The sequence below is a fragment of the Notolepis coatsorum genome (genome assembly GCF_963971535.1).
Source record: "Notolepis coatsorum genome assembly, contig: SCAFFOLD_177, whole genome shotgun sequence".
Lineage (NCBI taxonomy): Eukaryota > Metazoa > Chordata > Actinopteri > Aulopiformes > Paralepididae > Notolepis > Notolepis coatsorum.
In genome coordinates this window covers 68,421-140,509 of record NW_028171157.1, presented here as the reverse complement: position 1 = coordinate 140,509, position 72,089 = coordinate 68,421, and the positions used below count along the sequence as shown (strand labels likewise).

The window sequence follows — 72,089 nt, the reverse complement described above, 5'->3', positions numbered from 1 at the left end:
GACAGATTTAAAAAGGGACATTTCTTATTTATTTAAAACAGCCGTGTGTTCGCACTACTCTTAAAAGCATGTACATTTCAGTTTGTGGGGTGACTCTGGAATAGATAACAAAATTAAATGTGAGAAAAAACGTCATACAGTTGAAAATGAATTACAAAAGAGTGATTCTAGAAAGGTACAGACGTACAGTAAAGAGGGAGGTTGCAAGTTGGAACTCATTTTTGGAGATGTTGAAATTATTGACATGTCTAGTTTGAGTTTGTTTGTAACGGTTTTATTCTGATCTAGTCAGCATATACATTTTGCTCTAAAGATACTGGGTGGACAGTAGCCTATCGATTGTAAAATAGCCAATTAATCATAAAACAGTAATGATTATATATTAACTTAATCGATGGACAAGTGATCTTGTTTGCAGGTGATTTTGATGGAAGACAATTGAACACCGTTTGAAAAAAGGGTTTATTGCAATACTGTTAAGCCAATTGCTTCTTCCTATTCAGACAAGTGTTGTTATTATTTTATGATATCTTACACAGTAAATTAATTATCTTTGCATTTTATTATTGTTATACATGACATTACATTTCTGATTATTTGTATTGTTGTTCGAAATAAACTTAATCGATTCACAATAGTCAGAGGTACAGCACAAGAGTGAGGAAAAACATGAACGTATAGAATTAGTGTACAACTGTACACAGACTTAAAAAGTGCATAGGTGGTCAAATTAGTTGGGTGTGGCTTTCTTGCCTCTCGTCATTCATTGCAAGATCAAAACATGTCTTGTGCGTGGTGTGGAGATCGATGTGCATGCGATTGTGTACAATTAATAAGATATCTGCACCTTTGTATTTGTGAGCTAGAGACAGATAAATGAATTGCTTTAGCATTTTGTAACCTCAACACTAATGGTGATGCAACATCTCCTGGTCATAGAAGAATTCTAAACGCTTCGCAGTTGGCGCACACACACTGGTCAATAATCTAGCTTTGACGTTCACTTTCAAGGCCAAATTCAAGGGAAAGAGACCATTTAAGATCAGAATCTGACCGTGTGCGTGCAGTAATGACTCAGCAAAAATATGTAGCCTATCCAATAATTGGTTGGGCCTTTGCTACTGAAATGATCAGTGGCTGGGGGGGGGGGGGGGGGTACACGAGGTCAACATTAACGTTACCCTCAGCTAGCAAGCTAAACTGTGCAACAGGCGTTTCAAACCGTGCACTGTTGATAATTAATGTGACCTCACCTCTGGTGTGTTTACAGCATCGACTGTTCAAAGGTTGTCGACAATATTGTCACAAGGAAAGATGAAATTACCTACCTGGGTTCCATCCTAGAGGCTAATCTCTCCTGTGACAAAATGGCATCCAATGTAATAAAAAAAGTCAACCAACGAACTCGATTCTTGTACCGGATCTCCTCTCTGGTAAACAAGAATACCCTGAAGACTCTGGCAGGAGCACTCATTCAGGGGTACTACGACTATGTGTGCACCTCATGGTACCAAAGCACCTCAAAGGCGCTAAAAACAAAATTACAAACATCTCAAAACAAACTGGTCAGACTACTGCTTGACCTTACTCCTAGAACCCACCTCACCCCTGCCCACTTCGACAACCTAGGATGGCTTAGAGTAGACGACAGAGTACAACAACTTGCAATGGGCCTGGTCTACAAGATACACTACACGACCAAGGTACCCATGTACATGTCAAAATACTTCCCAAAGGTCAGTGAATACCACGATCACAACACCAGAGGGAGCTCCACAAATCATGTCAAACCCAGATTCGGCTCAAATAAGGGACTAAACACGTTACGAAATTATGCCACATCAATGTGGAACGCCCTACCCAAAGCTGTAAAGGAATGTGGATCACTACCCACTTTCAAAACCTCTCTCAAGGGACACCTACGGGAGACTGCAATTCAACACTGGCCCCTGTAAATATCCTAACCCAATCATTCCAACCCCCTCCAATGTACAGTCATTTACCTAGTATGGTTTTGTCAATAGTTCAATGTACAATTGTGTTTGTTTGTACAGTGTCTCCTCCCCCCCCCCCCTCAATGTACAGTGTTACTTGTTTATACAGTGTGCCCCCCGCCCCCCCCCCCCCCCAACCACCTCCAATGTAAATTACCCAGTATGGTTGTCAATATCCCAATGTACCCAACCCCCCCCACCCAACCTCCAATGTACAGTTTCTACGTCAAATGTATATACTCCCTTTTCTTGACTCCTTCTGTATCACAAACAGTACTGTATTTGCAAATCTGGTATGTCATAAATGTATAGATGTAGCAGTACTGACTATCTGTATGTCATGTATGTCATATATGTCTATATGAATTGAAAATGGGGGACCCTGATGGAAACAAGACAAACGTCTTTCTCAGGTCTGCATCCCCTTAACAATTGTATGTATTGAGCCGTACTGTATTGTACCCATTCTACAATCTGTTAAATAAAGTTTTCATTCATTCATTCATTCATTCTTGATACAGACAAGACCCAATAGGGTCCAGCTGCAGCGCCGGAGAATCCTCTCACTGGGCAAGCCTGTGGCAGCCACAGAGGGCGCGCGCTGATGTAAGTCTGGCTTAAAGTACGAACCTACTTTCTATAGAAGCAGCTCGGAGGTGCGCCGTTTTAAGGGAGAGTGTGTTATTAGATTGATTGAACATTTTATTAATGTCCGCCTTGTTTCGAACTGGTTATGCTTAGGCCCTCTTTCGAAGTCGCCCTCTTTCGAAGTGGGTTATAGAGTTTGGAATCAGGGCTGAAAACTTTATGCAGAATGGGTACAATACAGTACGGCTCAATACACACAATTGTTAAGGGGATGCAGACCAGAGAAAGACTTTCGTCTTGTTTACATCAGGGTCCCCCATTTTCAATTTATCAGGAATTGCATGGTCTATCGCCCTGCTCTAAAGACAAACTCTAAGCATAACTAGTTCGAAACAAGGCGGACAATAATAAAATGTTCAATCAATCATTCCAATAACACACGCTCACTTCATTCTTAGATGGCATGCACCGCCGAGTACTTCCGAGACACTTCCGTACTTTGAGCCAATCAGCGCGCTCTCTGTGGCTGCCACAGGCTTGCCCAGTGAGAGGAATCACCGGCGCTGCAGCTGGACCCTCCTCGACAGACGAGACACACGTTAGCTAGTAGTAGCATCACCGGCTAAAGGGCATATTATGACTTTAGAAACGGTGAATTTGTGTGCTCACTCACGCACGTCAGGAGAACAACCTACATTAAATACTATCCTTATGGCTTTTTGAACATTATTTTCTTTAGGTGTGTGCATATTGTTTGTAGTGGTCTAACGTCAGCCAGCAGCACCATCAGCTAGTGTCGTTTGAATGAAACAGCCGAGCTGGTCGCAGGTCTGCTGCTCACCGTGACAGCCGACAGAGTGCCTTCCTTGCTCCTCAATAGCAAACCAACCTATGTTGACCCTGTAGGACTGGTTCTGTCCGAACCGTTCGTTCTACAAGCATCACAGAAACATGTCAAAAAGGTCCTCACAGTTGCACGAGTGTCTCGGACAGAGATACGGGGTGGTTCGAAAGCTCTGCGTTGCTAATAAACATTTTAAATATATTTTATAAACTGGTCAATACTGCTCAAGCTGCCTGATGCGCATGCGCTATGATAACAGCGCATGCGCATCATGCACCCAACGCTGGAAATAATGCTAGTGTTGACCAGTTTATTAAAGTTATTTAAAATGTTTATTAGCAACGCCGAGCTTTCAAACCACCCCGTATCTCTGTCCGAGACCCCCGTGCAACTGTGAGCACCTTTGACACGTCTCTGTGATGAATGTAGAACGAACGGTTGGTAAATAACCGGCGTTTCAGGGTTAATGTTCCCGCTCATCAGAGCACACAGCCAACGAGCAAACACCGGCAAACTGCCTGTGGCCTGAAACAGTTGGGCCGATATTAAAATAATATAAAGATAGCTCACTGACTAAACTAAAAGGCGTCGCTATGAACTAGTAACGTTTGCGTCCAATAAGCTCTATATCTGCTGGTAGTGATGACAGTCTGAATGTTTAGAGATAGTCGGCCGCCATGTCTCTGGCCTCGTTAACCATGGTGGCGGCCCGCCGGCTGGAACCACGACACTGTAACTCGGGACAGAATGCAGATAATTTTGCCCTAATAATATGTGAAAGAAGAGCTAGTTAGTTAGAGAAGAAGAGACACGTTACCTCCTGTTCGAAATGCACCGTCCCGGTGACTTCTCCGGTTCCCTTCAGCACGCACACGGCTTTCAGCGCCATCTTCTTAACACTTGTTGTCAGTAATAATCCCCGAGTGAGAGTGTGTCTCCTTATATCTGCAGAGCGGAGCAGGGTATATCTGCAGAGCGGAGCAGGGTATATCTGCAGAGCGGAGTATGGTATATCTGCAGAGCGGAGTAGGGTATATATCTGCAGAGCGGAGTACAGTGGTGCAGTCGTAATATGGGAACTGGTAACACGCCACGTGCATGCGCACGCGCGCGCACGTGCATGCGCACAGAACAGATTTTTTTATTTTTTTTTTTAAATAGAGAAGCTGAAAAAGGTAGCAGGATGTAGCCTTCAATATATAAAGAAATTATATTGTCAACAGATATGGTTGAAAAACAAACAATGTTTTAAATGTAATAGTATGTATGTATTGAGCCGTACTGTATTGTACCCATTCTGCAATCTGTTAAATAAAGTTTTCATTCATTCATTCATTCAGTTACAATTTCTTTAATTGAATCAACTTAAACTAGGAACGTAAATACAAACTAAATTAACAATGTAAGTTACATTGTTAATTTAGTTTGTATTTACTTTTAGTTTAAGTTAATTCAATTAAAGAAATTGTTTTACACACAAACACAAAAGCAAACTTAAAATAATCAGACAACTTGTGTTTACTTGAAGTTTGTGTGCGCATGACTCCTAGTGCACAGCAAGGGAGGTTTGGTGATGAACCTTGTGGTGCGCTCACACCCACTCGCGCGCGCAGTTATACACGCAGTCACGCACACACGCGCATTATACGCAAGTGCAATCTTTCTATCATACACGCTCTTCTTGCTCTCTATTTATGTGAATGTGCGCGCGCGAGAGCAATTGGAACGCTGGCGCGCAGCACGGCAGACGCTTGAGTCAATCATAAGCAGGTAGACCCCCATCACGAATTCCGAGCCACATTAGTATTCACCTCCACTGCCGTCACACAGAATGAAGGGGGAGATGCATTCAGATAGCCAACACCCAGACAGTCTACCTGCGCTTTTTGTTATGTAAAACGGTGGCCGCCGGCCGGGTACTTATTCACAACTAATGGATACAGCGCATTTTTGTGTGCGCGTACACGCAAGTACACATCCGTGCGCGATCGCGCATACTTAGTTCTGCCTCAGTGATCTAATAACACGGCATGTAACCGCGTGTGTGCACGACTGCACCCCTGGCGGAGTAGGGTATATATCTGCAGAGCGGAGTAGGGTATATATCTGCAGAGCGGAGTAGGGTATATATCTGCAGAGCGGAGTAGGGTATATATCTGCAGAGCGGAGCAGGGTATATCTGCAGAGCGGAGCAGGGTATATATCTGCAAAGCGGAGTAGGGTATATATCTGCAGAGCGGAGTAGGGTATATATCTGCAGAGCGGAGTAGGGTATATATATGCAGAGCGGAGTAGGGTATATATCTGCAGAGCGGAGCAGGGTATATCTACAGAGCGGAGTAGGGTATAATCTGCAGAGCGGAGTAGGGTATATATCTGCAGAGCGGAGTAGGGTATATCTGCAGATCGGCGCAGGGTATATCTGCAGAGCGGAGTAGGGTATAATCTGCAGAGCGGAGTAGGGTATATATCTGCAGAGCGGAGTAGGGTATATCTGCAGAGCGGAGTAGGGTATATCTGCAGAGCGGAGTAGGGTATATCTGCAGAGCGGAGTAGGGTATAATCTGCAGAGCGGAGTAGGGTATATCTGCAGAGCGGAGTAGGGTATATATCTGCAGAGCGGAGTAGGGTATAATCTGTAGTTGTGGTGGGGAGCATAGTGGAGCGTTTAGGGCAGGGGTGGGCAATTATTTTTCCCAGGGGGCCGAATGAGCAACTGAAAATATGTTGGGGGGCCGGGCCAAAATTCCAAACTCAATTATGCATAATATACATTTTTATTTCTATATAAAAAGCAGTAAATGGCATTGTTTTGACCCCTGGTAAGAGTGTATGTTATTATTTGGCAATTAAAAGGTGAGGTTAGCTTTCAAAAATATCATTTATTCAAATAGAATTTATTTCCAAAATGATAAACAAAATGTGAAACATTAATAACAAAGGGCATTTTGAGTTTCATATACTATTGAAACAAGGATTTTCTTAGCTTTCTAAAGACATCACATCATCTTATAGCAAAAATAAACAAGACATGTCACTGAACTGTGTAAAGAAAAGTGTCCCAGTTTTGTAGCCTTTTTTACTTCACATGCCTATATTAAACATTTAATGTTTTCAGAACTGTGCAAAAAAAAGAAAAAATATATCAAGTGTCCCATTTCACTTCAGAGTGGAGTAGGGTATAATCTGCAGAGCGGAGTAGGGTATATATCTGCAGAGCGGAGTAGGGTATATCTGGTGAGCGGAGTAGGGTATATCTGCAGTTTGATTGAAAACTTTATTAACAGATTGCAGAATGGGTACAGTACAGTACATGAATTGAAAATGGGGGACCCTGATGTAAACGAGACGAAAGTCTTTCTCAGGTCTGCATCCCCTTAACAATTGTATGTATTGAGCTGTACTGTACAGTACCCATTCTGCAATCTGTTAATAAACTTTTCAATCAATCAATCAAGGGGATGCAGACCAGAGAAAGACAGTACTGCTACATCTATACATTTATGACATACCAGATTTGCAAATACAGTAGTTTGTGATACGAAAAGAGTCCATTAAAAAGAGAGTATATACATTTGACGTAGAAACTGTACATTGGAGGAGGTTGGGTAGGAGGGGTGGGGGACACTGTACAACTGTACAAGCAAAACTGTACATTGGAATATTGACAAAACCATACTTGGTCATTTACTGTACATTGGAGGGGGTTGTGTTAGGACATTTACAGGGGCCAGTTTTGAATTGCAGTCTCCCGTAGGTGTTCGAGATTTTTTTGAAAGTGGGTAGTGAGTCACATTCCTAGGTTATATCTGCAGAGCGGAGTAGGGTGTATATCTGCAGAGTGGAGTAGGGTATATCTGCAGAGCGGAGCAGGGTATATCTGCCATAGATATATATGATATCTGCTGCCTCTGTTCTTCTTCTTCTGCCTGTGGAGCGAGGCTCTGGAGATGACGTATGTTCTTCTTCTTCTTTTTATTTGATTGGCGGTTGGCAACCAGCTTAAGGTGCATTACCGCCACCTACCTGCCTCAAAACCTCTGCTGCATTTACAGTAGATTCACTTTTTAAAATAATCATTGTTTTTTAACACTGTAAAGTAATTTTTTGTTTTACACTGTAATGTAATTTTAGCTATCTTAATTGTTACAGTAGTTTCATTATGTATTGTGTGTACTGACTTTTAATAATTTTGTTTTTGCAATAATAATTGTTTTTGTATGTTTTTTGTGTGTGTGTGGACCCCAGGAAGACTAGCTGGTTGCTATGGCACCAGCTAATGGGGATCCCTAATAAAATAAAATAAAATCTACCGGACTTGTGTGGAACGCTTGATTGACAGAGGAGTCATTCTGCAGAAACGCACACTTTTCTGTCCACAGCCTTTGCAGAAAGCATACACTTTAAACAGACTTTGTAGTCACATTTAATTTATATATTTGAATAATGTCAAATGTTCTTTGAACAATTATACCTATTTGAGGCAATATTTGTTTTTAATCAATTATATGAAATTCCAAGTACAAGAAAAGTGCTAATCCCCAATGTCATGTATTGAGGTTTAGGGGCATATTTAGAGTTTACAAATATATTTCTCTCCCATTTTAAATGCAAGAATGTATGAAGTGGCTAACATAAAACAAATTAAATACCAACTAAATATTATAAATAATATAATGGAAATAGCTGTCCCCTGGTGTCATGTCACTGGTGTTACTGCTTAACAAAAATCCCTATTCTGAAGAAATCTAAAGACTTGTGACATCACTTCCTACGTCGTACTTCCTGAAGAACTGTGAAGAAAGGTACATTGTCAGTCTGCTGTCTTTTTTCAAATGTTGGAAATGTTCTCATTTATCTCATAATTTCATACGAGACATTTAGCTAGAGTCACTGGTATGGCCTATTTTTTAAGAAGATATCAATACTCAATAATCAATACAAATTGATAAAATTACATATTTTAGTGAGTTTAGCATGATTAGCAACATGTGGTTTGAGGTACTGTAGCTGCCATTTTGTAAAATACAGATTTCATGAAAATGGTCACTGGTGTTACCATCACTGGTGTTACATGCTCTTCAATTAACACCAGTGACTATCTTGTGTAAATAAGCTTTAGTAAAAGCTTTTAAAGAAGTTGTTATGCATACAATATAACTCATTAGTACCCATTTCATGATCACAACTAAATATAAATTATATATATATAAAATAAATATATAAAAAACTAAAGTTATTTGACTTACTGTCAGTGATAATCTTTTGTTTTGTACTAAATACACCATTTTCTATCTCAAATAAGTAATTGATATTGAATAAAACAATCTTTAGTGTTCTTTGTGTCACTGGTGTTACTGTGTTTTTTTTGGGTCATGAAATCAAAAGTGTCACATTTGACTTGTAAATGATTTTATATCAATTGACCTTTGCTTCATTCAAGAGTTAGGATGTTAAGGATACCATCATTAAATTTGTATGACTGTCCTTCAAATATTGTTATTATTATAGCAAAGATATGGTGTTAATAAGCAAATGTCACACAATCACACTTTTCACAAACATGATTAAAATAAATAAATAATCTCCAAATTTTTTGCATTATCATTATCCTACTGTGCCTCTGACTATATGTGCAGAATAGATTGTGAAAAAAACATTTCTAAAAATACTTTAATATTGTTAAAGGCATGAGGTAACACCAATGACAAAAAGATGGCACAAGCATTCTTTAAGTCAAAGTAAATATATATTTTTTAATCATTAAGCTCTCATTTATGTGGATTCATAAAGTCAAAGGGTTAACCAATATTGTAACTTAAGTTTAAATGTAGGAAAATTAACTACATTTTAAGACATGTTGCTATTCCAAAAGTGTGCGTTTCTGTAGAATGACTCGGGGGGAAAATACAAATGAAAGAAATAAACAAATTGGGGAAAACATTTTAAATGAAAGAAAGAAATAAAAATGGGGGGGGGGGGTTATTCAATTAAATCCTATCTATTAATCCGGTTTCTTTCAAATACAGTATTAACTGACTGTATTTCCCAGTAAACTCCCTATATTAAAAAACTTAGCTTGACTTTCTGAATGGCTGATTTCAGTGACTTTCTCTGTTCCTCATATTTATTGCATTCCAGTAACACATGCTGAACAGATTCCGGGTTATTGCAGTGTGCACAAATGCCAGTTGGGCGTTTCCCTCTATCCTATAAAGTGATGATGTGTGTTGTAACTGGGTTGGTATTTTCACAGCCCGTGGTTGGCAAGTTGGTTTTCTGCGAACCAATCAATGGCAAAGGAGGATAAACCCGGGGGTGGCGATTGGCTTACGCGGACCCTTGACAGTGCACGGCGCGCCGCCCACAGGCACCTGTTCAAATGACAATGAACCCACATCTTGAATCCTCTTCCCTGAATCTCTGAGAAGATGCTCTGGTGGCAATAACCTGGATTTCAGCATTCATATATTATGTAGTCACCAGTCACTGCAACACAATCTTGTACAAATTAAATGTCACTGTCTGCTGCACACACACACAATCCAAAAGGCTAAACAGAGGCTTTGTTTTAGATGGATAATAAATCACAGTTAGTTTCATAATCTGTCTCCCTATGGAGAGGTCAGCTCTTTAGGCTACTCAGTTTTGAACGCAATCACCAGAGGGTGTCTCTGATGACAGGACAACCTTCTCTCCATGTTCACGGTCCCCTGCTATGACGACTGAACTGCTTACGGCATGTTGAAAAATACATCATCAACATGGTATGTGGCATAAATTATCTTCCCTGGCTTGTTACAACAGTAGCTAAAAAAATAAAAAGCAGGCTAAGGAAGCAGTGAGCAAGCTTTGTGAACAACGGTATCCATCTGTGCATTATTACTAAGCAGTAATTTTTTTATATATATATATATATATACACTCCAGTTTAATCACCTGTACATTGTATATTGCACTTTACTGTTACATTTGCACTCTGGTTAGCTGACAACTTATTTGCATTGTACCGTGTGTATATAATGACAATACATATTAATTTAAATCCAACATCTAAACAGGGTCATTAAAAAAAAAGGCCAAATCATTAGATACAGCTTCCATAATCCTTCTCTGCACTTAAAACTCTTGAGTGTTGAACCAAAGCCAGAGACCATGCAGTGTTTTGGAACAATGTAGTGTGTGTTGCCTGCAGAGGGCCAGAGGCCCATGTATCCCTGTTAGCCCCTTTCGTGACCGTGCATCACACTAATGTATCACTGTACACCACTCTGCCCTCAGATTAATCACTAATGATAGACACGACACTCATCACTGCATTGAAGCCTGTATAAAAAATATACAAGCTATCGGAGGAAATATAAATCAAGCAATATATCAAACATTAGCTAGTTAACAATGCAACACATTGCAGATTATTCTGATAGAGGTAATAGCCCGTTTAAATGACGGGTCATAAACAAGGAGATGGCTGATCCCATTCAACTCAACGTTCCGCACTTGGCACCGATGTGCGGAACTTCCTTCTTTTATAGTTTCCTTGTTTTTCCGTCAGGGATGTAGTGGAGGGTAAATCCACCAAAACTCAAGTTTAACCACCTATTTATTTGTGAAACAGTTGAGACACCTAAAAAAAGGTGATAAAAAAATCCTTACAATTGAAATTAAGTGTGTATTTAGTAGGGCTGTCAAAGTTAATGCTTTAACTTGAGATTAATTTAAATTATTTAAAGCGTTACATTTTTTTTTAATCTAGATTAATCTATGCCGGAGTGAAAATCTTCAACGTTCTGAACTTTCAGCAGTATATTTGCTTGTTCTTTTTTTGCATAGACTCATGCACCTTTTTGAAAATCATCTGACATGAAGATGGAACACATTTTTGTTGCTAATATGATTTATATTACTGGTAGTTCATACAAGACATTATCGTCTTCTGCATTTTAACATAGGCCTGGGTTGTTTTTATTTCTGTTAGCGCCGCGGAAATAGTGTATAGTGCTGTCTTGAGCATTTTCAGGTAGTGTCACCAATATCTGACTTTTTTGCATTGAAAAACACTTAGGCTGCCAGGAGCCGTGTTAAAGCGTAATTCCCGGCCATGCTCAAGTTGCCGAGGACGCTTTACAGCGTCTTTAATATCAATATTTCAAAAATCTGGAATCGGATTAATATTTCCCCTCCGCTGGCCTGAGATCCACCAGGAGGACCCACTGAGCTCTCTGGCGGTTCAGGAGCGCCATCTGGTGGCCGATCGGCGCAATCGCTTAACAGGAAGCGCAGTAGAGGTTTTGCTGGACGGCCGTATTACTTCCGGGCACTCGGTACATGTCCCGGGACTCTGGCTCGTCACACTACATGGCGATCGATTGCCAATAACTCGATAAACAACATGATTTGGACGTATATACCATTATACAAGCTGGAGATGGACCGGGTAAATCGCCATCCCATAATGATAAAATTTCTACTCTACGATGATCGGCCAACGGCGCGCGGAGACTGGGGTGAGTTTTAGCGTGTAACGTTACCGTCTTCGATACTAACTGCTATTATCAACATTTGACCCACATTAGATGATTGGTATAACGCTGCCCACGGAATTATAAACGCCCCCTCGCCCATCCGGTCAACATCAGATGACGTGTAGTAACTTCTAGAAGTACGTCTAGTTGGAATTTTTTATATCGCACTGATTGCCATCAAACTGTATTTCATCATCAATATAATGCATTTGGGGCTATATATCACGTTCTGGAGAAAGCTGCAGAAAGAGATGAAAACATACTTATACATTAGACCATACTTTACTATGAATATGTGAATGACGTTGCTACACAATGAACAATACATATAGGACTTTGAATGGGCCCTAATAATGGCAATGTACTAATAGAATTAAAAAAGTTATAGCCCTGCAAAGAAGGGGACTTTCTCCATAGACAAATAGAGCTGGCAATCTATGGTATATCATGAATTTAACCCATGGCAGCCAAAGTGTTAAGAGTGATCGGTCATAATGAAAACATGACAAAGCCATTTGACTATCTTGTTCATAAACAATGGTGTCATGACTTTTCATTTTGATGACAGACACGTTTGTTGAACATTTGTATTTCACAGGAGAGAAACTGTATTCAAAGAAAGCTATTAAAATAGTATTTGAATCTAAATATACTTTCTTTGTGTTGATTTTACATTAATTCCATGATTTTACTCAAGTAAATATTTGTTACAAGCTTCGGTCTTAAGTAGAAAAATGCGATTTTTTATCTAGATTAACCCATTCTCTGCCACCACTTTGATCATCCTAAACCATTCTCTGCCAGTACTATAAGTCTATGGAGAGAGATGTTCACCTTCTTTGCAGGGCTGTAACTTTTTAAATTGTATTGCTAAATTGACATTACTATGGCCCATTCAACATCAATTAGCTATCGTTCAGGATGTAGGAACGTTTTACTTTTTCATTCACACGAAAATACCGTCTAGAGTATAAATGTTTTTATCGTTTTCTGCAGTATTTCCTAGAACGTGATAGACATAAATGCATATTAATTATCAAATTCCGTTTGATACGATCTACGTTATATTAAAAATTTCAACTGTACATGGTCCTAAGCGTTATGACTGATCATCCGCGGGTGAGCGGAGGGGGGGGGGTCGTTTATAATTCCGTGACCGACGTTAAATGATTTATGTAGTATGGGTGATATATAGATCAGAGCAGTTTGTATCGAAAATGATAAAGAAAAACGCTGAAACTTACGTCAGCTTCCTCGTAGCGTTGGGCGATGAGTGGATCAAACAGATCCCAGTTATGTGATGTGGTTCGATGCGATCCAGTTCCGGTTTGTATAATACTAATATACGCCCAAATCATGTGGATTATTGAGTTATGGCAAATATCCCTATCCACGGTGTGTGTCTCGAGTCCAGGGACGATAAACGAGTGGCCGGACGGAATAGGGAGACGCACCGGGATCACAAGAGATCCACTTCCGGTTGTAACTCGTCGATCAGCCACCAGGTGGCGGTATTGAAGCGTTGCAGAGTTGTGATGGCTCCCGCAGCATAGGACAAGGCTCCGTGGGTGAAATATGAATTCCATGACGAAAATGAAATGAAATATGAACTTGAAACACGCTGTACAGCGATATTGGCAGACAACGCATGCATGGCGGGCAATAACACTGAACAGCGATTTTGGCGGGTAATGAGTTAATTACAGAAAATTGAGATTAATTCGAAAATTTGTTTAATCTATTGACAGCACTAATATTTAGCATTTGTTAAATGGAAATAGGGTATCAAGGAAATAAAACACTATTCCAAATGTTTTCTTTTGTATATTTGTGAGTACTGTATGATATACTGCCCTCTTTTCTTGATCCTCCAATCACAAATGTTTGCTTCCGAAAGTTTGTCAGAAGAAAGCTACAGTTGTGATTGGAGGATCAAGAAAAGGGGGTTTGAGATAAGGGAAGTCCTACTGCGTCACAACATGGATATTATTAACATGTAACAGACACTGGTTGTATTTCATTCAACCTTTACCGAATTATTTACTTGGGTCAGATTGATGGATTCACATCTTGAAAAGCATAAATCTCAACAAATGTCAAGTCTTCTTTCTTGTTATTAGAAGTGGTGTCTGTATAATACATTGTTTTTACTTGCTTGTTGTTAGAAGCGAAGCCATTACTATTATGGGAAATTAGTCAGCTACTGGATGATCCTACATATTTACAAATTCCTACATACCGCTGGAAAATTCAAAAAGAACGAAAATCATTTAAACATGAAAAGTGATTTGGTACAAAAATAGTTTATTAAAAACAATTTCATATGGCTGAAATATCGGGAGATTTTCATGTTCACGCCTTTTTCGTTTTTTTTTTTAACAAATCATAGAAACATCTTAGTCTGGTAAGAATGTGGGAGTTAAAACATTAAAGCAAAAGGACCACCTCATTCCACCCTCCCAAGTCAATTGGTTTCTGTCCCATGACAGCAGTACGGGGTTATAAACAACATCATAACAACTTGAAATCTTAAAGCGACAAGAGCATATTTACAGCAATGTCTAAAGCAACAGTCGCTTCACTTCAACACTTTAAATTTACACTTGGGGTTCTGTCGTGTTTAAAAGATATTCCAGCCAAAGAGTAGTGGGGTCTCCACGGCAACAAGATCAGATATGAATTCGGCTCGTCCGTCCAGTTGTTACAGTACGTGTGTGTGTGTGTGTGTGTGTGTGCGTGCTACACTTTTGCACGTCGTGTGTACCACTGAAAACTCCAGTACATTAATGAGTTGGGCTGCAGGCGAGTGCAGGGTTAATATCCATACCAACGATGTGGGACAAAAACATCAAAATGCATCCGATATTTCTGCTGGTTTGAGACACAAATTGGGACAACCCCCCACCCCCCCCTCTGAAAAAAAGGCGATCTAAAATTCAACTTTTGGAAAATCAATCAATTTTAAAATCTCCTTATAGTCATAATCGCTGCTAAGAGAAAGACCACCTTTGAGATAATGCTTACCGGTATATTATTACTGTTGATTTCTGTGTAATTGAGGTGCTTTATAGACACTCTCGTAAAGGTTTATTCCCCCATTTGAACTTGCACATCGTTCTATATAATAACAACTAGACATTTATATCCCTATACGGCCCAAATGATCAGTCCACCTTTTGTGACCACGCCCCTAACTCAAGCCATTGAGGAGTAGTTAAATGTTTTTAGTTTTATGAGAATAGCGCCACCATGAGGCCAGATGACTCAGAACTTCACAGGGTCTCCTTGCTATGGTAAGGCGAATATACTTGTCAAGTTTAGCGGAAATCTTATCAGGAGATGCACCAATTTGAGTATGGAACGTTTGGCCTGATGGTGGCGCTAGAGGAAAGCTCATTGGGTCATTAACATCAATAGGCTTCTTCCACTAGGGGTCATGTATGTTCACCGCAAATTTGGAAAGATTAGAATGAAAGCTATTCGAGTTATCACGTTCACAAGTAGGATATGAATGTTTGGCCTGATGGTGGTTCTAAAATAAAGGTCATGGGGTCACCAAAATCAACAGGGTCCATCCTCTACGAGTCATAAATGTGCACCGCAAATTTGAAATTAGAGCGAAAGCTATCTGCGCTATCGCGTTCACAATAAAAAAAATATGAAGTTCTGACCGACGGTGGTGCTAGAGAAAAGGTCAAGGGGTGATCGATGTGCGCCGGAGATCTTAAGGGATTTGAATGAAAGCTATTCAAATGATCGCATCAAGGCAAAAAGTCTGCAGCGGCGGCGGTCGAGGTAAATCCATGAGATCCCAGTCACAGTCATTCGAGGATATAATAATACAAAAAGAAAATCTAATTTAGTTGTGATTTTTCATGCGTGCGTTTGATCTACACAAAGTTCTATATTCTATTGATCTGTAAAGGATATTCTAGACATGTGTGTGAAGGTGTAAACATCCCTCTGGAGCTCCGGGTGTTTCCTGCCCCATGCAGTCCACCTTCCTCTCTCAGCGCATGTTCAGAGTAGAAACACTCTACTACAGCATGGGCTGCACCAGAAAAAAAAGGCGCAAAAAGAATCGCAAACCAATCAAGAACGGATATATAGCACACCGGTTAAAATTTACAATGATATATCCGGAAGAGCCCTTTAAATCAACGCTAATCCTACGGTTGCCTGTAATGTTGTGATAATTATGACCTATACCTGTACAAGATATGCCGTTTTACAGTGGGATGTTTACCGTTTGCGAGTGTTCTCCGGAAAACGAGACAGGCTGGTTTGCACTGCAGGTCATGTTCGCAGGCCTTCCAGAGGCATAGATATAGTCTGACCAACAGTTGGCAATAGTTCTGATTGTAATTGCCACTGAAAACTGGAACGGGCAGACTAGGACTAGCTATGGCTCTGGTTTTAATCTGGTGAGTGTTACTAGCACATTTCTTTTTAATAAAAAAAAAAAAAATCACATGCGATTCCCAACCATTGAAAGCTAAATTATACGAGATTAATTTCTTTCCAGCTAATTTCTTAGTTATAAACTAGACTGAGTAACGAAGTAGGTGTTTATAGGTGTGGTATTGATACAGTCTGGGAACACAATGACGTTTCACAGACTGCTGCCATTAAAAAGGAGACGTTACCCATGCCTATGGACAGTTGGCCTCATGGTGATTGGTCCTCCCTAGCCTGAGTGACACATTCCATTTTTCCCCTCTCCTTCTAGAAAAACGTTTTGACAGAATGACTGACGGGACGGACAGGTGGACGGATGGATGGATGGATGGATGAGTGACAGACTGACTTCTACCAGCTGCTAGTAGATATCAACAAATAATTCCAAAAGTAAACTCTGGAACAGTACATAATTTTAAAAGAAAGCAAACCCTTCCTGGGTTTTTGCCTGGATGAAAGTGAAGTGTTATCCGTTTTCTTTCGCAAGCAAGCGGGTATGTTATTTAAGTAACACATGGCTGGCTACCAATTAACGCTGACTAGAAAAAGACTTGCGAGGATAAGCTCAACTTCGAAGGCTATGCAAGTCGCCATGTCATTGAAAAGCATACGTCCTCTGTGAACCGTGCCTACTGTGATGGTTAATATCAAGGGCGAACGTTTAAGCACATTGGGTACAGGCTCGCTAATGTGTTTGTTCAGTTTGAGATCCGTCATCGGTTGCCGTGACCCTTAACCCTTTCACTACCACACTACCGAAGGTTAACCTTTCACTACCACACTACAGATGGTTAACGGTCTGTAGTGTGGTAGTGAAAGGGTTAAGTCTCGGTCGTGTGGTAGTGAAAGGGTTAACCCTTTCCAGTGTGGTAATGAAAGGGTTAAAGGATAAAGTGAACGTCTTTGCAGCATCCTGTATTTCAGGAAGACAAATAGTTTACAATTGTTCAAATTCAGGCCATAAATCGGACAAACATTGGAGCTCTAGAAAATATTTTGGGAAAAGACGATCGATGCAGTGTCCCCAAAAATCAAGGCATTTTCAGATTTGCTGTAAAAATAAATCAATCATACGCCAGTTACTCCACCTTAAATGTCATCACGCTATCTAGCAGTCATAACGTATGTCATTACTTATGGTGATTTATCTGGGTGGGGTGTGGGTTGGTCGATTAGGCCACTGTGTGAAAAATAACTAAACACCGTCATGCAAACCAGCTCCTGATGGGAAATTGATGTGAAATGCAAATATCAACTGGGGGAAAATAACTACCGTATGCAACATGCACTTTCTTTTTGTAGCCGAAAGAGAATGTTTAAATACCGACGCAAATTCAAGGTTTTCCTGCTAGACAATAAGTTCGGGAGGCTTTGGATTTTTAGAAAATGTCATAATTTTAATGCCACCTACTGGCAATTACGGGCTATAACACAAACCTTCAGAGAGGGCCTTCCAAACTACTTTCTCATGAACATTTGTTTTCATCTGCCGAGGGTTGAGGTTAGGATAGTGAATAGTGTCTGTCTGTTTTGTTTTTGACTTAAATTCCATCGCTAAGAGACAGTTTGTGGCTGCAGGGGTCAATCCTTGAGCTCCTCCGTTGCCTCCGCAGAGCCAGTCTGAGCGGGAGCCGGGGAGTCCGAGACCACAGCCTCTACTGCAGCAGGAGCAGTTACTTCAGGCGGAGGAATAGAAGGTTTGGATTCTGTTGTCTGATGCACAGGTTCCTTACTGGGTTCTTTACTGGACTCCTTACTGGGCTCTTTACTGGGCTCTTTACTGGACTCCTTACTGGGCTCTTTACTGGGCTCCTTACTGGACTCCTTACTGGGCTCTTTACTGGGTTCTTTACTGGGCTCCTTACTGGGCTCCTTACTGGACTCCTTACTGGGTTCTTTACTGGGCTCCTTACTGGGCTCCTTACTGGACTCCTTACTGAGTTCTTTGCTGGGTTCCGTGGTAACCGCAGGAGCGCCAGGCGTTCTGAACTTGTCCATGTTATCCAGCTCTGCTAACCGGTCATCCCTGTCCCACCGTGTGCCCCTCTCCCTCCTCTCCGATCGCCGTGGCCTCTCACCCGCTTTTCCATCTCCACGCACGCTCTCTTTGCTTCCCCCCTCTCCCTTCGCTCGCTCCTTCTCCCCTTCTACCTTCGCTCGCTCCTTCTCCCCTTCTCCCTTCGCTCGCTCCTTCTCCCCTTCTCCCTTCGCTCGCTCCTTCTCCCCTTCTACCTTCGCTCGCTCCTTCTCCCCTTCTCCCCTCGCTCGCTCCCTCTCCCCTTCTCCCCTCGCTCGCTCCCTCTCCCCTTCTCCCCTCCCTCGCTCCCTCTCCCCTTCTCCCCTCCCTCGCTCCCTCTCCCCGTCTTCACCTCGGTCCCGGTCGGCCTCTCGGCTGCCCCGCTTCTCTCTCCAGTCGCTTCTGTCCCTCTCTCGGTCTCTGTCCCGGTCCCTCTCTCGGTCTCTGTCTTTGTCGTGGTCTCTGTCACGATCCCTGTCTCTCTCTCTCTCCCTCTCCCATCCTCCTCCTTCTCTGCCTCCCCGATGGTCACCCCCGTCTTCCTGCCAGCCCCCGAGCCTTCCCCTTCCAAATGGCCTCCTCCCTCCCCCAAATCCTCTATCCCTCTCCGGGTCTCTGTCCCTGAAGCCGGGCCTGTCTCCCCTGAAGCCTGGCCTCCCGTCCATCTCTTCAGGCCCGTCCGGTCCGCGAGGAGGACCTCCCCTGAACAATGGCCTCTTGTCCATCTCTTCAGGCCCGTCCGGTCCACGAGGAGGACCTCCCCTGAACCCTGGCCTCTTGTCCATCTCTTCAGGCCCGTCCGGTCCACGAGGAGGACCTCCCCTGAACCCTGGCCTCTTGTCCATCTCTTCAGGCCCGTCCGGTCCGCGAGGAGGACCTCCCCTGAACCCTGGCCTCTTGTCAATCTCTTCAGGCCCGTCCAGTCCACGAGGAGGAGCTCCCCTGAAGCCTGGCCTCACGTCCATCTCTTCAGGTCCGTCCGGTCCACGAGGAGGAGCTCCCCTGAAGCCTGGCCTCCCGTCCATCTCTTCAGGCCCGTCCGGTCCGCGAGGAGGACCTCCCCTGAACCCTGGCCTCTTGTCAATCTCTTCAGGCCCGTCCGGTCCACAAGGAGGACCTCCCCTGAAGCCTGGCCTCTTGTCCATCTCTTCAGGCCCGTCCGGTCCACGAGGAGGACCTCCCCTGAAGCCTGGCCTCCCGTCCATCTCTTCAGGCCCGTCCGGTCCACGAGGAGGAGCTCCCCTAAAGCCTGGCCTCCCGTCCATCTCTTCAGGCCCGTCCGGTCCGCGAGGAGGACCTCCCCTGAACCCTGGCCTCTTGTCCATCTCGTCAGGCCCGTCCGGTCCGCGAGGAGGACCTCCCCTGAACCCTGGCCTCCCGTCCATCTCTTCAGGCCCCTCCGGACCACGAGGAGGACCTCCCCTGAACCCTGGCCTCTTGTCCATCTCTTCAGGCCCCTCCGGACCACGAGGAGGACCTCCCCTGAAGCCTGGCCTCCCGTCCATCTCTTCAGGCCCGTCCGGTCCGCGAGGAGGACCTCCCCTGAACCCTGGCCTCTTGTCCATCTCTTCAGGCCCGTCCGGTCCACGAGGAGGACCTTCCCTGAACCCTGGCCTCCCGTCCATCTCTTCAGGCCCGTCCGGTCCGCGAGGAGGACCTCCCCTGAACCCTGGCCTCCCGTCCATCTCTTCAGGCCCGTCCGGTCCGCGAGGAGGACCTCCCCTGAACCCTGGCCTCCCGCCCATCTCTTCAGGACGCTCCGGTCCGCGAGGAGGACCGCCCCTGAACCCTGGCCTCCCGTCCATCTCTTCAGGCCGCTCCGGTCCACGAGGAGGACCGCCCCTGAACACTGGCCTCCCGTCCATCTCTTCAGGCCCCTGCGGTCCGCGAGGAGGACCGCCCCTGAACCCTGGCCTCCCATCCATCTCTTCAGGCCCCTCCGGACAACGAGGAGGACCTCCCCTGAACCCTGGCCTCCCGTCCATCTCTTCAGGCCCCTGCGGTCCGCGAGGAGGACCGCCCCTGAACCCTGGCCTCCCGTCCATCTCTTCAGGCCCCTGCGGTCCACGAGGAGGACCTCCCCTGAACCCTGGCCTCCCGTCCATCTCTTCAGGCCCGTCCGGTCCGCGAGGAGGACCTCCCCTGAAGCCTGGCCTCCCGTCCATCTCTTCAGGCCCCTGCGGTCCGCGAGGAGGACCTCCCCTGAACCCTGGCCTACCGTCCATCTCTTCAGGCCCGTCCGGTCCGCGAGGAGGACCGCCCCTGAAGCCTGGCCTCCCGCCCATCTCTTCAGGCCCATCCGGTCCGCGAGGAGGACCGCCCCTGAAGCCTGGCCTCCCGCCCATCTCTTCAGGCCCGTCCGGTCCGCGAGGAGGACCTCCCCTGAAGCCTGGCCTCCCGCCCATCTCTTCAGGCCCGTCCGGTCCGCGAGGAGGACCCCCCGGTCTGATGAAGGGGGGAGGAGGTCCAGGCGGAAGACAGTGTGGAGGGAAAGGACCCCTCATCAGGCGGGGAGGGGGCATCCCAAAGCCCCTCGGAGGTGGCTCGTGGTGCATCATATGAGGGTGGGGTCCCCTGTGCAACATCTGCGGGGGCATGGGGGGCATATTGGGGTGAGGAGGGCGCAGGTTGTGGGGCGGGGGGAAACGCTGCATGTGTGGAGGGGGTAGAACTGGAGGTCGCTGGAGGGGCATTAAGCCGGGCCGGGCACCAAGCAGGCCACATAATGGGGGTGGGATGTTTCCTGGAGGTCCCCCTGGAGGACCACCCACCTGGTTACCTGCAGGGAGAAACACCAAATACAGCTTTAATTTGGCTTCTTTCGGACCATACTGTATCATGGAATCTAGTTATTCAAACAGTGTTTTAAAAGGATCAAAATCTCACACATATATATATATATGATAGATTATTGGCATGCTGAAGAGGTGGCCTATTTGACTGACCCATGGGTCCCATCTGGTTGCCAAAGAGGTTGGGCCCATCGGGCCCCTCGTCAGGATTTCTTTTGTGGCCCAGACCTGCTGGATCCAGAGATGGGTCCTCAAGCCCACCTTTTGAATGAGGATGAGGGCCCGGGGGCATGGCTCCTGGAGGGAATCCTGTGGGGAGAGGGGAGATACGATGAATACAGATCCACTGGAGGTGTGGGTGTGTGAGAGAGAGAGAGAGAGAGAGAGAGAGAGAGAGAGATACACAGACAGCCTTTGAGAATAAATCTGTCTGGAGTAAAGGAGAGAGTGGAAGACCAAGTGTGAACGGATGGTTTGAGAGAGACTGCCACAGCGAGACAAGATGTCATAAGAGGTTCCTTACCTGGATGCATCTGCATGGGATTGAACCCAGGCCTGATGAAGTGGGGTGGGGGTACGCCAGGGGGGAAGGCAGGGCCCATGGGACCAGGGAAGCCCGGAGGCTGCAGAGGTCCCATGCCGACCATGGGCTGCTGCATTGGAGGAACCTGGAGCGAGAAGGTTGAAGGACCGTCACACATCGAGCAAGCAAGAGATATTGTGTCAACATTCGCTGGTATTTTGATATATCTGGGAGCTAGACCAACATACTTCCATGTCAGTCCAATGCATGGGTTGCAATACACCATTGAACCACTAGGTGGCTGTGCTGCGTTGTGTTCTACAAATGGCTATATTTTCTATACTTCCTCAGCCGGTCTTTCTTGGATTTGGTCCATGTTTGTAATGTAGTTCAGGGCTCCAGAGTGCGCCCGTTTTGGTCGCATTTTGCGACCAAAACTCAGAGCTGTGCGACTGGATGTTTTCCCTTGTCGCACTGGTTAATCACAATCGATAATGGAATGTTGCGACCAAGCTCCCGAGATGATAAAATGGTAAATATGGAAGTACGTCAGAGGAACACATCCTCGGGCCTCTTTATTAGGAATATACCCTTGTGTTTGCCATTTTTATAAAATTTTGCAGGACATTACAGCAAATTAGTTTCTTGTAGAAAACACAAATACCAAATACAGCCCCCCTTCGGACCGCCCCCCCTAGCTGAAACCCTGCACCATCCTGGGCAGAGCCCTGCGTCCTCCTCACCGGTGCAGGAGGAGCAGACACAGGGACCACTGGTATGACTTGTGTCTCTTCAGGCTGCTGTGGTTCCGAGCGTCCGTTGTGGGCGTTGGGCTCCCCGGGCTTCTCCGAACTGTTCTCTCCTTTCCACTCTTTAGGGAAACAAGAAACAAAGAGTGAGCCTCAGTCTATCCAGGTATCACAGTGACTGCTTTAGGTACCTGGTCCGCAAGTGTTGAGACGGACTAGACTTCTTACTTTGAGTATGTTTGACTTTGAAGGAAACGATGCACTCTAAAATATATTAGGATAGAAGTGCTAGAGGCTCATACGTGATCCGGTAAAGAATTAAACAGGCCACACATCTATACAGTCGAAACATATGCATATTTCAAATGGCACTATGGCACATATTGACACAATGGTGGCCGCCAGCGGCTGCAAACTCCAGTCAATGAGACAAACAAGGAGAAACAAGTGAAAATGGCAAGACATTTATTTTTTCTTTAATATTCAGTGAGGATAGTGCATCTAAATTGGCTAGAGCACAAGTTCGGAATGATTTCAGGAAACTCTAAAAATGGCGATCAAATATGTTTCCAGGATGTCAGATAGGGTTTTGTGTCCCAAAATGATCATAGTTTGGGGCAGAAATAAATAATAAGATATGGCTTTCATATCTTTTATTTTAAGGTTGGCAGGGGCGTGGCTACAGCGATCGCATCTGAAAAAAGTTACTTCTTTGAATTTAAATAGTTCCTCCTATGGTAGTGAAGCTGGTGGCCAGGGGGATGAGGGAAACTGAGTCTTTACAAAATTCCACACCTCAAGATAGTGATGTAAACACGGTCATGTTTGCTCGATAGGGAAGGTTTCTTGGAAATGATCATGAAGGCAAGCAATTCCCTTCCTTTTCCACAAGGAAAAGGCAGAATCTAAAGAGGACGGGGAAACGGAAACTTGGAAGTGATGGGACTTAAGAATTGAAGCAGGGGAGAATTTGAAATGGTGAAATTGAGATTTTTAAGGTTATTTTGTGTATCAGGATATGGAGGATATGAGGAACATAAGAAAGTGGATAGAGAAGATGATGTACATGACTTGGCCTCAATTGAACACCAGGGAGCATCAGCAGAGTGATACCAGTACAAACGTTTGTGAATATTAGCTGCCCAATAATAGTATAAAGAGTTTGGGAGAGCAGGCCTACACCTAATTTGCATTCTTGTAAAACAGTACCACTAATTTCCGGATGTTTTCCTGCCCAAATAAATGTAGAAATCAGTTTGTTTAAAGACTGAATATTTGTTTGAGTGTAGACATTTTTGGTAAATTGGTCATTTTTACGGTGATGATTCTGCCAGTTAGGGTCAAGGGTAAATTATTCCATCTCTGAACATTTTGTTTGAGATAATAGGGGAGTGGAACTAGTACAAGAAAGAGCTGCATGATAACAAGTAATGTTCACCCTGATATATTTAAACCCTGATTGAGATAAGTGGAAAGGTATTCTGACTGTTGCATTTGCAACACTAAAGTATTGATTGGGAAAATTGGGATTGGGATAATTTAGTTTGTACCCAGAGAAAGAGCCAAAATCATGTAGAATTGAGATTATAGTGGGAATAGAGGCTGCAGGATTCATGCCAAAGTAAAAAGTCGTCGCACAATATTTTGTGTCCTCTTGACGAATACCTTGGAATAAGGGTGCAACATAATTGAAAGAAATTCGATCGCCAAAGCGAACAGAATGGGACTCAAAGGGCAACCCTGACGTGTACCACATGAAACAACAAAATAGTCTGACAGCATGTCATTAGTAGTAAAGCAGCAAGTATGAGGGTTAGTATATAAAAGATGAATCCAAGCGATAAAGCAGTCACCAAAGCCACATTTCCTGTAGTGTAGTAAATAATGTTTATAAGGGTGGCATAAGTTAAAGAAAGTGATGTCCCTTGACACAGTGTGTTTTTACCTGGTGATAGGGTGTCTACGTCGGGCATTCCTCCCTCGCTCACAACCTCTAGCTGGTCCTCTGTGATCTTAGACCAGGGGATGTATGTGACGCCCAGCTCCATGTCCCAGTACTGCTTATACTCTGGTTTTATGCCCTTGTTCAATGCCCATGCAATCTGGCAAAATTAAGACAAACAATACATGATTCACACAAGAAGTAATTTTCTCTCTGAACAGCGGACGGAAAACCAACAGGATGCGATGTATATGTTCCCTTACCTTGATGGCTTTCTGGTTGACCTTGTGGGTCCCTCTGCCGAGCTTCTGCAAAGCTCTGAAGGCATCTAGCCTGTGCAACATGACAATGTAAGCACAGCCACGTGGTGGAATCATCTGAAGAAGGAGAAGTTCTGTGTGAACATTCAATGTTTTGACCACACTTGGTTCTCAAGATCCTTGGTTCTCAAGTCAAGTCAAGAGTTTTATTTGTCACGGCATACAGTGAAATGTGGGAGGTCATGCCCGCAGCGATTGTGCAATAATACAAGTAATAAGATAAGACTTTTGTGCAATAATACAAGTAATAATAATAAGACATAACAGCTATAATGTACATAAAGTTGACAAAAAGCATGGTAAAGACATGCTATGGTCATGAGATAGTGCAATACAATGTTAGTTATACTATATATCCTTATGCTATCTTGCTATATCCATCTATTTACTATACAAGACCCACTCCTGTTCTTTATTTTTTCCTTTTAAAGTGACCTTTTCATTTTGTAAAGTAACCGTTGAGTGTGAGCGTGTGCAGCATGTGTGTGATGATGTGTGTGTTCGTATACAGTGTGTGTGTGTTGTGTGTGTATTCTCATGTGTGCTTGTGTGTGGAGAGTTCAGTGTTCAAGACTCTGATGGCCTGGGGGAAGAAGCTGAGCTCGTGGTTGATTTTGGGATCTATTTAGGGTGTTCCGTTTAAGGCCAACTTACATTGATGGAGTCAATCTCGCCAAACTCCTCCAGTATACAGGCAACATCTTGCTGCTGTGTCCTCTTGTCCAACTGGCCAACCCACAGAGTGGTACTGCACACTGAGGGGGAATAGATCGACAATCAAAGAGAATGAGGCACAGGGGATAATGGAAGAATGCAATCAATATTGAGAATAAGAGGAAGAAAAACAAAGCCATTTGAGGAACTCATAAGACTTATAAATGATCTCTAACTACCTAGTAATAATTAAGCAATATCACAGGAGAGGCAGTGCTGTTATACTGAATATAACTTTCAGCATGGCTGTGATTTGGTCATAGGTACAAGGTCGCAGGCAGAGTAGCAAAGATAATCACAGCCAGCATGACCCAGAGTGTGCTATTGCTTTTATACAACGGTTCTACAAACGCCATTTATTAGTTAATAATAAAACGTCATTATGATTAGTTTGTTTATTTGTTTGCTACTTTGTGTCAGCTTCTTCCCTTCCCTTCACCCTCTTCCGGCGACCGTTTATCATTTAATTAAAATGTTATTTGTGGAAACATGTTCATCTTTATGGTGCAAAGTTAGTTACAATCAATGATCTTTAATGTAATTAGCTCAACTGCACAGCCCTGCTAAATATTCCATCCTGTAAATATTCAACACTGTATTGTTATTTTTATTCTAATTAGTGTATATACCTGACCACATCGTGCAGTTGCACAGCCCTGGCCTATTCCTATTTTATAATTATACCATATTCTATTGCGCTTCTATGTTAACTTAATCTAGTTTATATTCCATTTTATTTGATTCCACCTTTTAATTTGTTATTCTACCATAAGTGTCTGTCCGTCAATGTGGCACAAAAACAACCAAATCAAGTTCCTTGTATGTGAAAACTACTTGGCAATAAAGACCTTTCTGATTCTGATTAACAGTTATCTAGAACAGCGGTTCTCAACAGGGGTTCCGCGGCACACAGGGGTTCCGCGGAGAGCTGCCAGGGGTTCCGCGAGATGCCTGATGGGAATGTTTCTTTAAGAATATAGAATGACAACTATTTAACTAAACAAATAGTCTATCTAGTGCTTCATGTGTATACAATAATTGCCTAATCTAATAACATGAACAAAAAAGAAATCGATCAAAATGTCTTCACACGTTTCGTAAAGTTATTATAGAAACATCACCAACTTAACGTCCGCGGCAGGCGTCATTGCTTTTACCAACAGATTTTCCAACGCATTTCCAGAGCAGTCGCATCCGTGTGACGTCACATCACAGGTCCTATCTCCGTTACAGAGCCCGCTCTGGTCCATAAACAAGGAAATACAAAGCGGCTGTCGTGATAATCATAGATATATCCCTTCGCATTGCGCGATTTGCGTCTCAAACATAGAAATGTGCCTCTGAAAGTTTCAGCACCATGGAGAGCACCATAGTGCCTTAGTGCTTGAGGAATTTATATTTATGACTGGACCGTGCAGCTTCCAGTAGAGCCTTCTGACCAAGAGCATTTATAAAAAGCTGAACATGAGAGAGAAATTCGTTTTTACTTGTATTTCTCTCTTCACAAGCTCCACACTGCATCTATTTCTCTGGTCCGTCCACGCGCCGCATATATATAGAACATAATAATCACTAAATGCATTCAGTGCTGGATCTAATCAAATGGATTTATCGAGACACGTAGAGCTGCCGCGGTATTGATGTTTTCCTTACCGCACAAATTTGCAAAATATTTCCAAAGTTTGAATGCATTTTTTTTTTTAGTAGTAGTCTACTCTTTATAGCATATAGCCTGCCTCTAGTCTAAATGTCTATCTTTAGAGGATGACTTTGCAGCATGAATATTGTTTGGGATTCGGCAAGCACGCATTAGTTATTGAAAGTGAAACACGGATTCAAAGTTTCCCCTCTGGTCGTGCGCCGTTTCACTCGGTGTCGCGGGCAGGGGTGGTTACCCCCCCGACCCTTTCTTATTATTATTACTATAAAGTTACTACTTTATAATGAAGGCATTCGTTTTGTGGCATTAACATTATATAGTTATACGTTCAATAACATCAGCGTATTTACCGGACCATAGCAAGGCAAGCAATACAATTCATATCTCAGTTCCTTTCTTTGCTCAGAGCGTGCTGAGTTGTCCCATTCTGCGGTCTGTTAATAAAGTTTTCAATCAGACAAGTGTATAGAACGAAGGGCTTTTATTATAACATTCGTTGCAGACAGTAAAATCATTATGTCTCGTTTAGTACTCCTGAGGAGCGATGGTAGTCCACTCCGGCGGGGAGCTAAAGCTAACGTTATTAGCCGTATTGTGATGCCTCTCTTCTTTTTTCTTTTTTTTATTGGTCTTTTTCCTTCTCCATTTTCCTCCGATTTTCTCCCCATCCCAATGTTAGTCGTATGCCAATTCCCAGTCCCTTCCTGGTCGCTGCGCTTTACCCCCTACAGTCAGATCATATGGGAGAGTGGAGGCTACCACGTGCTTCCTCCGACACACGTCCAGCCAATCACCGCTTCTTTTCACCTGGCAGCGCGGATTCTCACTGAGAGGGCGTAGCGTGTGGGAGGACCACACTATCCCCCTCACGTCCAATCCGCGCTTAGCAGGCGCCCCGACCGAACTGTAGGAGTCGCTGTTTACAACGACCCGGACCCACCCCGCCAGCTTCTCCCACCCTCTGATACAGCCAATCGTATCAGTGCAGACGGCCAGCCAAGCTGGTGACAACCCCGGAGCTGTGAGCTGGATTCGAACAGGCAAATCCAACTCAGCTCCGGGGCTGGTGACGAACGCAATCTCCGCTCGACCACCTAACCGCCCTTGTGATGCCTCTCTTCTGACCAATCAGTGGTCTGCAATGTTTCACGTGACTTTTCTGGTACCCAATAGGGTCGCTTGGAACCTCGATAGAGGAGTAGGGTATATCTGCAGAGCCGCAAGCCCAACGAGAGGAGGGTAATTTATTATTATTATTATTATAAAAAAACAGATGTGATGCGGTATTCAGCCTACTCTGCGGTGGCCGTGATGTAACAGCGATACCGCGGTAATGCGGTAATTGCGGCAGCTCTAGAGACACGTTATGGAAAGTTCAAGACCGGATCACACAGCTTCTGAAACTCGCCAAGTGCAGACCAAGTGAGTGAGTGTATCAGCTGCTGTGTTATGATTATTATGATACAAAATGTGAATGAATGAATGAAAACTGTATTTAACAGATGAATTGAAATGTGATGAATTGAAAATGGGGGACCCTGATGGAAACAAGACGAAAGTCTTTCTCAGGTCTGCATCCTCTTAACAATTGTATGTATTGAGCCGTACTGTACTGTACCCATTCTGCAATCTGTTAATAAACTTTTCAATCAATCAATCAAAGATAAACAGTAAAAGGCACTCTGCAGATTACATTTATATATAGCTGTTTTATACGTCAACATTGTATTGCTGACCATCAACAAAGAATGACAGGATGTGATGTCATAATCAATCGTAACCTCACTAGAATAATATTTCCAACGTGAAACGCAAAGCTGAATTTTCACACAAAATGGACACGTTTTTGACTCGTCCATCGAAACAGGTTACAGTTACCAATACCAATTCAGTACCTTCCATTACCAATTCGACCGCTGAGATTGACCCAGTCTTGGACACAGAAGTTGATGACACAGAAGCTGTTAATAATAAAAAGCTAAAATGTTCGGCTAAACCAAAACTGGCAAAATGTCGGAAATATGAAGATGGTTACCTTAATTATGGCTTTGTTGTATTCCCTGGGAGCAAAAGCTCACCACAACCACAATGTGTCATTTGTTCTCAAGTGCTATCCAACAAGTCTTTGGCACCCTCCAAGTTAATCAGACATTTACAGACAAAACATGGCCATTACAGCTGCAACAGAGCACTTTATTGATATTTTTCTGTATTTAAAAAAATAAATACATGATTTTCTGTTTGAGAAATGGTCACACTATTGCTATATTTATTTATACATTTAGACCTGAAACGCCTGCTAATAATGCATTATATAGCCTGCATATACACACAAATGTGTTTCCCGGTTTCAATAGGTTAAATAAACGTTATTTTGAAAGCAAGCACTTTTGTCATCATTGTAGCAAAAAAGACAGGACCGGAAAAGTCTTTATCGTATGTAGGGGTGCCCTGGAATTTATTTTTGGACACAGGGGTGCCTTGGCAGCAGAAAGGTTGAGAACCCCTGATCTAGAACACGTGCAAAGCGGAGTGATACGTGTATAGTTAAAAGTCCCAGTGCTAGGCGGCTGGGTGGCACAGCGGACAAGGCGCTCGTCACCAACGCAAGAGATACTGGTATCGAATCCAGCTGTCACAGCGTTGCTTCCGGCTTGGCCGGCCGTCATACTGGCTCGATTGGTAGAGTCAGCGGGTGGGAAGCCGGCGTGGGTGGGTCCTGGTCGTTGTGGACAGCGACTCCTACAGTTCGGTCGGGGCACCTGCACAGCGAGGGAAGGATCTGGGAGAGGTAGTGTGACCTTCCACACGTTACACTCCCCCCCCCCCCCCCCCCCGTGAGAGTCCGCGCTGCCAGGTGAAAAGAAGCGGTGGGCTGGGTACACATGTGAGGAAGCATGTGATAGTCTCCGCCCTCCCGGACCGACGGTAGGGGGTAGAGTGCACAACAACCAGGAAGACGATTGGGAATTGGCATAACGACTAACATTGGGAGGGGAGAAAAACGGAAAAAGGAGGGGGGGAAAAGATAATAATAATTTTTTTTTTTTAAAGTCCCAGTCCTGCTGTTGTTCGGCACTCCTGGAGCGCCTCTTGTCCAATCAAATGACTTGGTCGGAACACACTGTTGTATAAGGGTCATTAGGCACAGGAATAGCACGATGACTCACCACTCAGTGTATCAGGCTTGGACACTGGGAGGCCTTTCTGCCGTCGCTCCCTCTCCTTATCCCTCTCCTTGCGCTCCAGAGATCGAGCGCGTGGGGAATGATGGCGCCGGTCTCTGGAACGCGAGCGGGAGCGCCTGTGTCGGGTGCGCCGTGTGCGGGAGTTGGACCGCGACCTCCTCCGCTTGGGGGACCTGCAGAAGACCAGGCGTTGTACATTTTATATATTAGCCATTACCACAAATAATAGATTGAGCACCAAAATAAATAGAAAATAATGAATTGCATTTTCTAGGTGAAACGTCCCTATATTTTGCGCGCCGTTATTATATCGATACAGTGACACCAAGTATCAATATTTCAATGAATGAATTAGCTTAAAGGTGCTAGTGGTTCTCAACTGGTGGGTCGTGACCCAAAAGTGGTTCGCGGGGCCATTTTGAGTGAGTCACGGATGTGTGTGATAATTATTATAATTTTTTTTTCCCCCCCTGATGCTGCGCTTTTATATTGAAGGACATACGCTTCCCATGACGCAGCGCGCGTGCAGTAGCCATTTGCTGCCAGGTTGTCATGACGGTAACACAAACGTCGTCACATCAGTTAGCGCTCATTGATTCGAGCATTTGTAAACACGGCGAAACGGAAATACGACACAGACTACATTCAATATGGGTTTTCTTACATTGAGGACAAAAGAGAGGGACCAAAACCTCAGTATGTTGTGTGCAGTGAAGTGTTAGCACATGAAAGCATGAAGCCATCAAACATGTATATTATTTTTTTTGTATTTTATTTTTTTTATTATTTTTTAAACAAACACATAAACAAACATGACAACACACGATAAGATATACAAGCATTATTTATCAGTGCACATCCAATGAAATCACATTTTAGTTAATTGTCTTATATAGGATATACCCTTAATACCTGTTATCTAAAAACCTAGTACACACATATGCTCCAGCTCGTACCCCCCCCTTCCGGACCCCCCATTGGATAATCCATCCACTTTCCCTCGCTCCTAACCAGACATTACCATTATATGCTAGCTTTTATTTTCTCCACCACTTCCAACCACAATGTCATTTTGGATTCATTGAGACCCAGAATTCTTGCTGTAGATATTTCTTGATAGATCACATCGAGATATGTAATAATCCAGACCTTTCGGCAATTTTTTTCCGGTTGGAACCATCGTGATGCTATCAACTTTTTAGCCACTGTGATACCCAATAAAACCAATCTCTTTAGCTGTGGATGTACTGCCCACTCAAAAACATCATTCAGCAGTAGTACAGAGGGGTGTACAGGTATATTCCAAGTTAAGAGGTTTGATAGTTGCTGGGTCACCTCTTTCCAGAATATCTTAACTGGTGGGCAGTCCCAGTACATGTGCATAAATGTCCCCTCGTCCCCATTTGTACATAAGGAGCATTTGGAGTCTTGTATAAGACTCATTTTTTTCAGTCTTATAGGAGTCAAGTATGTCCTGTGAATATAGTTAAGATTGATTTGTTGATGGTCCGGGTTCCTTGATGTGAATCGAATATTTGCCCAGGCTGCTTGCCAATGAAAGTCGCTTTCCAGGTCTGGTATATCCCTCCTCCAGACAGAGTCTAGTTGGAGGGTTTCATACGAGGACGTTAGTAATTGATGATAAAAATCTGAAACAAAACCACTCGATGTCTCTCTTTCATAGAAGAATTTGTGGTATCTGTGGTGTTCAATTGGTATGTCTAATGGAACACCGTGAGACTTCAAACATAGCCGTAACTGTATGTAAAAAAGCCATGTGGACTTGGTGAGATTACATTTTTTGCATATTTCTCCATAACTACACAAACCCTGTTTGTTAAAAACATCCCCTAATGAGTGTATGCCTTGCTCTTCCCATATAGGGAATCTTATAGGTCGTTTTTCAATCAAGAGTGCATTGTTATTGAATAAGGGAGTATGATTGTGCCATTTATGTGGGTTAGGATATATTTTTTTGTGTTTCGCGCCATATCCGGATCGCATGAGTGATTATGGGGCCAAATTTCCGTTCGCATTGCTTAATTGGTAATTTGGTGTATACTATGCCCTTCAGCTTATGTGGAGCTACTATATTTTCTTCTACATTTCTCCAGGATACTAATGCTTGGGGATCAAACCATGTTGTTAGTGGTCTTAAAGTGTACGCCTTAAAGTAGTGGTAGAAATCTGGAAATGCCATACCTCCGTCTGCTTTGTTTCTCTGTGCGGTGGATCTTTTTATACGTGGTGGTTTGTTATTCCAAATAAATGTGTATGTTCTTGATAATACAATGCTGTTCAGTATCCCCCGATAGGGTCAGCTCTGCTACAGTTCAATTTAGATTCTTGAAACTTGATGAGCCAGTTTAAACTTGTTTAAAAAGGCATATATGCCTGTAATTCAAGATAAGTGCCTTTTTATTTAATACAATAAAAGTCTGCCTTTTTATTTCATACAGTTCTATTTAGATTCTTGAATCATGATGAGCATCACCAGTTTAAACTTGTTTAAAAAGCATATTATGCCTGTAATTCAAGATACATTTGCCTTCTCTAGTTCTCTGTAGCTCACTTGGTAAAGCATGGCACTAACGATGCTGATGTTGTGGGTTCGATCCCATACATATACTGAAAATCTACGCACTCATGTACTGTACGTTGCTATGGATAAAAGCGTCTGCTAAGCATATTTCTTATTAAAAAAAAATGTCATGGGTTTTTAGCCTGAAATGACAATGCATGAAAGATTGTGTATTACTGCACAATTCTTTTGTTAAATAAATCAAAGTGGTTCAAAAATTTGGGTTGAGACTTAATGCCCAAGGAAAAATGTGGGTCCTGACTGAGGCTAGACCAGTTGAGAACCACTGCTATAGATAATATTTTTATGTAGAGTATTTTTTCATAATACGTCCACAGAGCTTTTAGAAATGTGCAGAATAAAAGTATTGCTTTTCCCCCCAACATTTTTATTTTGATTTGTCCGACATCAGATAGTACCTGGATCCCGAGTGTGATCTGCGACCATGTCTCCCATCCCTCATGGATGAACGGTCCACGTCCATAGGCACATCCTGATCACAACAGGGAGGCACATGATGGTATGAATATAATCTCCTACAACCAACGATCACAGAGCAAAGCAACAACCTCTAATGACACCATAATGAAAATCAGATAACACTTCATAATATGGTACACCAATTACAAGATAATTACTATATAACACGTAAATAACCATACGTTTCCTGGTCATTTTTGGTAAGATCTGGTTATAAAAATATGAACGCTCTCTATGGTTTATCCAAGAAAGCCTTAGTTCATAATTACAAATATGTACTTGACATTACCGGATCTTACCCTAAAATAACTTCTGGTTATGTTATTACTCTTACTCTCTACTATTTGTGTACCATAATATGAAGTGCTACTGAAGTGTCTTAATCTTAAAAATTCAATAAGGCAGTTTATTATTGAACATATGGCCAAGGTTTTTCTAAATAAACGTTATAATTTCTTTTTATATAACCAAATAGGTTCACTTTGTACATTCATACAAGCCGGGAGAAAGGGTTCCAATGTGCAGAAAGAAAGACTACATTTGTAATATTGTGCATTTGGCTGCAAATACAGACTTGCTAGCGAAACTATCTATTTACTAAACTACTACTACTACTACTATTGTGTGTTATTAGAAGGCTCGCTGCAGACAGGGTCAACGGAATGTTTATTCTCAAATCAATCAAAAGTGGATTACTACTCCCCTGAAAACAGCTTGTTGAATGCACCTTTTCTTTTTGCACCTTGCACCTCGTGTTACGTCTCACCTGTTGTTGCTGGCCCATGTCTTGGGGAGGGACTCCCCCCGGGAAGCCTGGTGCTCCAGGAGAACCAGGCAGGGGCTGGCCTGGCAGACCCTTCCCCATAAGAGGCATCATTCCTGGGTAGCCCTGCTCTGGCGGCAGCCTATAGCCTTGGAGCTGCCCGTTAGGAGGGAGAGACCCCTGGAACAGAGACAAGATGGCTGTTTACACACGTAACTAGTGGAGTTATCATGTTTAGGCACCGTGTGTTGTCACACACGTAACTAGTGGAGTTAACAACATGTTTAGGCACTGTGTGTTGTCACACACGTAACTAGTGGAGTTAACAACATGTTTAGGCACCATGTGTTGTCACACACGTAAACTAGTGGAGTTAACAACATGTTTAGGCACCGTGTGTTGTCACACACGTAACTAGTGGAGTTAACAACATGTTTAGGCACCGTGTGTTGTCACACACGTAACTAGTGGAGTTAACAACAGTCAAAATTCTTGTCATGCGTCCAGAGATGGTGCAGTGCTTAAAGAGGTTTCCTCAAGCAAGGTAACTTTGGGCTATTTTCAATTAACTAAAAGCAAGCAAAAACCTTTCATGAACAGGAACACCACCTCTTGGAGCCCTGCTGGCCGAGGACTGAATCCTATTCCTTTATGCAGTTTTGTATGTGTACAGTTATATAGAAAAGCTTTGATTACAGCGCCGCCATCTGGCCCCATTGGTGTAATGTTTCCTGTGAGGCGTTAGGCGTGTTTCGAGATTGATTTCGGCTCGCCTCGAAAGTAGACGAGAGTAGCCGAGTGCAGCCGGGGGGGGAGGAGTCAGAACGTCGGACACTTCAGATTTCACAACAGCCTGCTCGTCTAGTCTCGCGTGGCAGATACGCGTTCCCGTCACCACACACACATTACACCAGGGCTGTACGTTAACTTTTTTTGCACATAGCACTGGTGCTACAGAGGTTGATAGTTTTGTAGCACAGGCCAAAATCTTGTAGCACAAGTATAAAACGTGTTATATTTGTAACAGTCACAAATGTGCCTATTGTATTTGTGTTATTTAGTTGCAGTGCCATGTTTGGCTGTCATTTAGTATATCGCCATGTGCTATTATTACTATAATACTCTCATATGCTATTTTCAATAAATATCATAAACAACATAAGGAATATTAGCATAATTTTGAGTGGACTGAAGGAATGAGTCAGCGTTAATAGTTTTAAATGCAAATCATTTATTGAAACAGAAGTGGGGTCGGTTGGGACACACACACACACAATGGGGGACCCTGATGTAAACAAGACAAAAGTCTTTCTCTGGTCTGCACCCCCTTAACAATTGTGTGTATTGAGCCGTACTGTACTGTACCCATTCTGCAATCTGTTAAATACATTTTTCATTCATTCATTCACACACACTGTTTCAACTCACCACCCCCGCATCATATTGTAGTCTAGTCTGTCTTCAAACTTCCACTCCTTTCGAAACTTTATATTTGAATATCAACATTATCTGTCCATCCTCAGTAATCCTCAGTTTAATATAATATACTCCTGTCCTGAGTCCTGACTAGTGACTTCATAGTCTTTCCAAACGCACGCACACACACAGGGAAGGGGAGAGAGTGCCCCCCCATTTCCCTTTCCCCAGTCCACACTGTCTGCTGGCTCTGCGCCTCTGCCTCTGATCAGGATTAGCTTGTTAGCTTGCTAACGTTAGAGCTGCCACGATAACCGCATTACCGCGGTATCGCTGTTGCATCACGCTCACCGCAGAGTTAGGCTGAATACCGCGTCACCGCTGTTTTTTATCATAATAATAAAGTTGGCTTGCGGCTCTGCAGATATACCCTACTCGGTTCCAAGCGACCCTATTGGGTAGAAGTGGTACCAGAAAAGTCATGTGAAACATTGCAGACCACTGACTGGTCAGAAGAGAGACGCGTCACACTTTGTAGCCTCTGAACAAAAACAGAACGCCGGCGCCGCCATCTTTACTGCCTCGCTAAGGATGCATTTCATTCAGGATTTGTTTGCGTCTTTGCGACAGAACCAAGTGCAATAAACAAAAAAGAATGGATTCACTGTGTATTCTGCCTTATTTATTGATGAAACAAAACCGACATCAACCCAATTTACCACCGAGCGGAGAGTTTAGTGTCACAACAAGATCGCTGATGTGTTAAGTTTGTTGTTGTCAGCCGATATACACGAGAGGTAACGTTAAACCCGGGTTTGCTTGGTAGAATACACAATGAGAGGTAACGTTAGCTTTGGCAGAATAGACGCAACGAGAGTCTGGTTAATGTTGTTATTGATTGATTGATTGATTGATTGAAACTGTGTTAAACTCTGGCTTGCTGCAAGCCCTCGGACATCTATGCCCACGGAGCTTTCAGTGTACACAAGCGAGCGGCACCGCCTGCATCCCCACACGGAGACAAACGGAGTAGTACCTGGCTGCAGTGGAAAAGGAACGAAGTACCAGGTGCCTAAAGCGGGTCGAGTCGAGTAGGTACTATGCAGTGGAAAAGCGCCATTAGACTAGAGGCAGGCTATAAGAGTAGACTACTAAAAAAAAAAAAAAAAATGCATTCAAACTTTTTTTTTTCTTTTTGCGCACTGTGCGGTAATAACCGCGGCGGTAGGAAATATTTCGCAAATTCGTGCGGTAAGGAAAATATCAATACCGCGGCAGCTCTAGCTAACGTTGTAGTGATTGTAATGGTACATAAACGTTCATTTCGGGCGATGTGCGCATAAAGGAATGGCGACGGTGCAAAGCATGTAGATGCATTTGACCAGTTGCGAAAAGAAAAAAAACACCACAGACTTATTTCGGGACGTGTAGGCGCACTGCTGTGTTAACGCAGCAATGCGCACCAACCGACCAACGCGCTGCTCTTGCAGAAGCACGGACTGGGCAGATATGACTTGTCGAGTTGTCACAGAGTTTTTTCAAAATAAGAGTATCATATGCACCTGAACGTTGCTAGCTGTCGGAGCCTAGTTATTATAGCTGGAGCTGCGCGTGGGCAGAAATGAGACCCGCTACAGGATTTTCAAAATAAGAGTATCTATATGAACCAAATCCCTATCGCACCAGTGCTACTGAAGTAAATCCATTCATCGCACAGACCGCTGTTGCTGTAGCACGTGCGATATATATGTCGCACTGTACAGCCCTGCATTACACACCTGTCCAGCTCATTATAATGCGATGGCCGCGTGCAAAATTAGATTAAAATGTACAGCACACCATATACTGCTATAGTGGAATATACTATTCATATACCATAATGTATACCATCTTGTTGCGCGCTCCTGGCCACCGCAGCGCGCACAACATACACACACTGCTGAATAATTCTGTTTTGCATCAATATATATTAGGGATGTCCGATATTATCGGCCTACCGATATTATCGGCCGATATCGGCATTCAAATGTGATATCGGAAAATATCTGTATTCATTTTTTTTTTTTTTTATTTCTATAACCTTTATTTACCCAGGCAAGCAAGTAAGAACAAATTCTGATTTTATTTATTGTCAAAAGTATGCATAATGCTGTGTTAATTCCACAACAAGAGATATAGTAATGTTAATTACCTGAAATTATTCCATTTTTTGGGGGGGGGGGGGGGGGGGAACCCTGCATATATCGGTATCGGAAATTAAGAGTTGGACAATATCGGTATATCGGTATCGGTAAAAAAGCCAATATCGAGCATCCCTAATATATATATTAGGGATGCATCGAACGGGAAATTCTTGGCCGAAACTGATACCGAAAATAGAAAACAGTTGGCCGAAAAACCGAAAGGGATTCATAGAATAGTTTTTTTTACCAATGTTGTGGAACATTATGATTATGGAAAAATATATGATTATGGCAAAACTTAACTTAAATAATAAATAATCACTATTATGGGTCCATAAAACATTTATTCAGCACTTCTGAATGCATACAGTACATTAATTCCATCTTTTCTCTGGCTGCCGCAGCGGACATCTGTGCTCTACTGAGCGCACCTTTCTAGTCCCCAGCTGAATGTGCTCGCTTGACTTTGGCACAGTAGACGCGCGACAGACAGACGGCGTCAATGTGAGAAACACAATCCCCCCCCCCTCTCGCTCTGAATAATATGCATATTAGATCACACATTAACCGCGACGGGCAAAGTAAATAATATAGTAAATAAGGATATAAAAGCATGTTAAAGACGCATTTATTGGACGCGTTGCGCGCAGAGTTTACATAGAAACAGCACGACTCCCGACAGCGCGACATCATCACAACAACACGCGAATAATATGCATATTAGATCACTCCTACCGCGACGGGCATAAGGATATCAAGCACGACATCATCACAACAACACGCAAGGTTGTTAGGTTGTTTCTGTTTCGGTGAAAAAACTCTTTCGGCCGAAAGGCAATTTTTTGCCATTTTCGGCCGAAAACTGTCGCTGCTGAAATTTCGGTGCATCCCTAATATATATATACTGTATATTGAGGCAAAACAGAATTATATATACAGTATATATTGAGGCAAAACATACGACGCGTGTGTGTGTGTGTGTGTGTGTGTGGGATACAGTTATCAGCTCAGCTGCTGCATCGTTAATGAACTATAGATTTATATGGAATTCGTTAATCTATCTAGTGATTGGGTTAACTGAGAGCCCGATTGCTTAGAGGAGTACTGTACATACTGTACATAGAGCGGTAATGCTCAGATTGCTCATCGAGTCATGACTATAAATGCAAAAACGTAATTGTCGTATTTATTATCATAATTATTTAATTGCGATGATAGAAACAGTCCCGTCTGTAGAATCGACTTGAAGAAGCAATCGCCATTTGTTCAGGGGGGTTGATATAGTTATTTTGATATAAACTCCATTGCAGAGATGGTTATTAAGACAGCATTCATTACTCTGATGAAAATAATTTGGTGTCTGACAGCTTGAAGTTTATCATGATATGATTATAACGTTATTTTGAGGAAGCTCTTGGTACCCAAACTCCTGTATCCAATAATAATAATAATAAATATATCCGATATACGGGATAGACGGGTAGACGGGACCCGTACTGGCGTACTGTATTGTACCCATTCTGCAATCGGTTAATAAAAAATTAAATCAATCAATCAAACAAACGTCACATAACTTCCTCTTGTGGGCGTGGCTGGTGGCGACGACCAGGTGACAACTGTTCTGAGCCAATGGGCGCTTTGCGCAGAGACAGCAAGTCGTTTCCCATCATGCATTTGCGTGGAGCAGTCGGGTGAGAGCTACTGTGGCCAGGGTTTCCGTTAGAAAAAATTGTTGCCGGTCTCCGTGACCTGCAAGATTTCAATCTACCGGACAAATGAGATTAATTCCGGTCATAGTTTATTGAGCTTTAAAACAATTTATAGGCAGACTATATAAAGAATGTCATCCTCAAGGCATGTAGATTTATAATATTATTATTTAAAACTAGGCTACTTTTGCGTATACAGTCATTAATATATTCCAAATAAAATAAGTCCCTCGATACTCCGTGCTGCTGCTGACTTGAAATAAAATAGACCGCGTATGTGGGCAGTCGGTCCGACACTAAACAGCAGTCTGTTATAATCACATTTTTATGAGCTAACGAATTCCGTTATATTGGACATTTGTATTAATTATATCAAGCGAAGAACTGAGAAATTTTGCAGAGAGAGACGGCAACGTTATCGTGGCCGGGTTTGCGTGATGTATTTCTCCACCTCCCAACGACTTGGTGCTGGTCATAATGTCCGGTGAAAACAACTCCCTCCAAGCACAACTTGATCACCCGTACCGTACCAAAACAGGCCAAAATTAAATAGCCCATGCGACGAACGATTCATTACATTCGTTTCATCGTTGCTCCACCAAGCAGCCGGTCCAACAATGAAAGCTGTTATCAGCGCGAGCCGGCAGCAGTTAGTTTGCAAGAAGCATCCAGCTGCAGACCCGCAGAGCAGCTTTCCAGGTCTGGGGACCGCACTGTGCCAGCAAAGCTGGTGGGTTATGTGGGTCTGCAGCTGCATGCCTTCCGCAAATCCAGCAGCAAGCTCTCGCTGAGCGAAGCAACGACAACAAACGCAATGATTGTTTCGTTCACCCAACTCCAGCCCATCCAAATACAATTCAAATAATCAAACTGTGCCCAGAGGGAACTATTTTCACCGGACACTATGACCGGAGAGATTAAATATGTCGGACTTCAACAGATTTTGCCGGCCAAATACCGGTAATTACCGGCTAACGGAAACGCTGACTGTGGCGCCTCGCTCCGAAGGCTGAGCGTGGCTCGTTCCCGTGAGATTTCCGCGGCTCGCCTCGTCAGATTTCCAGAGCAAGTCGGACGACAACATTCTAACCGTCATGCAACGCGTTTGGCGAGGCCGTAGTAAAACCTGCGCAGATCTTGCGTCCGCCTATCCCATCTCGAACACGCCTATTGGCACAGCCATGTGTGGTCATTGTGGCAAATTGCATGCGTCTATGACGGGAGTTCTGTGAATAGTGCCACCGTGTGGCTGAATGACACAAAACACCTAATGAAACATAGCACACCTCCTCCACCATCACGGAGGAAAGACTTGTGTGTGAGGCAACACTTCACTTCCTGTTTACAACACCCTTCTTTGGTCTGGCAATTTTCTGAATTACACTATGAAAGACATTTGTCCCAAATGCTACACAGCAGGTTGAGTGAGAATCAACCTAAGAGTACTAGTATGAAAAGTTATTTTCAAAAAAAGTAGAATGGCAAAGTTGTAGACCACGGATAGCCGTGTACCTGTACAAAAGCTTGTGTCAATTGGACTTATGTGTTATGGGTTACAGATTTGCAAAGTTCTAAATGTTGACCTTTTATTAGTCTAGAATTACCTGTTGCGAGGGGTCTTGCGGCATGCCCATCATTGGTTTAAAGTGCCCCATGTGCGGTGGGAAGGCCGGAGGCTGCTGCATACTGTCACAATGGAATACACAGTGTTAACTTCACAATGGAATACACCCAGTTAGCTTCACAATGGAATACACAGCGTTAGCTTCACAATGGAATACACAGCGTTAGCTTCACAATGGAATACACCCAGTTAGCTTCACAATGGAATACACCCAGTTAGCTTCACAACTTTTTAATTTATTTATTTATATTTCAACAGGGTATCTGCAAGTTTCAGTGAAATTTAAGACTTTTTAAGACCCTTTTAATACCACTTAGAACTAAATTGAATACCAATTTCACGACCATACTAGCTAAAGAAAATCGAACGCATAGCAACACTGAACTGGCGTTCCATACAAGCTCTCGCCAGACTTAACAAGCTCCCGGTAGCCCAGCAAAAATAACGACTTATACAAAAACATCTTATATTTAATATTATTTCATTACCCGACAGCCGGGCCTTTTAAGGCCTTAAATTGAGAATCATGAATTTAATACCTTTTAAGACTTTTTAACCTCTTACCACGCACCGGCCGGCACGCATCTTCGCTTCACAATGGAACATTTTTATCGTTAGCTTCACAATGGAATACACCCCGTTAGCTTTAGGGATGGCACGATACCATTTTTTTTATGTCCGATACCGATATCACAGCCTTGAGTATCTGCCGATACCGATCCGACCCCCCCCCCCCCCCCCCCTGCTGCTCTTAAAAACAAAAGCCTAGCCATCTATAAATGGCTAAAACTGTGAAACAAATGTCCTACTCCCCTAAAGGAAGAAATACATAGCATACATGACTCAGTTATGCAATAGTGCTGCTTAAGACTGTCCCCGAAGCCTGTTTTTGGGATTCGAACTTCGTCAGGGTTTTTCGAACGAAAGTTCAAACCTTCGTTTTAATTGAAAGACATTTAAAAAATATATATATCATTTTTTTTGTATAAATATCCTCAAACGAAATCCTCAATTTGAATAAAGTGATTAATCTGATTAAATGAGTCCCGTTTTTTTTTTTTTTTTTTTATATAAATAAACTTTCCAGCCCCAGACCAGGGAGAAGCCCCAGCCAACTAAATCAATTAAATCAACTTTCTAATGAATATAACTCAGTTTCTTTTAATACTATAATATTAGTGTAGCCTAATCTTTATCTGCAACTGTGAAGAAAAACCAGAATGAAAACATTTATAAAAAAATTTCTTGTTTTATTAAAAATAAAAAATTCGAATGTTGATTTAGAATTCGAATGGCAACGTAACGAACGAAGGTTCGAACGTTCTGGCTCAGCCCTAGGGCTGCTGCTTTTTATTTTGTTCAAATCTTTTAGTTAATAAGTTTAAGACTACAGCGATTTCATGATGGCTTCCTGTCCTCGGGTCTGGTGGAAAACCGCCCGTTTTCCGGTGCAATGCGCAGATTTTTTAATCATTGGTAAACGTGAAATAAATGACGTGAAACTCAAATCGGGCTCAACTCTAGGCTCTTCCACCTGATATCAAGTTAGCTTATATCAACTGCAGATATCAGTTCTGAAACTCATGGTGGCAACGTTTTCCAAGCATTTAGAAATAAACTTGCACACTTGCTTGTACTTATTTGAGATAGCCGTGTCGGAGAATAAATGCCGGTTTAGCTAAATGAAGCGAGGCTACGTGTCGGAAACCTAGATTTTCAACAACAGAAAAAGGCTGTGGTCGCCCAGCACAAGAAATTTGGTTATTTTCTCGGTTATCAACTTTGCTTTGTTACCGTTTGCAGGGAGTTTCTGGCGCTTCTGAATGGTTTCCAGCGATGTTAGCTGCTGCGGCAAAACCTTTCCTCTCTGCATTCGTTGCACGCATGAACTCTGCATACTCCGTTTCCATGATGAATCTGCAAGTGTTTAATTTAGTTTGTGGTGTTGAAGTTTCCAGTGTTGCTGCCACACCTAGAAATACTTATTACACTCGGCTGTTTTTCCTTTGAGCTTAAAATAACTCCACACAACTGACATGATCGCGACGCACTGCTAACAAGTTGACTCACGTTTAGCAAACGCCAATGTTGTTGTCGTGCTACTACTATGTGATGGCACGCTTTATGGCATGTATCGGAAAATACTTTCTGTTTTTACGATATCCGATCCTGTGATTTTGGCCAGTATAGGACCGATACGGAGTATCGGATCGGTGCCATCCCTAGTTAGCTTCACAATGGAATACACCCAGTTAGCTTCACAATGGAATACACCCAGTTAGCTTCACAACTTCAATTTATATTTAAACAGGGTATCTGCCAGTTTCAGTGAAATTTAAGACTTTTTAAGACCCTTTTAATACCACTTAAGAGCTAAATTGAATAGCAATTTCACGACCATACTAGCTAAAGAAATCAAACGCATAGCAACACTGAACTGGCGTTCCATACAAGCTCTCGCCAGACATAACAAGCTCCCGGTATACCTTTTAAGACTTTTTATCCTCTTACCACGCACCGGCCCGAAATCGGGCCGTCATGCCCATGCACGCAGCCAAACTTATTTTTCGCCAAACATATAATATACTGTTCGAAACATCTATTTGCCGCTGTTCGAACACCACCTCACTCTACCAATTCCGTGACTCGGTTCTCGAGTTACATGACGATAGGTCAGGCGAGCGTCTTTTTACAGGCCACTCGTCAAATGACCATGTCGGACACTATGCGCTCGAGAACTGATCAATCACCGCTGATGGCGAAAATGATTGGTCAGCGTTGTAGCCAACAAGTGTCCGCTTCCAACAATACCCCACGTGGGGGGGTGCGAATATAGGAAGTAGGTGAAAGTTGACGAGCGAATTTTCAGACTTCAGAACGCACAGAGGTGGATGGCAGAAATGGATTTTGGAACTTTTTTTGGCGCACGGTTTACTCGAACCTCTCTCAAACACTCATTTCTGAACGGATTTTCATCAAATTTGGACCTTTACTACATAAGACTTCAGGCTATGGAACCGCAGTGTTTTCCAGCTCATACCTCTATGCTGGAATAATGGAATCTGGCAACCACTAAAGAAAAATGTGAGTACACAAGTTCAAGTTCAACTCAAGTTCAAACCTCTGTTACTCTATTTCATTAGCACTAAAAGTGATGCTTTTTTGCATAAGTAACTTCAGAATATTAACTTTCAATATAAGTATAAAGCTAAGCTTTGCAAAAAAAAGTATGCAGTCTTCAAGTTAAAGTAAAAATAAATTGCCACCTTTCTGCCCGCCCGTTAAGAGGTTAATACCCCACAGATACCCTGTAAAAATCTATTCAACGGATTCCTTTTCTGTATCACAAAGTTTGAGGATGTGAGGTGAGGTCTTACAAAGAGGGCCGGGACGGCGAGGTCTCGCCCCTCTTGGATTCGTCTCCTCCTTCTGGCTCGTCGTCGTAATCAAAGCGGTCCAGCAGCTTCTACGGCAGAGAGGGACGAGGGGTTACGAATGTGAAGGACACTGAAAAACCTGCATGTTTTCAACCTCGTGTTAATTGCTTGCATGGCCTTGTGTGGAGGGAGGTGTTGCGTGTGTCTAGCGCTGGCCGCAGGTCAATGTAGCACGAGGTATTCATACAGAGAGACTGGCATGATGTTAGTCTCAAGCGGCACAAGTTGCATGGAGGATGGAAAGCGCCGCCATGAAAGGAGACTCACCTTGTCGAAGGGGGTCTTGTGCTGGGTGGGCGGTGAGGACATAGGGAGATGTGGAGGAGGGGAGACCATGCCCAGGCTGGGGGCTATGTTCGGAGGAGGAACCATGCCCAGGCTGGGGGCGATGTTCGGAGGAGGAACCATGCCCAGGCTGGGGGCGATGTTCGGAGGAGAAACCATGCCCAGGCTGGGGGCGATGTTCGGAGGAGGAACCATGCCCAGGCTGGGGGCGATGTTCGGAGGAGGAACCATGCCCAGGCTGGGGGCGATGTTCGGAGGCTGGAGATGTGGAGGAGGAGGGACCATGCCCAGGCTGGGGGCGATGTTCGGAGGCTGGAGATGGGGGTTTAATTGGGTCTGGAGTTGGCTGGGGGCCGGGGGCTGCGGGTGGGGCTGGAACGGGTTGGGGGCAGGGGGCCCCGGTGGGTGAAGCAGGTTGGGAGCTGGGGGTTGTGGTTGGAGCAGGTTGGGAGCTGGGGGCTGCGGGTGGGGATGGAGTTGGCTGGGTGCCGGGGGCTGCGGGTGGAGTTGGTTGAGAGCCGGAGACTGCGAGTGGAGTTGGTTGGGTGCTGGGGGCTGTGGGTGGGACTGGGGTTGGTTGGGGGCTGCGGGGTGTGGGTGGAGTTGGTCGGGGGCGGCTGGGGGGTGTGGGTGGAGTTGGTTGGGGGCCGGGGGCTGCGGATGGAGCTTCGCTGGCTGCTGCTGAAAGTTTTGGAGCATCTGTTTGAGCTGAGAGGTGGTAGTGACAGAGAGAGAGAGAGAGAGAGGAAGAGATATGGGCTGTTTCAATAATAAGTACAAACTAGAAAGGTGCGCCCAGTAGAGGGCAAATGTCCACCAGGTGGCACGCCGGACAAACAGACAAAAACACTCCCGACTGCTCACATAGTCGTGCACTAGCATACGAACACTAACAAACACACTAACAGACACACATTGGCCGCTCTCCAATGGGAAGGATGCTAGGAAGCACAGGAAGGGTGTTATGAAGCACAGGAATGATATTATGAAGCACAGGAATGATATTATGAAGCACAGGAATGGTGTTATGAAGCACAGGAAGGGTGTTATGAAGCACAGGAAGGGTGTTATGAAGCACAGGAAGGGTGTTATGAAGCACAGGAAGGGTGTTATGAAGCACAGGAATGGTGTTATGAAGCACAGGAAAGGTGTTATGAAGCACAGGAATGGTGTTATGAAGCACAGGAAAGGTGTTATGAAGCAGAGGAAGGGTGTTATGAAGCACAGGAAGGGTGTTATGAAGCACAGGAAGGGTGTTATGAAGCACAGGAAGGGTGTTATGAAGCAGAGGAAGGGTGTTATGAAGCACAGGAAGGGTGTTATGAAGCACAGGAAGGGTGTTATGAAGCACAGGAATGGTGTTATGAAGCACAGGAAAGGTGTTATGAAGCACAGGAATGGTGTTATGAAGCACAGGAAGGGTGTTATGAAGCACAGGAATGATGTTATGAAGCACAGGAATGGTGTTATGAAGCACATGAAGGGTGTTATGAAGCACAGGAAAGGTGTTATGAAGCACAGGAAAGGTGTTATGAAGCACAGGAAAGGTGTTATGAAGCACAGGAAGGGTGTTATGAAGCACAGGAAAGGTGTTATGAAGCACAGGAAGGGTGTTAGAAACAGGTTCCAATCACAATGAACAATGATGGAAATCAATTCAAATAAAATACTTGTCGTTGACCAATTTGCTCAAATATTCCAGAATCCAGGTCCCTGGCCTGAATCAGCCTGAATGTGTAACGTCGCCTCCACCTTTGCCTTCTAGGCGAGATATGCTGCCGGACACACACACACACACCTGATCCCCGCCTGGTTGAGATGATAAACAAGCTGGACATGGTGACGCAGAGTGTTTCACTAGCTGCAGACAACATGTTAGAATGTGCAATCATGCCTTAAGGTACACGAGGGAGGAACAACAGACACTAATGCTCGGCATGGTAGCTGCAAAAAAAATGATTCTAACCGATTGGAAATCACCTACACCCCCGTGTTTCCAGAAATGGCTCAATGAAATGATCACAATCATACAGATGGAGAGGATCCGCTATTACAGATCCAAAGAGCTCAACAGGTTTTCGGACATATGGAGCCCATTCATTGACTATCTGAAGGACAAATAACTGCATTCTGCAGAGACTCACCCCTGTATATCATGTTTGACCTGCACCTTGTAACACCTGGCTATACAACACACTGTAATGCTTTGAGTTAAGTCACACTGTTATTTTATTTTCCTGTCTGGCAGTCCTTTTTGTTTTTTTTGTTTTGTTATGTCTGTTTATTTTTGTTCTGTCTCCTCCTTTTTGTTTGTCTGTTCTTGTCTAGTAAACTGAGAAATAAAGTATTTAAAAAAAAAGAATGTGCAATATGGTAGAAAAACCCCAGGAGCACAACTGCGAGTGGAAGGTTCGACTGAAGACGCTTCCTATTCACAACTTAACACGCACCACATGCAATCTGGTGGACAGACACTCTCATCCAAAGCACATTACAGCATCATGAACGCATTTTAGTTTCTTTTTAACCATGGGTGGACCCAGTGGGAACACAACCCCTAACTTGGGTTGGGTACCGTTCACGTTTGAATCGATACCGGTGTACCCAACGGTACCTTTTTTCTGTACTTTAGTCTCAAACAATGTAATCTACCTACCTCAGTTGTAAAAAAAAATGAGTCCAAACTTCAAATGATTTATTATAATTTTTTATCATTATTATTATTTATTTAGAACAATTTGTTAATATATATATATAATATTGCAGCGAGCGTTGTCTGCATCTAGCTTTGTAAAGTGTAACCACACTTGTGACCGTTTTCGGCTTGCCATTGCCCCGACTGCTTTGTTGTTGTTGAATCAAGTCAACTCCTAGGTAAGCGAGTATTGTGCGCGTGAGCGTTGACGTGAACGTGTGGCACACTTCATGGGTTTCGTGGGAAAACGAAACGTTGACGTCATCGGACTTAAATTATTATTATATTTTTTTATTTATTGAACGGTACCGAAATGTGGCACCGGTGGGTGGATCTCACGTGAATCAGTACTCGGTAGTATAGAATAGAATAGAAATACTTTTATTATGCCGAGGGAAATTTGACACTGCAAATCGCTCAACATTTAAACAGAACAGGTCACGAATAAGAATAACAAAACAAATCAAATCAAATTGCCTAAGATAAGAGTAGAATAAAATGGAATAAAATATACAGTAAATAAATACAGTAAAAATATACTGAGGTCTACAGTAGGTGTAATATTGCACAGTGCTGTTGTCAAAAGTAAGAGTCCAGGAAGATGGTAACTGTCACTCTGTGCTCATTGATGCATTGATGCAGTGAGGCACAGTGATGCATTGTAAAGTCTGATGGCTGTCGGAATGAAGGACTTCCTGTGCCGGTCAGTGCTGCATTTGGGTAGTGTGAGCCTAGCAACATGCTCCTCCCCTCAGCCAAGTCTGTGTGTAGTGGGTGGGAGGGGTTTTCCCTGAGGGCCTGGAGCTTAGCAAGGCTCCTCCTCTCCGCCACCCTCGCTAGGGAGTCCAGCTCCACAGTACCGACGACGTGATTCGGTAGATACCCTTAAAAGTACCGGATTCGGACACGTGGCAGCATTTTCCCCCACTTTGTTAATGTGGAAAAATAACTCTTAAACAGTCTGTAGTGTGGTAGTGAAAGGGTTAACACACCTGGTGCCCCTGAGAGGACTGGAAGAGCTGTGCCACAGCGGCGAGGGCGTCTGCGTTCTGCAGCTGTGGGACGGCTGCAGCCACCGGGTTGGTAGTGGCGGCCGCGGCGTCGGGCTCCTTGGATGGAGACGGAGGAGACCCTGGAGGGGAGGAGAACATGCCTACACACACACACTAGGGAGTTCAAACATCGCGCAAAATAAATATACATAATTATATCATTCTATATTAATACAATTGGTGGTAGAGCCAATATTTATTTAAATAGCATATTCCACTTTGTGAGATGGCGATAGAGATCTACAACGTAAAAGGAAGAAATCTAAAAGGTGAAATAAAAATATAATTTAGTTTCTGCAACTTCCTGTCATCACTTGAATCAATTGATAAAACTCAAAAAGTCCCCAAAAAAAGGAAGGAATAATCCAATTTCACACGGTTGTAGTCGAGACTTGGGGCAACATTTGGATGCAAAAACGTTGTTGCCGGCTCCTATTTAAAGGTAAAAAGGTAGCCATTTTAATTTAAAACGCCGATGCCATTTTGACAGGGGTCGGCTACTTGGTTGTTTGATCTACAGATTGAAAGCATGGTTTGGGACTTGGCTTTTTGTGAGGAGTGGCTGAAATTCTCGGGCCGAAAACTGCGCTCTGAATAGCAGTGGGCGGAGCTCCCATTGTGATGAAGTTAGGGCAGAATGATTGACCTCCCTACACTACATACAATTTACTTCCCAACATGTCTTTATATAATCATATATATATTTTTTTAAATCATGCTCATATGTTCATGTTCTTGGCTTATAATACTTTGATCAGAAATACTGATAAAAGCCTGTCCTTAGTACTAGGGATGGGAATTGATAAGATTTGATCGATACGATTCCATTATCGATTCTGCTTATCGATCCGATTCTTTATCGATTCCCTTATCGATTCATGATCAATTTAATATTTAACTAAATAAATTGGAAATGCAACAGAACTAAGCTGGTTAGAATAACAACATGCAACATAGACATTTCTGATTGTCAATATTTTTTATATATATAACTATACACTTAAATAAAAATAATGTATTTGAGATTCTCTTAAACTAATTTTTATTTAATTTTTTTTTTTCTTAAACTATTTTAATCTATTGAATAACAACCTGTTGAATGCAACTACAGTTCAATATCTTAAACTAATTTAATCTATTGAACTGTAGTTGCATTCAACAGGTCATTATTCCCCTGACTCCTCCGTCTCTGGTCTTCCCAACGGGAACCGCTTTTCAATTCCCATCCCTACTCAGTACGCATTCCTGGCCTGGATAGAAGAACTGCACTGTAAGCTAGAGTTCTGAGGCGAGGAGGCCTCCCGTGTGATGGAAGCAGGCGCTCATTTGTGCGTCCCATCGTGAATACACATCCACATCCACGCACACACACACACACACACACACACACACACTACCTGGTTCATCCATGAAGGCTGAAGCAGCAGAGCTACTACTGGCGCCTACTGCTGCCATGTCCAAGAGAGGCTGGATAATGTCGATCTTGAACACGGCGTTCTTCTGCCACAGGTTTAACACCCGCACTATCTTACTCTACAGAGGAGGAGGAGAGAGGGCAAGGAAGGAGGAGAGAGGGCAGAGAAGGAGGAGAGAGGGCATGGAAGGAGGAGAGAGGGCAAGGAAGGAGGAGAGAGGGCAGAGAAGGAGGAGAGAGGGCAGAGGAGGAGGAGAGAGGGCAGAGAAGGAGGAGAGAGGGCAGAGGAGGAGGAGAGAGGGCAGAGAAGGAGGAGAGAGGGCAGAGAAGGAGGAGAGAGGGCAGAGAAGGAGAAGAGAGGGCAGAGAAGGAGGAGAGAGGGCAGAGAAGGAGGAGAGAGGGCAGAGAAGGAGGAGAGAGGGCAGAGAAGGAGGAGAGAGGGCAGAGAAGGAGGAGAGAGGGCAGAGAAGGAGGAGAGAGGGCAGAGAAGGAGGAGAGGGCAGAGAAGGAGGAGAGAGGGCAGAGAAGGAGGAGGAGAGGGCAGAGAAGGAGGAGAGAGGGCATGGAAGGAGGAGAGAGGGCAGAGGAGGAGGAGAGAGGGCAGAGAAGGAGAAGAGAGGGCAGAGGAGGAGGAGAGAGGGCAGAGAAGGAGGAGAGAGGGCAGAGAAGGAGGAGAGAGGGCAGAGAAGGAGAAGAGAGGGCAGAGAAGGAGGAGAGAGAGCAGAGAAGGAAGAGAGAGGGCAGAGAAGGAGGAGAGAGGGCAGAGAAGGAGGAGAGAGGGCAGAGAAGGAGGAGAGAGGGTAGAGAAGGAGGAGAGAGGGCAGAGAAGGAGGAGAGAGGGCAGAGAAGGAGGAGAGAGGGCAGAGGAGGAGGAGAGAGGGCAGAGAAGGAAGAGAGAGGGCAGAGAAGGAAGAGAGAGGGCAGAGAAGGAGGAGAGAGGGCAGAGAAGGAGGAGAGGGCAGAGGAGGAGGAGAGAGGGCAGAGAAGGAGGAGAGAGGGCAGAGAAGGAGGAGAGGGCAGAGAAGGAGGAGAGGGCAGAGGAGGAGGAGAGAGGGCAGAGAAGGAGGAGAGGGCAGAGAAGGAGGAGAGGGCAGAGGAGGAGGAGAGAGGGCAGAGAAGGAGGAGAGGGCAGGGAAGGAGGAGAGAGGGCAGAGAAGGAGGAGAGAGGGCAGAGGAGGAGGAGAGAGGGCAGAGAAGGAGGAGAGAGGGCAGAGAAGGAGGAGAGAGGGCAGAGAAGGAGGAGAGAAGGAGGAGAGAGGGCAGAGGAGGAGGAGAGAGGGCAGAGAAGGAGGAGAGAGGGCAGAGAAGGAGGAGAGAGGGCAGAGAAGGAGGAGAGAAGGAGGAGAGAGGGCAGAGAAGGAGGAGAGAGGGCAGAGAAGGAGGAGAGAGGGCAGAGAAGGAGGAGAGAGGGCAGAGAAGGAGGAGAGAGGGCAGAGAAGGAGGAGAGAGGGCAGAGAAGGAGGAGAGAGGGCAGAGAAGGAGGAGAGAGGGCAGAGAAGGAGGAGAGAGGGCAGAGAAGGAGGAGAGAGGGCAGAGAAGGAGGAGAGAGGGCAGAGAAGGAGGAGAGAGGGCAGAGAAGGAGGAGAGAGGGCAGAGAAGGAGGAGAGAGGGCAGAGAAGGAGGAGAGAGGGCAGAGAAGGAGGAGAGAGGGCAGGAGGGCAGGAGAACAAAAGGAGAGTGGTTTAGCTGAGGTTATCATGATCATCACAAAAAGGCAAATCCAAACGTTTGTCTCGGCAATGCAAAACAAACTCAATAATTGCTACATGAAAACAGACTTATCTTAGAAATGTGAACGCTGTCCAACAGTGACCCACTTGTTTTGGTCTGGGTGTGTGGGTTGGAGTTGACTGGGGACGACCGTATATAGACGCTTTCAACACAAACATTCTAAATTAATGGACCCAAGTTTATTTCCTGTTGCAATGTCTGCCAACGCAATAACGGACAGGAAATACAGGTGGGTCCAAACTGTTCCGCTAGCAACAGAATTCCAGTGAAACACTATAATAAATGACAAAACTCCAGACTAAAACACTAAACGTAAACAATGAGCAGCACCAAGTGGGACTCTTTCGCCCAGAGGTCGCCGTTTGATGGCATGCCACCTTTAACACTTTCAGTGCCGGCCATTAACATGGTAAAACATGGTTAAATGCCAGCACCCACTTCAATGATAACGTTGTGAACGCATAATCTCCGTCTTAAATTATGGCTATGTGTCTAATCTGCCCGTCGTTTATCAATGACTTGTTTGCAGTCAACATTGTCTTTTTTTTTTAATAATCGCTTAATTTCCGTTTTATAGCATTTTGAAAAGCCCTCGTTTTCAAGGAAAATATAAAGATTCCGCGATAAAAAGGCATTTACTGGAATATTCTGGCATACACAAACACGTTGTCATTTTTTGGCCTATTTATGAATCGTTTTCAAATAAATGCTAGATTATCGATAGTATACGTGTACTTATGCACGCTATAGAGGCGATCTGAAAAATCGATTCTTTCATTTCCTCATCAGCGATCACAGCCACACACACACACACATAGGGCAAACGCTGGTGAAAATAGCTCTGATTATCCCAAGACTGGTAAAATAAATTCCTTACCTCAGATCAGATGTTATCCAAAAAGATTATTCCAATTCCTGATCGCCATTCCAAATATCAATCACGCTTATTGATTACAGTGTTGGGTACTGTAAATACATAATCCACACGTTTTCCGGGCCGGCGATCACTTGGTCTCTTCAGTTGGCTTGATGAAAAAGTTAAATGAGGAAACTGCCCCCCCCCCCCCTTCGTCAGTCTAAAGTAATGGGGTGCAGTTACACAGGGAGACGATATGGGGCGGTATCTTCCCAATTGAGCTCAGAGACTCTGCAGCACTAACCTGAGGCTAGATTGATGAAATATGAATTCAAATTGCCAATACGACAAACAAACGCTATATAGCGTTGGCGGGCACTAAAAGGTCGGCATGAACTAACGACAAAAAGCGTGGCTGGCATTCAAAGTGTTAACATACTGTATTATTATGTTCCTAAAACACAATAATTCCTTACATTCACCATTTTGCCATCATTCTCACCACCACTTCCCAGTGTAGTTATCCTATATAGGTTTAAGAAGGGAGATCAATTATAAGCACTTGGGCTTTTTGACCTTTCCTGCACATTTGAACTGTTCTTCTTTTACTTATTTTATTCCAGAATGTATGTTTGTAAGTGCAAATAAACAATAAACTCTTACCTTGTCTTCATTGGGACAGAGGCAGAGGTTGTCGAACGTTCCAATTATGTTTTTGGTGAATCTCGGTCCAAACACGTCCTTGTCCGACCCGAACTGGTGCCTGGACTGTCTGACGATGGAATCCACCACGTACAGGCCTGCTATCTTGTACTCAGGCTTACACTGGAGAGAGAGGAGAGAGGGGGGAGCAGGTGATGTGAAAACGCAAAAAAGGAGACAGTTAGGGGACGAGGAGGAGAGAGAGAGAGAGAGAGAAGGAGAGAGGAGAAGGTATTAGGGGAGGAGAGGAAGAAGGAGAGGAGAGAGAAGATAGTGAGAAGGAAATAGGAGAAAATAGGAGAGAGAAGTAGAGAGAAGAGAGAGAGCAGGTGGCACAAAAGGGTCTAGTCTGTGGAGGATAGGGATGGGCATTTTTAAGACAAATCCAGATAGATTGATCGCATGCTATACTCGAGTGATCGTGTATTACTCGTAAAGGGGGGGGGAAATCAAAAAATATATAAATAGTTTGAAATATTTGAATATGAATTGCAAATACGTAGCACAAGACAACAGCAGTACTCCCAAGGTTCCAAACCAAGTCACCTATTAGCTATGCGACTAAGAGTCAACGCAAAATTTGCAGATATAACTACCATTAGAGCACAACAAGGACTTGTTACAGAACCCAAAGAAATAAACACGACATTCAAAGAATTCTACTCCAACTTATACAAATCAGAAACGACCTTCGAGCAAAACAAGATGGACACATATCTTAATCAAATTAACCTCCCTAAACTTTCAGAGGATGACGCTAAACAGTTAGAAACACCGATCACACTAGATGAACTTAGGGAGGCCATATCTGAAATGCAAAGTGGAAGGGCCCCTGGAAGAGACGGTATCCCACCAGAAATGTACCTCTCTTGTTGGGACATAATTGGACCCTTATTACTAAATATGATTTTATACTCAGTCAAGGAGGGGAACTTCCATAAGAATGACAATATTGCACTCATAACAGTCCTCCTCAAAAAAGACAAAGACCCCACCGAGTGCGGTAGTTACAGACCTTTAAGCCTCCTCGGAACCGATATCAAACTGTACTCTAAGGTATTAGCCATCAGACTACAAAAGCATATGACGTCTTTAATTCATCCGGACCAAACAGGCTTCATAAGAGGCCGCCTGATCACTGATAACATAAGACGATTACTACACGTACTAGATGCTAACAAGGAAGACAACACACCTAAGGCGATGCTGTCCCTGGATGCAATGAAAGCTTTTGACAGGTTGGAATGGTCGTATCTATGGGCAGTGTTAGAAAGGATGGGTTTAGGAAAAGGATTCATTGATATGATTAAAGTATTATACAAAGACCCATCGGCCATGATTACAACAGGTACAATCACCTCCGAAATCTTTCCAGTATCACGGTCTTCCAGACAGGGTTGCCCCCTTAGTCCCGGACTATTCGATCTATCATTAGAGCCTTTAGCACAATATATAAGACAATCCCAATCCATAGAACCAATCGTAATCAAGGGCACACAACACAAAATTAGTTTATATGCGGACGATGTAATACTGTTCATGCAAAACCCCAACACCGCATTGCCTCATCTTCTCAAGTTGATTGAGGACTTTGGAGATTTATCGGGATTTAGGATAAATTGGCCGAAGTCGGCCTTCCTCCCACTTAACGCCCCTGCAAAAAGAAATATAACCCTCCCAGAAGAGATACCGATGGTAAAACACTTTAGATGTTTGGGAGTTGAAATATTCCCTACCATAAGCCAAACGGTGAAGCACAATTACATAAAAATCCAAAACAAAATCAAATACGACCTTGTCAGGTGGTCAAAACTTAAAAACTCAGTACAAGCACGGATATCAATAATTAAGATGGACGTCCTACCTAGAATCAACTTCTTCAGCTCAATGCTACCGTTACCCCCTCCAAAGGGTTACTGGAAAGAATTACACTCCTCCACATACAAATTTATTTGGAATAACAAACCACCACGTATAAAAAGATCCACCGCACAGAGAAACAAAGCAGACGGTGGTATGGCATTTCCAGATTTCCACCACTATTTTAAGGCATACACTTTAAGACCACTGACAACATGGTTTGATCCCCAAGCATCAGTATCCTGGAGAAATTTAGAAGAAAATATAGTAGCTCCACATAGGCTGAAGGACATAGTGTACACCAAATTATCAATTAAGCAATGCGAACGGAAATTTGGCCCCATAATCACTCATGCAATCCGGATATGGCGTGAAACACAAAAAAAAGACTATCCCACATAAATGGCATAATCATACTCCCTTATTCAATAACAATGCACTCTTGATTGGAAAACAACCTATAAGATTCCCTAGATGGGAAAAGCAAGGCATACACACATTAGGAGACGTTTTCAACAAACAGGGTTTTTGTAGTTTTGATGAGATATGCAAAAAATTTAATCTCACCAAGTCCTCATATTATTTTTTACGCACAGTTATTGGCATGTTTGAAGGCTCACGGTGTTCCATTAAGGATACCAATTGTACACCACAGATACCACAAATTCTTCTATGAAAGAGAGACATCGAGAGGTTTTGTTTCAGATTTTTATCATCAATTACTAACGGCCTCGTATGAAACCCTACATCTAGACTCAGTCTGGAGGAGGGATATACCAGACCTGGAGATAGACTTTGACTGGCAAGAAGCCTGGGCAAATGTACGCCTTGCATCAAGGAACCCGGACCATCAACAAATCAATCTTAACTATATTCACAGGACATACTTAACTCCTATAAGACTGAACAAAATGGGTCTTAAACAAGACTCCAAATGCTCCTTATGTACAAATGGGGACGAAGGGACATTTATGCACATGTACTGGGACTGCCCACCAGTTAAGATATTTTGGAAAGAAGTGACCCAGCAATTGTCAAATCTCTTAACTCTGGATATACCTGTACACCCCTCTGTATTACTGCTGAATGATGTCTTTGAGCATGCAGTACCTCCACAGCTAAAGAGATTGGTTTTATCCGGTATCACAGTGGCTAAAAAGCTGATAGCATCACGATGGTTTCAACCGGAAAAAATTTGCCGTAAGGTCTGGATTCTTACATATCTCGATGTGATTTATCAAGAAATATCAACAGCTAGAATTTTGGGTCTCAATGAATCCAAAATGGCAATGTGGTTAGAAGTGGTGGAGAGAATAAAAGCCAGCATATAATGGTAGTGTCTGGTTAGGAACAAATTATAATGGTTGGATTATCCAATGGGGGGTCCGGGAGAGGGGGGTACGAGCTGGAGCATATGTGTATTTGTATATCCTATTGTGTGTTGTCATGTTTGTTTATGTGTTTGTTTAAAAAATAATAAAAAAAAAAAATACAAAAAAAAAAAATTGAAATATTATTATTTCTTTTTTACTTAATTTTGTTCATTCACATATGTTTAAAGAAACCAACAAACAGTTATAATCTTAGACATACATGTGAAACAAATATGAAAAAAAAGATAAAAGGTTATTTTTTTCATAATTTTCTTTTATTATTTAAGATTGCTTTTTCTCATAGCTACGAGTAATCGATGACTCACGCCCATCCCTAGTGGAGGAGAAACGGGCCAATGAAGAAAGTGCTCCTCACCTTTTTGATGAACTTCTCAACAATCTGGACGACATGCTTGTACAGCTGGAGAGACGAGAGGAGACACAAGCAATGCGAGTGTCAAACAGGGCTAGACATGTATATCAGTAATCCAATAAATACCAACAGCAGTCTTTTACAATAGCAGTGTTTATTTTACTACTAAATGGCACCAATTGGCACCATTGACAATTCCTTAGCAAAATAAAGGCATACCTACGCATGTAGTGTTAGGTGCTAAACCAGTGTCTGATGTTTATAAGTCTGTAGTGTTAACAGTGAGATGTTTATAACCCTGTAGTGTTAACAGTGTGATGTTTATAACCCTGTAGTGTGTTAACAGTGTGATGTTTATAAGCCTGTAGTGTGTTAACAGTGTGATGTTTATAACCCTGTAGTGTGTTAACAGTGTGATGTTTATAAGTCTGTAGTGTGTTAACAGTGTGATGTTTATAACCCTGTAGTGTTAACAGTGTGATGTTTATAACCCCTGTAGTGTGTTAACAGTGTGATGTTTATAACCCTGTAGTGTGTTAACAGTGTGATGTTTATAACCCTGTAATGTTAACAGTGTGATGTTTATAACCCTGTAGTGTGTTAACAGTGTGATATTTATAACCCTGTAGTGTTAACAGTGTGATGTTTATAAGCCTGTAGTGTGTTAACAGTGTGATGTTTATAACCCTGTAGTGTTAACAGTGTGATGTTTATAAGTCTGTAGTGTTAACAGTGTGATGTTTATAACCCTGTAGTGTGTTAACAGTGTGATGTTTATAACCCTGTAGTGTTAACAGTGATGTTTATAACCCTGTAGTGTTAACAGTGTGATGTTTATAACCCTGTAGTGTGTTAACAGTGTGATGTTTATAAGCCTGTAGTGTTAACAGTGTGATGTTTATAAGCCTGTAGTGTTAACAGTGTGATGTTTATAAGCCTGTAGTGTTAACAGTGTGATGTTTATAAGCCTGTAGTGTTAACAGTGTGATGTTTATAAGCCTGTAGTGTTAACAGTGTGATGTTTATAAGCCTGTAGTGTTAACAGTGTGATGTTTATAAGCCTGTAGTGTTAACAGTGTGATGTTTATAAGCCTGTAGTGTTAACAGTGTGATGTTTATAAGCCTGTAGTGTTAACAGTGTGATGTTTATAAGCCTGTAGTGTTAACAGTGTGATGTTTATAAGCCTGTAGTGTTAACAGTGTGATGTTTATAAGCCTGTAGTGTTAACAGTGTGATGTTTATAAGCCTGTAGTGTTAACAGTGTGATGTTTATAAGCCTGTAGTGTTAACAGTGTGATGTTTATAAGCCTGTAGTGATAACAGTGTGATGTTTATAAGCCTGTAGTGTGTTAACAGTGTGATGTTTATAAGCCTGTAGTGTTAACAGTGTGATGTTTATAAGCCTGTAGTGTTAACAGTGTGATGTTTATAAGCCTGTAGTGTTAACAGTGTGATGTTTATAAGCCTGTAGTGTTAACAGTGTGATGTTTATAACCCTGTAGTGTTAACAGTGTGATGTTTATAACCCTGTAGTGTTAACAGTGTGATGTTTATAAGCCTGTAGTGTTAACAGTGTGATGTTTATAAGCCTGTAGTGATAACAGTGTGATGTTTATAAGCCTGTAGTGTGTTAACAGTGTGATGTTTATAACCCTGTAGTGTGTTAACAGTGTGATGTTTATAACCCTGTAGTGTTAACAGTGTGATGTTTATAACCCTGTAGTGTTAACAGTGTGATGTTTATAAGTCTGTAGTGTTAACAGTGTGATGTTTATAAGCATGTAGTGTTAACAGTGTGATGTTTATAAGTCTGTAGTGTTAACAGTGTGATGTTTATAACCCTGTAGTGTTAACAGTGTGATGTTTATAAGCCTGTAGTGTTAACAGTGTGATGTTTATAAGCCTGTAGTGTGTTAACAGTGTGATGTTTATAACCCTGTAGTGTGTTAACAGTGTGATGTTTATAAGCCTGTAGTGTGTTAACAGTGTGATGTTTATAACCCTGTAGTGTGTTAACAGTGTGATGTTTATAACCCTGTAGTGTGTTAACAGTGTGATGTTTATAACCCTGTAGTGTTAACAGTGTGATGTTTATAACCCTGTAGTGTGTTAACAGTGTGATGTATATAACCCTGTAGTGTTAACAGTGTGATGTATATAACCCTGTAGTGTTAACAGTGTGATGTTTATAATCCTGTAGTGTGTTAACAGTGTGATGTTTATAACCCTGTAGTGTGTTAACAGTGTGATGTTTATAAGCCTGTAGTGTGTTAACAGTGTGATGTTTATAAGCCTGTAGTGTGTTAACAGTGTGATGTTTATAACCCTGTAGTGTTAACAGTGTGATGTTTATAACCCTGTAGTGTTAACAGTGTGATGTTTATAAGCCTGTAGTGTTAACAGTGTGATGTTTATAAGCCTGTAGTGTTAACAGTGTGATGTTTATAACCCTGTAGTGTTAACAGTGTGATGTTTATAAGCCTGTAGTGTGTTAACAGTGTGATGTTTATAAGTCTGTAGTGTTAACAGTGTGATGTTTATAAGTCTGTAGTGTGTTAACAGTGTGATGTTTATAAGCCTGTAGTGTGTTAACAGTGTGATGTTTATAAGCCTGTAGTGTGTTAACAGTAGGGTTGGGTATTGTTTGGATTTGATCAATTCCAGGTTCTGGTTCTGTTTATCGAATCCAGTTCTTATCGAATCTCTGTTCAAATTCTAATATTTTTGCTGGGGGAGAAAATGTAATATCAAGAACCGTTCATTTCGGCTATAGTCAGTAAATTGTGAACCATGACATGAAGGTATCTTCTTCTCTTTTAACCACTTAAGCGTCGGACGGCACGCGCGGCACTTTGCCCTCGTCTGCCGGCTCTGGGCTGCGTTTTTGCCAACCAACCAATACATTGTTGGAAGGTTGAATTTGCCGCCGTTCGATCGTCACCTCACTCAACTTATTGCGTGCTTCCAGTCTCGAGTTACGAGACGAAACATCCGACCAGCGTCATTTGATAAGCTATTCGGACAAGTGTTTTACAAAAACACAAATTTTCCGTGGGATTGTTCAACTTTGGACCTGTACTAGATAAGACTAGATACAACTTTTACTTCAGTGTGTTCAAACCTCTGTTACTCTATTTCATTAGCACTCAAGAGTGATTTTTCTTTGTTGTGGCAGAATGTTCAGAATGTTTCCTTTCAAAAGAGACCAGACTCAGTCATAAAGTATAATAAATTGCAAATTACTTTGGGTATGCAATAGTCAGCCGTGTTGTGCAAAACTAGACCCATTTTTGCCCGATGCATATGTGGTTTAACCTCTTAAGCCCTACCAATATTTTCTGAAAATCCGCCTAAAAATACATACCTAAGTAAATGGAAGATTGCTCCACTTCTACAAGGTCCATTTGCATGTTCTTAGTATCTAGGCCGGGACATCTATGGATCTCAGGGAATGTATTCCCAGTGTCAGAAATATTATGTCTGTTACTAGGCTTGAGTCAATTGTAATGAACCAAAAAAGGAGAATATACATTTTCTTTTCTTTTTTCATCTTTGACGGTGAATAACGCCATGCTAAAATTGACCAGACATGAACAATGATATTAGTATATTGTTACACTCGAGTGTCGTGCCATAGCCAGACCCGTCTCCACGGGAGATATTATAGCCCAGGTGTCAGAGCCAACGTCGCCACTGCTAACGTCAACACCGCGGCACGGAGGGTTGAAGCAAACGCTTTGTGATATTGGAGCCGCTTCCTTGCTGTAAGAAACACTCTTGCTGCAGGCATTGCATTTTGCTGTAGTCAATCTATTTTGTGAAGCTCAGCCAAAACGTTCAAAGCATTTGCTGCCATTAGCCACCGACCGCTGGTAACCAGCATAGGTGAACAAGAGTGCCATGGGATCAATTTAATATTTGCTTTACGGGTCATTCTTACCTTCATGGCTTTTATGGCCGACTTGGTGATGGACATCATCTTTGCCCGAGAGATCGGAGGCTTGGCGTCCATCAATGAGAACAACTGCAGGGGAACGAGGGAAGCAAGAAAAGAGCAATATTAAGTCACATTGTGGAGGGAAAGAGAGAGCAGAGTGAGAGAGAGAGGAGAGGAGGGAGAGAGGAGAAAGAGAGATGAGAAGGAGAGAGGAGGAAAGAGAAGAGAGGAGAAGGAGGGAAGAGGGGAAATAGAGGAGGAGGAGAGATAGATGAGGAGAGAGGGGAGGGTAGGAAAGGGGAGAAGGAGAGAGGAGAAGGAGCATAGATATCAGTCTTCTCCATTTGAATGTGAATTGTTTAGCTTGTGTCACGATTCTCCAAAGCCATGATTCCAGTTGACTTTTGATTTTAAGTTCACGGTTTGATTTGAGGTTTAAACTATCTTAAAAAGAAATCCCAGCACCGACGGCTATGCCAGTGTCAAGACTGTCGAGTCTTGATTTGTAAAGATCAACAGATCCTTGGTTTTGATAACTGGCTTTAGGCTTTATGCTTTCAAGACCCAACTTGAGAGCCTTTTGTTGTAACACCCCAACTTCTTAGAGTGATCTTCAAATCAATGCCCCACTATCCTATGGACAATGTAAAAACATGATTACAAATCTCCCTGCTTCAGTTTGTAACCGTTTTAATTTCTTCTTTCTTTTTTCAGCTGTGTTTTTGTCCTATTTATTCAATGTCTAATTATTAGGGGTGGGACTCACCAGTTTCATCATGATACGATACGATATCGATTCTTTGGACAACGATACGATATTTGCCGATATCACAAAGTCTCTCCCGATACAATACGATACGATTAGATTCAGGTGCCTGCGATCGATATGAGATGATATCATATGCCCATTTAACACAATCAGTAACATTTAGATCAACAAAAAAAAGGTAATGAAAATATCATTTGACATTTGTATTTTTGAGCTCTTCCAGACATTTAAAGGAAAATCAATCTATTGTTTTTAATACAAATAGACCTCCTGTTCACTGTAAAGTGCCACGTTTTTATATATTGAGCTTTAAACTTTAAGCTAAATTTTTTGGAACTCAAAACTCACAACCTCCCTCTCCCAAACCGTTCCTACAACAATTTGTTGATGTTGCATGATCATGTATAGGCCTACATTTATTATGTATTATATTGTTTATGTTTAAATAACATTTAAACATCAAACTCCTCTGACCTCATCTGGTCTTTCCAAAGACGCGCGCACACACACACACAGAAAGGGAGAATGCTATGCTGTAACATCTACACACACGGAGCTACTGCTGTTGTTCTTGGGCGGATATGAGACTCGCCACAGGATTTTCAAAATAAGAGTATCGATATGAATCGATCTTATTACATCGCATCGATCCGATTCGATTGTTGATAATTACATCGATGTATCGATCTGGATCGATGTATCGTCCCACCCCTACTAATTATCTAAACTGATTGTTCTTTGTTTTTTTTTTACACGTTTTATACGCCTCGAGAATAAATAAAGGTCTGAAATTAAATGCCCTGACAACTGTCATTTACATTTTTTTTTTTATTCTTCTTTAAGTTAGGATAACAGCTACAACAAATTGTCAGACTGGTTGTGATACCTTTGTGTAAACAAATGAGACCATTAATGAATCAAATGGTAGCCAAATCCTCGTGATAATTAAGAACGACATTTCCCATAAACCCTGTCGCTTCCTGTTTAGCAGTTGTTTCCGGCCAAACAGCATGGAAGACTGTTTATGACGAAGGAGGAGAAAGTAAAGAGCCTCGCTTCCGAATGAGGATTTATTCTTGTTGATAAAGAAAGTTTTGTTTGGAAAGTCTTCCTTTGCGCTGGAGCCGACCCGGTCACACACAATATGAATACAAAATAGAGGATATGGATGATGGACTTACACTTACATTTAGCTGACGCTTTTATCCAAATGACTTACAAATTGTGAACAACAAGACCGCAGGAAGGGTACAGTTCTGGAAGGTAAGGGTCAGTAACATTGTTCATCAAATAGCGTCGACTCGTCACAGTCTCGTTGTTTATATAACTCACGCCTCACAGGGAATGCTAAATGTTGCCACACTGGTAGTCTGGATCAGCGCCACGAGACTGTGGGTATAAGCTGCCATTGGCTGACTATTTCAGTCGGAATTCTCCTCCCCTTCCGCTATCTGTGACATCTGTGGGCACCGTTGCTGCATGATTATGATTGGTTTAAATTAGGGCTGGGAGTTTATCGCGTTAATTTCGATCAATTTAACTACAGAAAGAATTTAACGTAAAAGAAATTACGCATTTTATCACTGTTTGCACTCCAGACACCGCAGAACGTTTTCTCAGTGGACAAGTTCCAGGCATACCGTCGTTTATACAGGTGCACAGCGTGTGTTGGATCAGATCACGTCAGACCGTTGTAGGCTAAAGTTGAGGCTGCGTTGCCCATTGAATGGGAGATTTAGATTAAAAAAAGAAAGAAAAAAAAACAGATGGAAGTGTTGATACAAGAACGGGTGTGTTTGCAAATACTTTGCATATCACCGGAGCATTTCAAGCCTATGGTATCACCTAGGGCTGGGCGATAAAACGATAACGATAACTATCGCGATAAATTATTTCCTCGAAATAAACATGAAACGTGGTCGCAAAGTTTCGATATATCGATTTTCCAAGCTTGGCTCCGTTCAGCCTCGGCTCAGCACACTCACTCACAACAACCAGCGTTACGTGATGACGTGCTTACGCACAACAGCTAACAACCAATCAGTGAAGGAGATGGCCGAGACCCGGAAGGAGGTAGGACTCACTCAACAACAAGGCTTGCTAGGCTAATTAGCTTGCACGCCGTTGTTTTATATATTTACGTGCCGAGTATGTGTGTGTTTTGAATTCTGAGGCCACGTTTATGGTAGTGTGGGATATACAGTGGACGTCGTTTCAATATATTGTGGCGGAAGAGAGTATTTTAGTGTCATATTTATTGTCATGAGATACTCCGCTTGTCGGCTAACGTGCGCAGACTGATGACGACATCAACTCGACTTGAGACATTCGCAGCAGCATAAGAAGTTAATTAAACTTGACGGACATTATATCGACGATAATTATCGATATAGAATTATATGAAAATAATTTTATAATTTTATTGCGATAACGTTTTTGGTCATATCGCCCAGCCCTAGTATCACCTCAATGCTAAGCATGTAGCAGCTACCGTGGATGATGGAGCTAACAGGCTAGCGTTAGCCCTAGTACGAGCAAGCAGTACGAGCAGCGTCCTGCTGTTTGCTTCAGACTCTGATTCAGAGGATGAAGAGGGGGCTAACAGTGCTCTGGTGCGCTACAGAGCAGAGCCAACCATTTTTTCTTAGTCTGGTTTGTTCATACAGAATATTGAAAAAATAAGAGAAATTGAGATCAATTAAGACGTCCCCCCCCCCCCCCAATGGTCAACTGTTCTGGAATGTACTGTTTTACTTTTACCTGTAAAGTGCTTTGAGTTTACAAAAGGTCCTTTAGGCTATATATTAGGGGTGTAACGATGCATCGATTCTAATGTGACGATTCAACTGCATCGATTTGAAAATGTTAGAATCGATATTATCTAAATAAAAAAAGTTTTTTTTTGTTGTTGTGTGTATTGTTTTTATTGACCTATAGTCCATTCATGCTGAGTGAATCAGTTCCCCCAGCCACATTTGTGTATTCAATTTTTTTTGGGGAATTAACTGATAGAAAATGTATCAAAAATTAATCGATTATAATCGTGGTCAAATGAAGAGATTTCATGATGCATTGAATCGTTGACTGAATAATCGTAATCGAAAATCAAGATTTTGCTGCTTAATTAAACGCATGTATAATGTATATTAATTGATTCACTCGTATAGCAAAATACATTTGAATTGAACATTTTAGCTTTTCGCATGAAATATTGATATGTGTTTAAAAAGTTAGAACTATAAAGTCTTGAATTAATTCGATTAAATAATTACACATTTGTATATAAATAAATACAAACAAGCCAGTGTTTTCCCCCCATATACCCGAATGATAATAGGTTCAGGCAGACCACCCTCCGGCACTGGTACAGTGCTAACATAGTGTGGAGAGGGGTCTGGGCACAGCACTATAGTGTGGAGAGAGAGGTCTGGACACAGTGCTAATGAGTGTGGAGAGAAAGGTCTGGGCACAGCGCTAACATAGTGTGGAGAGAGGTCTGGGCACAGCACTAACATAGTGTGGAGAGAGGTCTGGGCACAGCACTAACATAGTGTAGAGAGAGGTCTGGGTACAGTGCTAACATAGTGTGGAGAGAGAGGTCTGGACACAGTGCTAACATAGTGTGGAGAGAGAGGTCTGGACACAGTGCTAATGAGTGTGGAGAGAAAGGTCTGGGCACAGCGCTAACATAGTGTGGAGAGAAAGGTCTGACACAGCGCTAACATAGTGTGGAGAGAGGTCTGGGCACAGCGCTAACATAGTGTAGAGAGAGGTCTGGGTACAGTGCTAACATAGTGTAGAGAGAGGTCTGGACACAGTGCTAACATAGTGTGGAGAGAGGTCTGGACACAGTGCTAACATAGTGTGGAGAGAGAGGTCTGGGCACAGTGCTAACATAGTGTGGAGAGAGAGGTCTGGGCACAGCGCTAACATAGTGTGGAGAGAGAGAGGTCTGGGTACAGCGCTAACATAGTGTGGAGAGAGAGGTCTGGACACAGCGCTAACATAGTGTGGAGAGAGGTCTGGGCACAGCACTAACATAGTGTGGAGAGGGAGAGGTCTGGACACAGCGCTAACATAGTGTGGAGAGAGAGGTCTGGACACAGTGCTAACATAGTGTGGAGAGAGAGAGGTCTGGGTACAGCGCTAACATAGTGTAGAGAGAGGTCTGGACACAGTGCTAACATAGTGTGGAGAGAGAGAGGTCTGGACACAGTGCTAACATAGTGTGGAGAGAGAGGTCTGGGCACAGCACTAACACAGTGTGGAGAGAGAGGTCTGGGCACAGTGCTAACACAGTGTGGAGAGAGAGAGGTCTGGGCACAGCGCTAACATAGTGTAGAGAGAGGTCTGGACACAGTGCTAACATAGTGTGGAGAGAGGTCTGGGTACCCAGGGAGCGAAATTAACTTTTTCACCGGCCAGTGGCGGGTAGATGGGAAGAATCTACCCGCCAAGCATATTTCTTACCAGCCAAATCTTTTTTTCATTTTTTTTTATAAAATATATATATTATATAATCATACTTGTAGTTAGGCCTGCCACGATAACACATTTTGCTGGGCGATTAATTGCCCCCGAAAATATCGCGATAAGCGATATTATTGCGACCGGTTAGAGAATTTTTTTTTTTTGGAGAAATTTATTTCCCAAAACTTTTATTTTGAAGCCCACCGCTCCGTCTTTTCCGGTGTTTAAGACTTTTATTTTGAAGCCCACCGACCGGACCGGAAGTATTGTTGTGATTATCAGGTACTTTTTGGGTACCAGAAAAGTCACGTGAAACACTGCAGACCACTGAATAGAGACGCGTCTCTAGGATTTCATAATCATTATGTTTGCAGCAGGCACAAGTGCAATAAACAAAGGATACAGTCACTGTGTATTCTGCCTCATTTATTGATTAAACAAAACCGACATCAACACAATTTGCCACCGAGCGGAGAGTTTAGTCTCGCAAAAAGATCGCTGACTTGTTAAGGCTTGTTGTTAGGTTAGGTGCTAATGTTGTGCTAGCGTTTTAGCATGGCTATCGTACATAGCGTGATCAATATAACTCGCTATTGATTGTTTGTATGAGTAACGTTAATGCTAGTAGAATAGACACAACGTGAGGTAATCACCATCCATTTTAAACCGGTTATTACCTAATGCTAACGTTAGCAAATAGACGCGACTGGTAACGTTACAGCTTGTTAGCCTAATGCTCGTTAACGTTAGCATAGACAGCCTAGCTAACGTTAACGCTTGTAGAATAGACACAATGAGAGGTAACGTTAGCGTTAGCAGAATAGACACAACGAGGGTCTCGTTAATGTTGTTATTGATTGATTGATTGAAAACTGTGTTTACTCTGTTTGTATGAGTAACGTTAATGCTAGTAGAATAGACACAATGAGGGGTAACGTTAGCCCCACGGAGCTCCTGTGCTGTGCTCTGTAGTAAAGCCAGCGGCCCGCCTCCCAACACGGACAGTGACTGACAAGGGGCACTGGGTCCGCCTCATTAAAACAAACGCGCAAATAGCAATTAATCGCGCCCGTCAAAATCATTGCATTCATTTTAATTATCGCGGCAATTAATCGATTTATTGCTTATCGCGGCAGGCCTACTTGTAGTTGTATTATCTGCGAGACATCGCCACCACACAACAAGTCAAAATGCTCGCTATCTGCAAACAGCTCCACTGTCTGTGTGTATACTCGAGTAGCCTCCAGCAAGGATTTTCCGGCGCTGCAGCTGGAACCTATACTCTACATTCAGCATGCAAGGATTCTCCGGCGCTGCAGCTGGACCCTATTGGTATAACGTTACTGTGCTTTGGTCAAATCACATTCAGCATGCCCTCAGCTAGAATACGCATTGAATCAATGTTATAAGACATTGATATCAGGAGCTATCTGTAGCTACTGCTAGCCCGCTATATAACGTTACTTAAGACAACGCCTCTGAACTATTTAGTTTACTGGGACATATAGAGCTAACGTGAGCTAACGAGCGTGGCTCGCTCTCGCTGCCACTTCTTCTGCGGTGAGTTGTCTTTTTACCGGCCGGCTTACTCCTTTATTATGGTTCCACATACTGTATCAGTGATTAATGTTATTTAGCGTTATTACATTTCGCTAACGTTGGCTACTCGGCGTTAGCTAGGTGGGCGTAACGTTAGCTGAGCTCCCTACAGAGCAGAAGAAGAGCGTGTAGCGGATGTCACGTTGGTAAACAAGCCAACGAGATGACGCGCCGTGAGAGAGGGGGTTGCCAAAAACTGCGACTGTCGTAAAACCAAAACACACCGCAGATTTTTTTATTTTTACATGACTATTTGGTACCCGCCACACGGCAGGCAGACCTCTCACTGGCACTCGCCAAACGTAAAAACGGACCGCCAATGGCGCTTGGCGGGCTCCAATTTCGCCCCCTGGGTACAGCGCTAACATAGTGTGGAGAGAGGTCTGGGCACAGCGCTAACATAGTGTGGAGAGAGAGGTCTGGGCACAGCGCTAACATAGTGTGGAGAGAGAGGTCTGGACACAGTGCTAACATAGTGTGGAGAGAGAGGTCTGGACACAGTGCTAACATAGTGTGGAGAGCGGTCTGGGCACAGCGCTAACATAGTGTGTAGAGAGAGGTCTGGGTACAGTGCTAACATAGTGTGGAGAGAGAGGTCTGGGCACAGCGCTAACAGTGTGGAGAGGTCTGGGCACAGCGCTAACAGTGTGGAGAGAGGTATGGGTGTACAGCGCTAACATAGTGTGGAGAGAGTTATGGGTACAGCGCTAATACCTCACTGACCTCCTCCACCCCTACACTCAGTCACGGTCCCTGCGATCCACGGACACTGGTCAGCTCTCCATCCCCCGAACCAGACTACGGACGTTCGGGGACAGAGCTTTCAGTGTGGCAGCTCCCACCCTCTGGAACTCCCTCTGCGCAGAACTCCGCACCACCCCAACTCTGGACTCATTTAAAAAAAACTGCTCAAAACCCACCTCTTCAACCTGGCCTTCAACCCCTAACTTTCTCACTTTATGTTGTGTCTGTCCACTATGTTTGTTAATTTGTTATCTCCCCCCCCCCCCCCCCTTATGTAAAGCGACCTTGGGTCCTCTGAAAGGCGCTATATAAAACGAAGTTATTATTATTATTAATGTAGTGTGGAGAGAGATATGGCTACGTGAGACTACCACACCAGCGACATAAGGGAAGCAGGAAGATTTTCCAGTTCCATTTCTCATCATTGGACACCGGCTGTAGCCAATGCCATGCCCTCGAAAACGAATGCAGGCTACCAGTGAGTTCGTTAATGAGCAGCTACATTGGGTGTTCTTTGAAGAAAAAAATATCCTCCTTTGGACACATGCAAGTAGGCAGGGGTGGAGAGAAGGGGGAAAAAAACCAGGAGAATCGCAAACCCACTTGTGATTTTGACGGTCGAAAATCATTTAGACCGATTCGACCAAATTGTGACACATCTACGCATAATAAATGATTTAACTGTATGTTGTACCAGCCTTTAGCATAATTGATATAGGCTAGGCTACAGTCGTTAGTTCATTACATACTTATATATAATGCCTTGTTTTTATTTAGATTGTATGTACTGTGTAGAAAACCTAGGACTAGAACACTAGAGGTCTGTATCACAAATCATCCCTCCATGGAACTTTAGGCTATGCTTTTTTTTATGATTCACTGAACTGTACTTAACAACACAATCATTCAGTGTCAGAAATTTATTTGGACAGGACTGTTTAGTTTTGGGGATATGCACGAGGATATATAAGTATAATAGAGTAATTATTAGATACAGAATATCCTTGTAATTGCAGTGAAAAGACAAAAATGCCAAAAAAAATATTATGTGACAGAGAGGTAGCCTATACCAAAGAGAATAATAGTGGCCCAAAATGTGAGCCTTGTGGCACACCATTATTATACATATTATGGCATTATGGGCCCTGGCCAAGGCTTACTATGCAATATCTGTTCATAACAGCAGTTTATGGTTATGTGGTATTATGGGCCCCAGCCATGGTGAAGAATAAGGCCTAACTATGCAATCTGTTCATTTAAAAAGCAATCTTCATAACAAACTAGACTAGAGTGTGGAGTGGCGTTGGGCAGTTTGTGGTCTGTGTGTAAACAAATTACACCATTATTGGCGATCAAGCCTTTGATACATGGATCGATTTATGTACCGTTCTTCTTGTATCATTAGCTTAGCCACACACAAAAAAAAGGATTTGGCTTCTGCACTGCTGGGCTCTGCACGGCGCCCAGCCTTGTGTGCTCTTCTTGATGCATGCCTTGTGTGTTAGTTGGACCACCCTTTAGCTAGTAGTAGTCATGTTAGCTATTAAACTAGTAAACGTTACTAAAGCTTATAAGCTATCGTGGCTAACGTGCAACAACTAGGCTTAATCGCTGTTGTTAACATGAGCTAGCTTGAATGATGAACTCTTGTTTGGTTATTATTATGCTCCAAAAAGGTTAGCTAACTTTAGCTAGATAGTTAAGTTAGTTCACCGTTTACACACAATGCTGCAACTGTGCAACACCGCGGCTAGCTTTGTGTGTTAGCCAACAACAGCCTAATGACTGTGGACAAACATTAAGCTAGTGTTAGCTCGTTGGCTAGCTCGCTCCCTGCCTCCTGCACCGGGCCAGACGAGCCGCCATGCCGCCGCCGGACGCTCCCTCCCTCTCTCTCGGCGAACCGTCCCCACTCCCTCCCGGCGAGGGGGAGAAAGCTGGCTTACCTCCTGGTTAAACGCATTGACGGCGTCCATGATTGTTGCCCGATGATGGTGCGACGACCCCTCTTCCTAGGAAAAACACTCAATTCCCCCGATGTTTATGATTTTTTGCGACAGCAGGGCTGGGAGAACATGTCCGCTCTCCAAAGGGCTAACTGCTAGCTAGCTTGGTAGCTGACTGACGGTCCGGCGGACGCAAAGCAGGATGGGATTGTTGGCGCGTCGTGACGTCTGTTATTTGTCCACTGGGTGGCGCGAGACCAAGCGTTCTACTCCAAATGGATACTCGGCGGGCTCGTGAGCAATAGGGTCCAGCTGCAGCGCCGGAGAATCCTCTCAAGGGCTGATTGAATGAATGAATGAATGAATGAACACTTTATTTAACAGATTGCAGAATGGGTACTTTACAGTACGGCTCAATACACACAATTGTTAAGGGGATGCAGACCTGAGAAAGACTTTTGTCTTGTTTACATCAGGGTCCCCCTGCGGCAGTGGGCAAGTGTTAAAGAAGAAGGCGACAAATACGTTTTAAATCGTTTTTTCGTTTGGTTGATGTGAGCGTGAGGGGATACAATTAATGAATGTTTATTAGAGCCTTGATGTAAGTGGTTGTAGCTACAGTTGACGTACTGTAACTAAGTGGTTGTAGCTACGGCACTTATGTACTGTGTATGTATGTTTGTATTAACACGTATCTTTTGAATGTATTCTGGTATTTTATAACATGTATATTTTTGTATGTTTGATTTTACAAAACAGGGGAAGTTCTCGATAAGCCTCTAGGCTTCTAACTTCTCCTTTACAATATGGTTATTATAACTTATTATGTATTTTAATTTTTTTTAACTTTTGTTTAACTGTGTTAATAAATAAATACAAATACTTACGTCAAGGCTCTAATCAACAACATTCATTTTCTGCAGTAATTCCTAGAACATGAGTTATAGGCATAAACACATTATCAACTGCCGTTTGTTGCCAATACACGATATATTAAAAATTTCAACTGTACATGATCCTAAACGTTATGACTGATCATGCGCGGCTGAACGGGGGTGGGGGGGGTCGTTTATAATTCCGTGATCGTAAATGCTTTATGTAGTATGGGTGATATATTGATCAGAGCAGTTTGCATTAATAATAATAAACAATCACGCTTAAAATGCCGTCAGTGTCCTCTTACCGTTCACCGATGAGACTGGAGGAAAAAGATCCAACTTATTTGACGTGGATCGCCTAGATCCATTTCCGGTTTGTATAATAATAATAAACGCCCAAATCATATCGATTCTTGAGTTATGACAGCGATCCATATGTACGGACGTGTGTCTAGAGTCCCGCAACAATATGTGAGTGCCGGCTGCATTTCCCTGGTACACGGAGATCACCAGAGATCCATTTCCGGTTGTAACTCGCCCGATCACCACCAGGCGGCAGTATTGAAGCGTTGCAGAGTTGTGCAGGCTCCCACTATATCAGCTGAGGCTGGGTGAGGGCATTCTGAATATCATGGCGAAAAAATGAAATATGATCTCAATAATGTCGTATGGCGTGGAATGGCAGAATTAGCATGACCTTGAATCACGTTGTACGACGTTTTTGGCGCAGGATGTGTTAACCAACTTCGAAAGAGTGCCTAAGCTTAACCGGTGTAGAAACAGGCGTCACACGATTGGGCGCACATGTCACATGAAGTGGCCAATCAGAGAGCGTCTCCGCAAAATGCGTCTACGAAAAAAATAACGCCCCTCGCGAGCTCACGAGCCCGAGTAGGG

General features: G+C 43.2%; 2 protein-coding genes across 2 annotated transcripts in view; both read right to left on the bottom strand.

Annotated features, from left to right (window-relative positions):
- The window catches only part of sod1 (superoxide dismutase 1, soluble), a 9,916-nt gene extending 5,551 nt beyond the window's left edge, over positions 1 to 4,365 (bottom strand). The window contains exon 1 of the mRNA XM_084339230.1: positions 4,244 to 4,365. Within this exon, the coding sequence (XP_084195356.1) occupies positions 4,244 to 4,315 (72 nt within the window). The 5' untranslated portion in view covers positions 4,316 to 4,365. The remainder of the gene's footprint in view (positions 1 to 4,243) is intronic.
- A 9,945-nt stretch (positions 4,366 to 14,310) lies between these two features.
- On the bottom strand, positions 14,311 to 70,450 carry LOC311248331 (uncharacterized protein). The gene is made up of 20 exons (XM_084339232.1): positions 70,315 to 70,450; positions 60,790 to 60,873; positions 56,852 to 56,896; positions 53,204 to 53,365; positions 49,934 to 50,072; positions 48,480 to 48,640; positions 44,775 to 45,500; positions 44,448 to 44,536; positions 42,865 to 42,987; positions 41,051 to 41,132; positions 34,142 to 34,318; positions 33,315 to 33,388; positions 30,297 to 30,487; positions 25,407 to 25,507; positions 24,696 to 24,809; positions 24,436 to 24,592; positions 22,485 to 22,612; positions 21,742 to 21,886; positions 21,372 to 21,527; positions 14,311 to 21,205 (listed from the first exon to the last, which is right to left on the bottom strand). The coding sequence occupies exons 1-20, from the start codon at positions 70,342 to 70,344 to the stop codon at positions 17,991 to 17,993; spliced, it is 6,099 nt and encodes a 2,032-aa protein (XP_084195358.1). The 5' UTR covers positions 70,345 to 70,450; the 3' UTR covers positions 14,311 to 17,990.
- Positions 70,451 to 72,089: the final 1,639 nt, after the last annotated feature.

Bases quoted from the DNA above. Each gene is read 5' to 3' on its own strand.
- LOC311248331 (XM_084339232.1), bottom strand. From the start codon at position 70,344: ATGGACGCCGTCAATGCGTTTAACCAGGAG. The intron at 56,897-60,789 runs GTAAGAATGACC...TCGTCTCTCCAG, and splicing joins CGGCCATAAAAGCCATGAAG to CTGTACAAGCATGTCGTCCA. The intron at 48,641-49,933 runs GTGTGTGTGTGT...GTGTGTGTGTAG, and splicing joins CTTCATGGATGAACCAGGTA to GCATGTTCTCCTCCCCTCCA.